The 69288-nt window shown below is 39.9% G+C and overlaps 4 protein-coding genes across 4 annotated transcripts in view; 3 read left to right on the top strand and 1 right to left on the bottom strand.

Annotated features, from left to right (window-relative positions):
- LOC124287127 overlaps positions 1–13956 on the top strand; it is a 17404-nt gene extending 3448 nt beyond the window's left edge. The window contains exons 4-11 of the mRNA XM_046723610.1: positions 345–687; positions 3124–3446; positions 7688–7980; positions 8583–8720; positions 9840–9942; positions 10324–10420; positions 11476–11626; positions 13928–13956. Coding sequence (XP_046579566.1) covers positions 345–687; positions 3124–3446; positions 7688–7980; positions 8583–8720; positions 9840–9942; positions 10324–10420; positions 11476–11626; positions 13928–13956 — 1477 coding nt within the window. The remainder of the gene's footprint in view (positions 1–344; positions 688–3123; positions 3447–7687; positions 7981–8582; positions 8721–9839; positions 9943–10323; positions 10421–11475; positions 11627–13927) is intronic.
- Positions 13957–38376: 24420 nt separating this feature from the next.
- Positions 38377–40092, bottom strand: LOC124287126 (polypeptide N-acetylgalactosaminyltransferase 5-like). The gene has a single exon (XM_046723609.1). The coding sequence runs from the start codon at positions 40090–40092 to the stop codon at positions 38377–38379; it is 1716 nt and encodes a 571-aa protein (XP_046579565.1).
- Positions 40093–42949: 2857 nt separating this feature from the next.
- Positions 42950–44550, top strand: LOC124287125 (polypeptide N-acetylgalactosaminyltransferase 5-like). The gene is given in 4 exon segments (XM_046723608.1): positions 42950–43134; positions 43221–43450; positions 43494–43664; positions 43667–44550. Coding segments are annotated over 4 exon segments (1248 nt in total). The 3' UTR covers positions 44329–44550.
- A 10569-nt stretch (positions 44551–55119) lies between these two features.
- On the top strand, positions 55120–56646 carry LOC124287124 (polypeptide N-acetylgalactosaminyltransferase 5-like). The gene has a single exon (XM_046723607.1). The coding sequence runs from the start codon at positions 55120–55122 to the stop codon at positions 56644–56646; it is 1527 nt and encodes a 508-aa protein (XP_046579563.1).
- The last annotated feature ends 12642 nt before the right edge of the window (positions 56647–69288 follow it).

The following is a 69288-nucleotide window of genomic DNA, read 5'->3' as shown; positions in this document are numbered from 1 at the left end:
GAGTGAGTTCAGTTTTACGCCGCTTTAAGCAATATTCCAGCAATATTACGGCGGGGGACACCAGAAATAGCACAGTCTTACTCTTTACCTCGAAACTTATTCGAGAATGAAACCGGGTTGGGTTTCAAATATCCACATGGGTACAATGTGTGAAGCCCATTTCTGGTGTCCCCCATGATATAGCTGGAATATTGCTCAAAGCGGCGTAAAACTAATCTCACTCACTCACTTGGTGAAAAAGTCAGATATAACAAAAATGGAAACATAATGTACTGGATAATCAAAGATGTTTTTTTTATAAAGAGTGGTTTACACGTTCAGCTAAACCTATCGTTTCTTGACAGACATCGCTATGAGCTGGACACGCTGAACCAAACCGTTACCATGGAGCTGCAGATGTACACCACCCTCATCCGTGTGTTCATCACGTGGTTGTACGATGCCGTCACGGAGGACCAGTCTGGATCCATCTGGAGGAGTCTTGTGGCCTACCAGGAAGTTATCATAGCGAAGGAATACATGGGACTTGAGCGGGCTCTGGGAACTATTTTCTACGCAACGGGAACCTTCCCTTCCCAGGATGTGTATCTCTGGTTTTCTGAGAGCCAGGATGTAACGAATGCCACTTTCCTGTCAGCTAGACGATACTCGGATTTGGTTCATGCTCTATATGATGAAAACGTGAACGTAAGTCAAATTGTTGACGAAATACACCTGTTATTTGTGACTTAATTAAGTACCCCCTGTATGTTTGCAAAGGAATATTAATGTTGACTTTATTTGTGAAAATGTCATTTTACGTGCCTTACACGATTCAAGGTCAACACCGAGTGTAACAAACCGAAACATGAGTCTCATTAACCTATTCAGACAATGACCTACTTTTCAGCCGATCTGAATTTTCTCGTGTGAAAGTGAAAATAGACATCACAAACAACTATGGTTACACTGAATTCCAATTTCTTGTTTCGTACGAAAATGGAACTTACAAATGAATTTTAATTTTAAACTTTAATAACATCGTATTTCTATATTTTATGGCAAGGTGTAGGCAGCATGACCTTAACTAAGACGTCACAGACTTTCCCAGGTTGATGAGGTCGTAGAATGATTCACAATGCATCTGGCTCACTGGTTACACCTGTGATGTGTTTTTTTGCGCTTATTCGGTGTAGTTTTGTAACGCACAATGTGATTGATATCATATCAAGTCCGTACCTGACAGCCCAACTTTTCTAGCGGCAGAACCTCGTTTTGAGACTTCCACGATTTCCAGATTTTCGTTTGTCAGAGCACGCTGTACGACAGAGCACGCTGCACGGCGTGTTTGCAAGGATTAGAAGGAGCGTAGTGTTGAAATATACAAGTGCTTAGATGTATCAAATAATACTTATTAATATTTATGTATCCATTTAAATGAATTGGTCTCAAAATTCTGGACTGGTTATTGTACAAAGTTGCGCAATAGCACGCAACCCAGTCAACAGGAAACGAGACTGTTGTGTACTCAATGTTTTGATTTGCTCCATGTAACTGTATGACAGCCAACACACTCCTCCTCATACCCCCTGTCAGCCTCCTGGTCCTCTGAAGGGGCAGTCTACGCCATTCCTCATGTAAAGCAGCTTCCAATTGGGCCAGGTTACGTGCAGGAGGATCCCTTTGTAGCACAAGACGACCAATCATGTCCCAGATATGCTCCAAAGGGCTAAGATTGGGGCTCATTTAATCGTGAGATTTGTCAGAGGGTGCTTAACTGAGTTCTTTGTATATATGTTATGTTTGGGATTATACCTTCTCAGTAATGTGTAATCCCAGAAATAGCATATGTTCCATTTGACAACACCATTGACTGGTGGCATTGTGTATTCATAGCTTTCGGGCGGGGGTGTGCCAATTCACACTTAGAGTACCAGTTGTCCGACGTCCATTTTTTGTGTAAGCTGCGATGGCTGAGTGGGTTAGACGGCTGACTTAGTGTGCTGGCGATTAGGTGCCTGACTACGAGGGTGTGGATTTGAATCTCGGATGGCAGTCAACCTAACAAAAGTACTAGAATCTGTACTTCACTGAAAAAGTGTAATCCCAAATAAAACATACGTTACATTTGACCACTTTTTAAATAGAATTGGGTGTTCACGTTTGTTATTTGTTCTTCATTTTATTTTCTCATTTGGGACTATGGAATACATGAAAACATTAACAGGTTGCCAATTCAGGAATCTTACAAATGCATCGGGACGGAATAAAGTAATCTAGAATAAATCCAGGTCTTCACAAAGAGCTAATCTGTTTACTACTTGTTTCACTAGAAAGATCATCAAAAGCTTTTCAGTAACAGTTCCAATTAGTTATTGACAAAAAATGAGGATTTCGACATTGTAAATATACTGGACAAAAAGGCTGAGAGATTATGAAAATTTTGAGTGGTTGGTTGGTTGGTAGGGTGTTTTACACCGCACTCAGCAATATTCCAGCTTTATGGCGGCGGTCTGTAAATAATCGAGTCTGGACCAGACAATCCAGTGATCAACAGCATGGGCATCGATCTGCGCAATTGGGAACCGATGTCATGTGTCAACTAAGCCAGCGAGCCTGACCGCCCGATCCCGTTAGTCGCCCCTTACGGCCGACACCATCCGACAACATAAGGCAGCCATATTTGGCGATAAATGCCCGACACCTTGATGGAATACTGTAGAAAAACTTGCTTACTGTTTTCCTTGGAATTTCCCCAAATCTCGCATGAATCCGTATACAGGGTAGGCAAGGTTGTTCTGTGGTCTTCAATCTCCATCTGTGAAAATGTCAGTGGATTTTTCGTCCTGTTCTCAGGTCCCAATTTGGGATTCCCTCGTCAATGAAAATGACATCCAAATAGGCGTTAATGCCAAATACATGATTCATCCAATCCGCGTAGAGTGAGTGAGTATGGTTTTACACCGCTTTTAGCAATATTCCAGCAATGTCACGGCGGGGGACACCAGAAATGGGCTTCGCACATTTTTCCCATGTTGGGAGTCGAACCCGGGTCTTCGGCGTGACGAGCGAACGCTTTAACCATTAGGCTACCCCACCGCCCCAATCCATGTAGATGTTTCACATGTAGAATTGCTGTTGCAGGGAAACAAAATGTTATTGGGAGTTTTGGGACGGATGAGAGCAGAAATCAGACGTAACGACCTTGAAGGAAGAGGTTCTGTCAAGATGGCGCAATGGTGGTTCAACAACATGACGATCTACATGGATCTGCTGCTGGAGACACAGCAGGAACTGGCTGTAGAGATCACACAGATGCTGGACGAGAGGCAGGCGACCAATCTGCAGAAGATGGTGGCCATCTCCATCGTCTTTGTCTGCGTCTTCGTTGTCTCAGCTATCATCATCTACGCTGTGTACTCCCTCACCGACGAAATCCAGAAATACTCCATAACTCTTGCTGAGAGGTAAGCGCGTGAGGGAGGGATGTGGTTTAGCCACGGCTTCCTCAGATCGTTTGTACATAAAGTGGTCCTTGACATCGCATCCCAACCCTATCGGTGTAGCTGTGCAACGTGGTCCTTGACATCTCATCCCGCCCCCATCGTTGTAGCTGTATAAAGTGGTCCTTGACATCGCACCCTTCCCCCATCGTTGTAGCTGTATAACGTGGTCCTTGACATTGCATCCCACCCCCATCGTTGTAGCTGTATAACGTGGTCCTTGACATCGCACCCCACCCTCATCGTTTTAGCTGTATAACATGGTCCTGACGTGGTCCTTGACATTGCATCCCACCCCCATCGTTGTAGCTGTATAACGTGGTCCTTGACATCGCACCCCACCCTCATCGTTTTAGCTATATAACATGGTCCTGACGTGGTCCTTGACATCGCATCCCACCCCCATCGTTGTAGCTGTATAACGTGGTCCTAGACATCGCACCCCACCCTCATCGTTGTAGCTGTATAACATGGTCCTGACGTGATCCTTGACATCGCACCCCACCCTCATCGTAGCTGTATAACGTGGTCCTGCCGTGGTCCTTGACATCGCACCCCTCCCCCATCGTTGTAGCTGTATAACGTGGTCCTTGACATTGCATCCCACCCCATCGTTGTAGCTGTATAACGTCGTCCTTGACATCGCACCCCACCCCCATCGTTGTAGCTGTATAACGTGGTCCTTGACATCGCATCCGAACCCCATCGGTGTAGCTGTATAACGTGGTCCTTGACATTGCATCCCACCCCCATCGGTGTAGCTGTATAACTTGGTCCTTGACATCGCATCCCACTTTCATCGATGTAGCTGTATAACGTGGTCCTTGACATTGCGTTCCACCCTCATCGTTGTAGCTGAATAACATGGTCCTTGACATTGCATCCCACCCCATCATTGTAGCTGTATAACGTCGTCCTTGACATTGCATCCCACCCCATCGTTTTAGCTGTATAACGTCGTCCTTGACATCGCACCCCACCCCCATCGTTGTAGCTGTATAACGTGGTCCTTGACATCGCACCCCACCCTCATCGTTTTAGCTGTATAACATGGTCCTGACGTGGTCCTTGACATCGCATCCGAACCCCATCGGTGTAGCTGTATAATGTGGTCCTTGACATCGCATCCGAACCCCATCGGTGTAGCTGTATAACGTGGTCCTTGACATTGCATCCCACCCCATCGTTGTAGCTGTATAACGTCGTCCTTGACATCGCACCCCACCCCCATCGTTGTAGCTGTATAACGTGGTCCTTGACATCGCACCCCACCCTCATCGTTTTAGCTGTATAACATGGTCCTGACGTGGTCCTTGACATCGCATCCCACCCCCATCGTTGTAGCTGTATAACGTGGTCCTTGACATCGCATCCGAACCCCATCGGTGTAGCTGTATAACATGGTCCTGACGTGATCCTTGACATCGCACCCCACCCTCATCGTAGCTGTATAACGTGGTCCTGCCGTGGTCCTTGACATCGCACCCTTCCCCCATCGTTGTAGCTGTATAACGTGGTCCTTGACATTGCATCCCACCCCATCGTTGTAGCTGTATAACGTCGTCCTTGACATCGCACCCCACCCCCATCGTTGTAGCTGTATAAAGTGGTCCTTGACATCACACCCTTCCCCCATCGATGTAGCTGTATAACGTGGTCCTTGACATTGCGTTCCACCCTCATCGTTGTAGCTGAATAACATGGTCCTTGACATTGCATCCCACCCCATCGTTGTAGCTGTATAACGTCGTCCTTGACATCGCACCCCACCCCCATCGTTGTAGCTGTATAACGTGATCCTTGACATCGCACCCCACCCTCATCGTTTTAGCTGTATAACATGGTCCTGACGTGGTCCTTGACATCGCATCCGAACCCCATCGTTGTAGCTGTATAATGTGGTCCTTGACATCGCATCCGAACCCCATCGGTGTAGCTGTATAACGTGGTCCTTGACATTGCATCCCACCCCATCGTTGTAGCTGTATAACGTCGTCCTTGACATCGCACCCCACCCCCATCGTTGTAGCTGTATAACGTGGTCCTTGACATCGCACCCCACCCTCATCGTTTTAGCTGTATAACATGGTCCTGACGTGGTCCTTGACATCGCATCCGAACCCCATCGGTGTAGCTGTATAATGTGGTCCTTGACATCGCATCCGAACCCCATCGGTGTAGCTGTATAACGTGGTCCTAGACATCGCACCCCACCCTCATCGTTGTAGCTGTATAACATGGTCCTGACGTGATCCTTGACATCGCACCCCACCCTCATCGTAGCTGTATAACGTGGTCCTGCCGTGGTCCTTGACATCGCACCCTTCCCCCATCGTTGTAGCTGTATAACGTGGTCCTTGACATTGCATCCCACCCCATCGTTGTAGCTGTATAACGTCGTCCTTGACATCGCACCCCACCCCCATCGTTGTAGCTGTATAACGTGGTCCTTGACATCGCACCCCACCCTCATCGTTTTAGCTGTATAACATGGTCCTGACGTGGTCCTTGACATCGCATCCCACCCCCATCGTTGTAGCTGTATAACGTGGTCCTTGACATCGCACCCCACCCTCATCGTTGTAGCTGTATAACATGGTCCTGACGTGATCCTTGACATCGCACCCCACCCTCATCGTAGCTGTATAACGTGGTCCTGCCGTGGTCCTTGACATCGCATCCCACTCCCATCGTTGTATCTGTATAACGTGGTCCTTGACATCGCACCCCACCCTCATCGTTGTAGCTGTATAACATGGTCCTGACGTGATCCTTGACATCGCACCCCACCCTCATCGTAGCTGTATAACGTGGTCCTGCCGTGGTCCTTGACATCGCATCCCACTCCCATCGTTGTAGCTGTATAAAGTGGTCCTTGACATCGCACCCCTCCCCCATCGTTGTAGCTGTATAACGTGGTCCTTGACATCGCACCCCACCCTCATCGTTTTAGCTGTATAACATGGTCCTGACGTGGTCCTTGACATCTCATCCCGCCCCCATCGTTGTAGCTGTATAAAGTGGTCCTTGACATCACACCCTTCCCCCATCGTTGTAGCTGTATAACGTGGTCCTTGACATCGCATCCCACTCTCATCGTTGTAGCTGTATAACATGGTCCTTGACATCGCACCCCACCCTCATCGTTGTAGCTGTATAACGTGGTCCTTGACATCGCACCCCACCCTCATCGTTGTAGCTGTATAACGTGGTCCTTGACATCGCATCCCACCCTCATCGTTGTAGCTGTATAACATGGTCCTGACGTGGTCCTTGACATCGCACCCCACCCTCATCGTAGCTGTTTAACGTGGTCCTGCCGTGGTCCTTGACATCGCATCCCACTCCCATCGTTGTATCTGTATAACGTGGTCCTTGACATCGCATCCCACTCCCATCGTTGTATCTGTATAACGTGGTCCTTGACATCGCATCCAACCCCCATCGTTGTAGCTGTATAACGTGGTCCTTGACATCGCATCCAACCTCTATCGTTGTAGCTGTATAATGTGGTCCTTGACATCGCATCCGAACCCCATCGGTGTAGCTGTATAATGTGGTCCTTGACATCGCATCCGAACCCCATCGGTGTAGCTGTATAACGTGGTCCTTGACATTGCATCCCACCCCCATCGGTGTAGCTGTATAACTTGGTCCTTGACATCGCATCCCACTTTCATCGATGTAGCTGTATAACGTGGTCCTTGACATTGCGTTCCACCCTCATCGTTGTAGCTGAATAACATGGTCCTTGACATCACACCCCACCCTCATCGTTGTAGCTGTTTTACGTGGTCCTTGACATTGCATCCCACCCCCATCGGTGTAGCTGTATAACTTGGTCCTTGACATCGCATCCCACTCTCATCGATGTAGCTGTATAACGTGGTCCTTGACATTGCATTCCACCCTCATCGTTGTAGCTGAATAACGCAGTCCGTGACACCACATCCCACCCCTATGGTTGTAGCTGAATAACGGTGACGCTGGTCATAAACTGATGGGTTGGTCAGGATGTCCATTTAGATGGCATGCAACGTATTCAACGGCAAGGATAGATGTTCATAGTACCAATCACTGAATTGTATGGCCAAGGCTCGATTATTTCAAGGTCCTCGTCATATTGTTGAGTTCTGCGTCAAATGCCCACCCACGCACGGAGACGCAATACCATTTTATCACACAGTTATTTCGTCATTTCGCAGAACCAAAGCTTTGAATAAGGAGAAGAAAAGGACGGACACGTTGTTGTGCCAGATGCTGCCCAAGTCGGTGGCGGAGTTGCTGAAAAGCAACGAGGAGGTCAGCGCCGAGAACTACACCGAGGCAACCATCTTCTTCTCCGACATCCAAGGCTTCACGCAGATCTCCGCCCGCAGCTCCCCTGTACAGGTGGTGCAGATGCTCAACGGCCTCTACTCCTGCTTCGACGACAGGATCGCTCAGTACGACGTCTACAAGGTGGAGACCATTGGGGACGCCTACATGGTGGTGTCAGGTGAGTGTTGTTTATCTTGCGGTTTCAGGGATGAACCCATGAAGATCCGGGTTAGAAATGATCTTCAGTAACCCATGCTTGTCGTAAGAGGCGACTAACGGGTTCTGGCGTTCAGGCTCGCTGACTTGGTTGACACATGTCATCTTATCCCAGTTACGTAGATCGATACTCATGCTGTTGATCACTGGGTTGTCTGGTCCAGACTCGATTATTTATAGACCGCCGCCATAAAGCTGGAATATTGCTGAGTGCGGCGTAAAACTAAACACACTCACTTTCAGGGATGTGTTCGGTTCACATTAATCCGGTAACATGCTTAGAGACCATACAATCGAGTGATAAACAGCATGAACATCGTCTTAAGCCATTGGGATACAATGACATGTGTCAACAAAGTCAGCGAGCCTGACCACCTGATCCCGCTAGTCGTCTTTTACGACAAGCATGGGTTACTGAAGATCAGTTCTAAGCCGGATCTTCACGGGTCCGTCATGAACCAGAATCAGGATCGACTCTCCAAATTGATACAAATAGATAATTCTTGGAGTTCGCCCCTGGGACATTGCTTAAACGAAAACCTCGTTAAATACTATTTGTTCCAGGTATACCGAAGCTAAACGAACAGCGCCACGCTGTTGAAATAGGCACCATGACACTTGATCTCCTTGGCAGCATCAACCGCCTGGAGATACCCCACCTTCCTGGAACCAAGTTCAAGCTCAGAATTGGCTGTCATACAGGTTTGTTAGATTCATATTAGAGTGTGAGGCTTGCTGGGTGTATAGCGTGTAGGTGCCACTCCGCACTTTTAAACTTGTTTATTGTTTCGTTTGGCAATCCATCCATTGACATCATGAGCCTTGATCTACGCAATTGGAATATAACCAAATCACAAAACCTTAGCACCCAGTTCCATTAGTCGAAGTTTACCACAAACATGGGTTGCTGAAGACCAATATAAACCCTGATGTTCACGGGTTCCTGGACCAACGCTTAGTCTCTGAATATATATAATTTTGATTGTAACAAATATACCCATTTAAATTGAAAAGGAGACCCAGAGAGACCAGAGATTGAGAACCTGGGGAAATCTAGACTTGCTACATTTAGGGCTTAAGCAGTGCAGGGAGGATAGGTTGTAGGGAAAATAACATGGTCCAAGGACTGTGAGACAGTCTCAGGGGTTCCTTACGCATGGCATAAACATTTCCTTATAAACTGGAAACAAACCAATTTTTGTCCTTATGTATAAGGCCCTTCGGATGCTGTGTCTGTTTGCGTCTTAATCTAAATGAACCAGTACATAATACACTGGAGCAAGCTCCACCTCCATTTTAGGAAGTGTTCAAAGAATCCCATAATGAACAAGATAGTTGAAGGACGGAGAGGTTTCAGTTTAGGTTTTGGTCTACAAAAAAAAAATGAAATGCCAAAAAGGAATATTTCTGTGGTTTGACATTTCCTGAACAATCTTATCTTTTCTCTTATTGGAGTAGTCGACATTTTAACTAAACTGCCTTTTGCCAAATCTCAGAATTTCAGTTTTACCATTTTACCAATTTTTTGAGTGAAATGTGGTATTTTTAGTGCTATGCTGATTTTTCAAAAAGTCAAATGGCATCATCTTGCTGAACCCTTTGTTATTTATGGAAGGGAAGTGAATGAATACCGGTGCGAGGAGCTTGGTGCATTTCTCCCTTACATGGGCGGTGGGGTAGCCTAGTGGTTAAAGCGTTGGCTCGTCACGCCGAAGACCCGGGTTCGATTGCCCACATGGGTACAATGAGTGAAACCCATTTCTGGTGTCCCACGCTGTGATATTGCGTAAACTAAACTCACTCACTCACTCTCCCTTGCAGGTTCTGTGGTAGCTGGAGTCGTGGGGACGAAGATGCCTCGGTATTGTCTCTTTGGGGAAACGGTTAGCATTGCAGCAAAAATGGAATCCTTGGGCAAACGTAAGTACAAAGAAGATCTAATATAACCATATTCAGTTTATCCGATTGCTGCTGTTCCCAGAAAAATCACCAAAATACGGAATAAAGTTAATTTCGAAGTTTCACTGTTATCTTGTTATCTTTCCACATTCACTCACTCATGCATTCTCTCACTCACTCACTGAAACAGCATGTAGCTCAGGCAACATAACGGGGCATTTCTGGAAGCTTATTTTACAGTGAAGTGAAGTGAAATAAGATTTATTTTATTTATTTTATTTTATAGTGAAGTGAAGTGAAATATTATTTATTATTTTTTTAAATTGTTTTTAAATTATTTTATTTATTTATTTATTTATATATTTATATATTTATTTATTTATTTATTTATTTATTTTGTAGCGAGTCGCATCCATCTCAGCCAGACAACCTATGACGCTCTTTTGGGAAGAGAAGGCTTCCGACTTGAAGAACGCGAAGACGACATGGCGAGGGTTGGTCTTGCTTCATCATATCAAATCATTACATAAGACATATGGGTGTCCAAAGTCAGTTTTCAATTTTTCACTTATAAGTGAGAATTCTCAGTTCTTGAAAATCTGAATGAAAAGAATTTCTGCCGTCATTCAAGATTTTTGTCAGTTCACAATATAATGAGTTAGTGATTGAATTGAGTTTTACGCCGCACTCAGCAATATTCCAGCTCCCTGGCGGCGGTCTGTAAATAATCGAGTCTGGACCAGACAATCCACTGGTCAACAGTGATCGATCTACGCAATTGGGATACGATGACGTGTCAACAAGTCAGCAAGCCTGACCACCCGATCCTGTTAGCCGCTTCTTACGACAAGCATGGGTTACTGAGATCAATTCTAACCCGGACCTTCACGGGTCTTCAGAATATAAACTTTGCTCATATGTGGAATGGATATTGACTGGTGCACCATAGTTGTTTTTTTATCAATGTTTCGTTACCAACTTCGTTGCATTCCGTTCATAGAAATAATTGTATACATATATAGACGACGAGGATTCGCTAGTTAGTGTTAATATACAAAAGTGATATTTTTCATTTGTTACATCTACGTGTTGATACATTTTCTCTGCAAATGAATGCAGCATTGACATGCATATCATATCATATCATGGCTTGTTTGTTTGTTTGTTTGTATATTTTCATCAGACCCGTGAAGATCCGCGTTAGAATTGATTTTCAGTAACCCATGCTTGTCGTAAGAGCCGACTGACGGGATCGGGTCGACGCTGCGTAGATCGATGCTCATGGTGTTGATCACTGGATTGTCTTGTCCAGATTCGACTTGATTGACACATGTCATCGTATCCCAACTGCGTAGATCGATGCTCATGCTTTTGATCACTGGATTATCTGGTCCAGACTCGTATATTTACAGACCACCGCCACATAGCTGGAATATTGCTGTGTGCGGCGTAAAAGTAAACTCACTCACTAGAAATGTCCAACACATATCTTTCAACAAATGGTCCCATTAAACCTGTTTTTCAAATATTTTTACCAACTGAAAATTCCGTTTGACAGCGAGATCGTGAGCTGCAGATGTTCTTCAAAGGCTATGTTCACACCTACTGGCTTCTGGGAAAGGAAGGGATGCCAATGCGCTCCCCCAATTCCCACGGGAAGACATCTACATCAGAGTCAAGTGCGAGCGAAGAACGGATGCACCACGATGGTGAGTTGTCTCCTGTTAAAGGGGCTCTTTGCACGGGGAAATTGGCTGGGTAAGCAATTTTGATTCAAGTCATTATGACATGGTATGTCTATTTCTTCAGATGTTATGATACAGATGAATCTCACGGTTAATGATATCCCACAATTCAGGTTTAAGGGCAAATTACAAGGTCTAGGAAATGGCATAAGGATGTTGAGAATAGCTTCCGTTTAATGTAGTCACGCTGAGCATCACCTTCGTCGGACCAACAGACCAAAGGAGATGTGTCTTAAAGGATGGAATTACACTGTTATCTGTCAATTTTGCATGACCAACCATGGCCATATATACAGAGTTTGCGCAACAAACAGATACATGCGGTTTTCACACCAAAAAACACACCAGACTGATGAAAATACGTGCATACGAAGCAGAAAGATGAAATGTATATGCAGTTTGCACACCAAAACACCAGACAGATGAAATATACATTCAGTTTTCAACCCAAACACAAGACACCTGAAAATACGCGCATACGAAACAGAAAGATTAAATGTACATGCAGTTTTCACACCAAAACACCGTACAGATGAAAATACGGGCATACGAAACAGAAAGATTAAATGTACATGCAGTTTTCACACCAAAACACCGTACAGATGAAAATACGGGCATACGAAACAGAAAGATGAAATAAACATGTATTTTTTACACCAAAACACCAAAAAGATGAAATATACAGGCAAATAAATTAACATGAGAGTGTAAGTTTTGCCTTCTAATTATGAACGAAACATTTGTCTCATCGATGTTTGGACAACCGCTTATTGCCCGATCTCTCAAAACATGTTTACCTGTTCTGTATGGTTCCAATAAGCTCCCCTTTGTCAGGTGTCTAAGCAATTATACCCTTATTACCGTAAATGCAGCAAAACTACAGCTGTAACGAAGTCAGAGGGACCAGAAAGTTTAGTTCGTTACAACCGTATTTCGTTATAACCGTAGATTGTCATGCGCATTTTGATTGCAAATGTACAGCAAATAGTCGGAACCAGTTCGTTACATCCATCAGTTCGTTATATCCGTCAGTTTGTTATATTCATTAGTTCGTTACATCCATCAGTTCATTACATCCGTCAGTTACTTACATCCATCAGTTCGTTACATCCATCAGTTCGTTACATCCACCAGTTCGTTACATCCGTCAGTTCGTTACATCCATCAGTTCGTTACATCCATCAGTTCGTTATATCCGTCAGTTCGTTACATCCGTCAGTTCGTAACATCCATCAGTTCGTAACATCCACCAGTTCGTTACATCCATCAGTTCGTAACATTCACCAGTTCGTTACATCCGTCAGTTCGTTACATCCATCAGTTCGTTACATCCATCAGTTCGGTTCGTTATATCCGTCAGTTCGTTACATCCGAAACATTTGTCTCATCGATGTTTGGACAACCGCTTATTGCCCGATCTCTCAAAACATGTTTACCTGTTCTGTATGGTTCCAATAAGCTCCCCTTTGTCAGGTGTCTAAGCAATTATACCCTTATTACCGTAAATGCAGTAAACTACAGCCGTAACGAAGTCAGAGGGACCAGAAAGTTTAGTTCGTTACACCCGTAGTTCGTTATAACCGTAGGTTGTCATGCGCATTTTGATTGCAAATATACAGCAAATAGTCGGAACCAGTTCGTTACATCCATCAGTTCGTTATATCCGTCAGTTTGTTATATTCATTAGTTCGTTACATCCATCAGTTCGTTATATCTCTCAGTTCGTTATATTCATTAGTTCGTTACATCCATCAGTTCGTTACATCCGTCAGTTCGTTACATCCATCAGTTCGTTGCATCCACCAGTTCGTTATATCCGTCAGTTCGTTACATCCGTCAGTTCGTAACATCCATCAGTTCGTTACATCCGTCAGTTCGTTACATCCATCAGTTCGTAACATCCATCAGTTCGTTATATCCGTCAGTTCGTTACATCCATCAGTTCGTAACATCCACCAGTTCGTTACATCCGTCAGTTCGTTACATCCACCAGTTCGTTACATCCATCAGTTCGTTACATCCATCAGTTCGTTACATCCACCAGTTCGTTATATCCGTCAGTTCGTTACATCCATCAGTTCGTTATAAGCCTGTTTGTTATAAACGAAGTTTACTGTCTGGTATATTTCACACTCATTCTTAATGCACCGATTTTCACAAGGACCGGCAGATTGTCAACGAGAGGTTCCAGTGAACATGACTCTGGATGCTAGTAGTTACCATCGTGAGATGGGATGTTTATACCTGTAATTTGTATCCCCACAGGTAAAGAACATGTGTGGGAACAACATTGATGCATTGCTGCCAAAACGACATCCTCCAGCGTTTCAAAGTTGTGTACGTTTATAGTAAACACAATGAATGACATATAAATGGAATGTTCACTGTAACTTTTCAATGATTCGAGAGCTTTGGTTCGTGCCAGTTGCCGCTTCGAATTTGTTCTTGAGGTTCTTGAATGTTTAACCTGACGGTCAAAAGAACGCATAAAGATGAAAATTGTATTTGAACATAATATTTCAAACGTTATCAACCCGTTACCAGGTTGAAAACAATTACCGAAACAGTTCGACAATAAGGCCCATTATACGAACAGTATACGTATTTCAAACAGAGCACCGTCAAATCACATTAAAACTCTGCATTCTCGCCTTCAGATGTCTCTCTGGAAATGCTCCTCAATATCTGTCCGGCCTCCTTTCTCCATACAAACCAACACGATCCCTCCACTCCGAGAAACATAATCTTCTGTGCATTCCTAAAGTCAGAACAGTTAAATTTGGCCAAAGGGCTTTCTCTTATACTGCAGCCTTAGAGTGGAATCATCTCCAACTACATTTGATAGGGTTGCCACCCTATCCGGGGTTCACCTGAAACATACGCTTTTGCCAATGAGTCTTTTATTATCGTTCTGTCTGAGTACATGTACTATATATGGTTCATGAGGATCGGGTTAGAATTGGCTCGCCGGCTCGCTCGAATTGGTCTTCAGTAATCCATGTTTGTCCTAACAGGCTGTTAACGGGATCGGGTGTTCAGGCTTTCTGACTTACTTGACACATGTCATCGTATCCCAACATTGTATACAGATGCTCATGATGTCAATCACTGGATTGTCTGATCCAGACTCGATTATTTACTGAATGTCTTCATACAGCTGGAACGTTTTCGGCGCATTTTGATGCATATATTTCTTAAAATGGAAACAGTAATATAAAAATGATATATAGAATCAATAAATAAGTTAATAGGCTCGGCAAATACCGATTAACTAAGACTTGGTTTATATTTCCCAGATTGAAAAAAACACTTGTGAAGAATCCTCGTCCTAACAACAAACACACACACATACGAGACAATGCTCGATTCCCCAAAAGGATAAATTCTGGACCGTGTTTTGATGTGATGTTGTTGTAGCGCTGTTGTATTGTAAAACAAACTATTTCTATTATGTGCTTTGTTTTGTTTTTGACTGGTGATATGCCAGTGCGAGGAAAGGCGGTTATAATTATGTAACACGGCGTCGTGAGAATACCATCCTCGAAAGCACAAATTCTTGGGTCCCGTAATGTGCTTGATTTCATTTGGCATCACACAGAAATGGTATGAAGCACAGATCCGTTTCTGGTTTTGTGCCGCTGGTGGCATTGTGGTGAACAAAACGATACGATAGTCAATCATACGATATCATAACGATGTGTCAGATTTTGAAAAAAGGGTTCAATAGACTGACACCTATCATTTCTGCTTTTATGGAACTGAGATGTAGCCTAGTGATTAAATCGTTCGCTCGTATCGTCTAAGATGTGGGTTCGATTCCGCACAAAAGGACGGTATTCTGGTGTCAGAAGCAGCGTCATACAGCACCGACGTCATCAGATTATGAAATTGATTTTACAAAAATATATTTGCATACATAAGGTGAGTGAGTGAGTGAGTTAAGTTTTACACGCACTCAACAATATTCCAGCTTTATGGCGGCGGTCTGTAAATAATCGAGTCTGGACCAGACAATCCTGTGATCAACAGCATAAGCATCGATCCGCGCAATTGGGAACTGATGGCATGTGTCAACCAAGTCAGCGAGCCTGACCACCCGATCCCGTTTGTCGCCTCTTACGACAAGCATGTTTTTTTAAAAAAAACATTTTTCATTACGACAAGCATGGGTTACTGAAGATCAATATACTAACCCGGACCTTCACCGGTTGCGTAAATAAGGTGGATATATGCAAAGTCTCTTGAACTTACAACTGTATTCCCATAGCTGTGATATATTTACCTAAACGCCTGCATTTATTGGTACACTTGTCCATTATTACACAATGTTGGTCATGCCTATAGCAGGCAGTGGAACAGACAAGTAGATAAAGCGTTCGCTCGTTTTGGGTTCGATTTCCAACATGGGTTCAATGTATGAAGTCCAATTCTGGTGTCCCCCTGCCGTGATATTACTTGAATATTGCTAATACATCTGATCAAGATTTGAATAGTTACTGACTGTCATTCAGATTTTAGGGAAGTGAGATGAAGGTAAGCGTCAGAGAAAGTCTTTCGCTATATATTTGTGACCTGAAAGGGGATCCAAACAGTGCTTTGCTATGTTATGCTATGCTATGCTATGGTAAGGTATGGTATGATATACAGTATGGTATGGGACATGACATGACATGACATGATATGGCATGATTGATATATGATATATGATACGATTTGATATGATACAGACATTTTAAGCGTTGAATGAAAATGTGGAAGATATTACAAAGAATGGCAATGGAGGCAATCTTGGTGTTGTTTTATTTCTTGTAATCAAAAGTTGTGTTTTTTCTAGTTGAGATTCTATAACATGAACAAAACGATGTAAATTCTGTTTGACAGAAGCAGATATGAACATAGAGATTTTTTCTGGATTACATCTTCTTTTTATTCTTGAGTACAACGTTTCAGGGCTTGTTCTGGCCCCATCATCAGGTAAAACTGAACAGTAACTGTTAACCTGAAACGTTGTACTCAAGAATAAAAAGAAGATGTAAAAATCTCTATGTTCATCAAATATCATCTTCTAAAATGCCAATCAAGCATCTAGAAGCAGATATGTTCTGTGACTATGACTATTATTTGTTTTGTCAGATTTGTATATGCATTTATCACATTTGTACATAACATTAAGAGTGGAAAAACAAGGTTTCTGCAAGTAATGGTCCACGTCTAACAATGTCATAAAGATAGTTCTAATTCCTATTCGAATCAATAAGGAATTAACGTTTTGTGCACTTCGAACGTGTGGAAAAATATTGTATATTCGTGAATGTGTGTGTCATGGATGAAGCTGATATTTTATAATACTCTTTGAAAATGTCTTGTTCCTGAGAAAAATAACAAACTAACCTAAAGTTCAAACCTTAAATGGAACTGTTGGAATGGTTTCGTGAACAGAAATGTTTTTACCTTCTTAAATTAAGATATCCCGGCTTTGTCAGGCATGGTTACCTGTGTGTGACGAGCCTTCTTAGAATCTGTCAAAATCCGAATGATATAATATTAACTTGAGTCATTGATTGGTAATATCCGGCGGCACTGTGCAGAGTTGCGTCGCTTAGAAGTGCAAGAATCCTGTGATTGTGTGTTCAAATCCCTCAGTCCTCCCGAAATATTGTTCTGGGCTTGTAAGCTACCATCTAGTTCTATTTATCTTATTAGGCTGTATGTTGAACACTACGTGTAAGTTCATTGTTATGTGAAATAAAATATCTATTGTTTATTTGTAGTTTGTTCTCATTTTATTGTCAAAAGGTCCACTTTCTAACCTGCAAGAAGGGTTGCTTCCTGTCGATGGTCACTATCGGTCATTCAACTGCAGTTTTACCAATGCGTTATACATACCGGCTCCGTTTCTAGAATAGTAGCAAGTGTAAGGCCGTCCGTATTTTTTACTGTGTTTCTCATCTCCCGACCGACCCAAATTTTCCTTCCGACGGAACATAAAAAAAAATATATTTTACAAAATGTTGCCGACAGCAACAATTTCAGCCCGATCAAATATGTGTCATATAAGTCAACTTATATGACAAGTCTCTCAAGCATCTAAATGGGCGATCTTTTTGAATTGATCTTCCCTTCACTACTCCGCTTGGAGCGCTGATCGGTCGGTCCAACCTTAAACTGACAGCATATGTATTATGCGCGATGGGAGCTGTACGTGTTACTAAACACTTAGAGACAGTTAACCAGTACAGCCTTCACCACCACCGCTAACGTTCACGCTGGTGCATATGGACAGTATATCTTTTCCCTCGACCGATGATATATCAAGTGTTATGACCTGAAATATTTGTTCCGTGATTCCATGATACGCCCGGGATAGCCATGACTGCATATATTGCATTAATGAACGCGAAAAGGCCATTCCAAGCGAGGCGGTGGAATCAGCTGATCGTTTTCAGGTCATGTTTTGGCGTTTTGTTGACGTTTTGCAATCGGTAATGTTAGTCTAGCACTAGATGTCTGAATATCACACTTTTAAGCCTGCAGTGTATATTCATATATTCATATGTATTCAAATCTATATCATATTACGTCGATTAGGCTGCATTCATGTAATTCAGTACGGCCAGGAGCTGATCCGGTGCGCGAAATGTGAAAATATTGTTTTGCAATGTGTGAATTCCGTCGTGAATTTTATCTGATATTTTTGTATGATGGTGCGTGTGTACTTTAAATTAGGCTGCATTCATGTAATTCAGTACGGCCGGGAGCTGATCCGGTGCGCGAAATGTGAAAATATTGTTTTGCAATGTGTGAATTCCGTCGTGAATTTTATCTGATATTTTTGTATGATGGTGCGTGTGTACTTTAATATAACATTACACATGCATGACTTTATTCAATCATTGTACATAAGTATTATCTGTTAGATTTGTAAAAATATAAATAAATGCATACACATGAAGTTATGTCATAAAAAAATTATTTGATTTTAAAAACATTTTCTATGTTAATTCCTAAAAACAGACATAACGCTAAAGTTTTCTTCGAGAACTGTTGAATGAAAATCAGAATATAAAGCTATATAGCTAGATAGTATATGGTCTGTCATATGAACTATTTTATCAACATAATGTTACCAAATATGTCTCGTGTTCTGTCGTAGGAAATGTCTTGACAATATACCAATTTTTCATGGCGTTTTCCCCATTATCTACTGTCGTGTCAATTCGTATTGCACTTGGAAATGAAACAAACTGTGGACGTGCAACCACTGTGCTACCAGTGGACGACAGCCTTTGACCCGTGGCAAAAGAACCCTTCAAAAAGCGATAAATCTCTCCCAAAATAAACAAAGTGGCAGTTGTGAAGAACTGACTTTGTTGTATTCTGATCCAATGTGACATTTAAAGAGGCTTGTTACGACGTAAATTGTAATAAAAACGCAAATTGTAATACTTGCAGCAAATTGTAATAAACTTGACGTAAATTGTAATAAAAACGTAAATTGTAATAAAAATTGACATAAATTGTAATACGCAAATTGTAATAAAGATTGACGTAAATTGTAATAATTTTCGTTGCGGTAAAATGTAATAAATATTTACGTAAATTGTAATAACAGTTTTAATCACTCGTAAATACGCGGGTTTTTGTTTTTCGTTGCATTTTATACATCAAATAAGCTTGTTAGGGCGATAACTCAAGAAAGAAATGATGGATATGGTTCAAATTTGGTAACAAGGTATATTGGCGAGATTCACCGACACAAGTGAAATCGAGTGACTTTGAGATAATTTTCAAGGTCACAGCAAAAATCTGAGGGTTTTTCCAATATAAAGATTGTTAGCGCGATAACCCAAGAAAAAATTGACAAATCTTAGCTAAATGACGAAAATGATATTCGTCCTGATATATAATCGATATAAGATCTCTTACTGTCCTCTGTATCATGTCTTTTCGCAAATATCTTTTGAGGTTTTGATATGTATACATATAAAGTGGGGTGGGGTGGGGGTGGGTTTCTAACGGGTATATCAAATCAAATCAAATCAAATTAGACATTTGTATAGCGCTACATATCCAGTGTCCTGCTCATGTGCGCTTAGTCGAATGCTCGTTTGAAGAGGATGGTTTTGCGACAAGATCGGAAACTGTTGATATTTTCCGATTTTCTGACATTTTCAGGTAATCAATTCCAGAGTACAGCACCCGGTCTGCTAAATGATCTGTCTCCGTATGTTGTGGTTCGGACAAATGAAATAGCCTAGCTGACTAGCAATGAAATGCATCACAAATTAAACTTCTAGAAACAAAATATTCAAGAAACATTTTTGTATGTTTGAGATTGGTAGAGGTCGGCTAGAATCAAACTTAGATATTAAACTGCACAAAACTACAATCGTTTGTTCAAATGACTCCCCCCTTCGGTTTACTGAAAGAACTCGAGTAAGAAATGATGGATTTTGTTCAAATTTGGTACCAAGGTTTATTGACGAGATTTACCGACACCACTTGAATTTAGTGACCTTGAGGTCATTTTAAAGGTCGCAGCGAAGGTGTAACAGTTTTGCACATGCCAAGCTTGGTAGCAGCGAAATTAGGAAAGTATTAATAGATTTTGATCCAGTTTTATATCAAGGTGTATTTGCGGAAATCCCCCTACACCAATTGAAACAAAATATGCAAAAAACATGTTGTATGTTGGTAAAAGTCAAACTTAGATATTAAACTGCACAAAAAAGCAATTTTAAACTATAATCGCTTGTTCAAGTGACTCCCCCTTCATGTTTACTGAAAGGGCTTGTTTTGGAGACACTACCCACCCCCTTTCAGTTGACGTCATCATAAGGATATAACTCATCATACATGGTGTCAAGGGTTCAAACTAAATACTGAATGGTCACACAAGTGTCAGCTCTCAATATGTTGTATATCTGGACACAATATTTTTGAAAATTTAAAATGAGGGTGTCCTAAAAAAAACAGTCCCCGTCTAAATGTAAATCAAGCAATCCAAATCTTTGAATGTTGATGATGACGGGAAGTCATCCAATACTATGCTGAAACTATCGGAAACTACGATAGTGTCCTATGATCGGGGATAGTAATGTACGTAGCGCCGTGAGCAGGCAATGTGCCTGGATGTGAGCGCCATATAAGCGGACAAATACTATTACTAGATACCAAATGGGAGATCGTTTTCCATTTTCTGCAAATTTGCAAGAAACATAATACCCCAATGTTGTGATGACTAATATCTCGTTAACCACATTACCCACATGAAATTTTGGATATGACTTTGCTAATGATTCCTTCATAATAAAATGGAAGCTTTTTTTCAAACATTGGACATCGAGAATATAGTTAGTTTGACTACTTTTTCAACGCCCCTCGTAACATACTTAAAAGAAATGAGAACATCTAGGGAAAAAAGCATTTCGATCTCTGAATACTTCTGAGCTATTTAAATACAAAAAGCAAAGGAATAAAGTAAATAATCTGAAAAGAATAGCCAAGGGAAACTTTTAATCTATTTTTTGATAACTATTTATCACCTCAGTCTACTCAATCAGGTGGTTACTGCTTCATCGGGACCCACTCCCCTTCTTGTCACTGATGATTCTGGGATACCTTCAGTTTTTACAGATTTTGATAAAGCTCAAACATTACATGAATATTTTGTATCTGTTTCAATGTGTTACTGATGTCGGCAAGACTTTGCCACCTGTTAGCCATCGCTGTGTTAACAGTATAACAAATGTCATTGTAACCGAAAAGGAGGTATCTGATAAGACCTTACCAGCAAACAAATCTAGTGGACCTGATGGCATTAACATGAGAGTGTTAAAACGAATTTGTACATCTATAGTTGAACCTCTTTGTTTGCTGTATAATATATCACTGAGTGACTGTATTTCCTACATTGTGGAAAACGGGTAATGTTACTCCTATTTTGAAAGAAGGAAATGCATCCCTCCCAACTAATTACAGAACTATTAGTTTAATACCTATCCTTTGGAAAATCCTTGAAAGAATAATGGTAAAGCATGTGCACGACCATTTCCATGAACATAACTTTTCAAGTAAATTCCAGTCAGGTTTTACTGCTAGTCATTCTACTACATCTCAACATAGACATTTATCATAAATATATGCTCAGTCCTAGATAATCACCACCTTTCCTGTATGCTGTTTTGTGATATTTCAAAAGCTTTTTACAGGGCATGGCATAAAGGTTTATTGCACAAATTAGAAAATAATGGTGTTCGTGGAAACGTACTTAGTTGGTTAACTAACTATCTATCTGGACCCGGTTGTTCAATACTCGGTTATCTTAACCGCCGGTTAACTCCTAACGGCCGGTTAAATCCTTAACCGACCGTTAGGTAACCGAACGTTGAATATGCGTTGTTCAAAACATGGTTAGTCATGCCGTTAGCTAACGTCGCCGTCAAAGTTTAACAGTGTGGTTAACGTCACTGGTTAGCTTCCATATATCCTATAGTTCCGTTTTCTGTTTACTTCCGGTTTACCAAAAATGGAAACGCAAAATGTCGCCTGCACCCCAAGGAAAAAGAGAAGTCGAAATTTCTCTGCTGACGAAGAGAATGTAATCCAGTCAATGGTTGAGGCCAACTCTATAGTTTATCATAGGCATGCGAATGTCGTAGCGTTACGAACGTTTTGTATTGGAACACAAGGTTCCAGCCGTTTGCATAATTTATATTTCAAAGACATATGATCCCAGCTCTGTGTGGGACTTACTTCAATTCCAGCAACAGAAAAGACATTTTAATGACTGACTGACTGACGCTTTGGTTTTACGCCGCTTTTAGCAATATTCCAGCAACATCACGGCGGGGGACACCAGAAATGGGCTTCACACATTGTGCCCGTCTGGGGATTCAAACCCGGGTCTTCGGCGTGACGAGCCAACGCTTTAACCATTAGGCTACCCCACCGCCCCACATTTTAATGAAAAACTATAGCACAGCTATAGATAAAATATGATGAATCCATGAAAATAATATTAATATTAGAAGCATGTTGTCCGTGGATAGAAAATGTATAAATATTACACACAGAATTCCCACAAGACCTATCGCTCACTTTTCACTCCTTAAATTGTCATGACTGTATGGCCAAGTCGTGAAGATGCTATCAATATCATTTATGAATTATTTGCCAAGTCTGTCAAAAATTGTAATGTATGAACACACATTGCCAAATCTTTTAACATCAAACAATATTGATGTTGTGTAATTAATACCATAGCTTTTATCTTAAATATGCATTCAATACCAATAGAAACTTAATATGTTACTAGCACCACATGCAAGTAATCAAACTTTAATCGTACTATAGGCCCCAGGGCCAACACTGCTGAATAAAATTGATCTATTATCCGACCTTACTGTTGACAGGAATCTCATGAATAATACTGTGCAATATCGTCATTATCTGAACGCCTTCACAGACGCATATTCCGGAAAGATGTCTTGAAAAACAAGAAGCTTCAACTAATTAATAGATGAACATAATTTCCTCGATACTCATTAATCAGATGAACCTTCATTTAGTTCAATTCACAAGTGACTGCAGAAAATGCATAATTCTTGTTAATGACTTCACGGTCGGAAAACATATATTATATTTCATAAGTGTATTATAGAACGCTGTATGAAATTAAACATAATTTCCTCGATACTCATTAATCAGGTGAACCTCCATTTAATGCATAGATAGTTCTTTTCAATGTCTTCAAGGACGGAAAGCATGTATTATATTTCATAAGTGTATTATAGAACGCTGCAACGATTCGGCAGAGAAATACTATTGTGCCATAGTATTCCTTATATGAACCTATCAGTGTATAACATTAGCATTCAGATATTGTTATAAAATATGTTAAAAATTCCAAATATTATCTTGTAATATGACAAGAGATAGTGTTGTGTTCGCTGTGACAAAAAGGTTTCGATATTCAAATATAATATTTAATCAAAGTGACTACGAAGTAGGCCTGCATATCACTCACAACAGAAATAGATACATAAGAATGTTATGTTTATTTTCCTACACATCAGTTGCAAGTGCAATGTTTATGCTAACTAAGTTTTCATAAATTAATACAGCATTTTTTAAAGATAATTTGCTTCAATTAAAACATTCGAAGAATGAAAAAGAAATTAGGCCTATTGCTGAAATGATTAGTAAAAATATAATTAAAATCCATCTATGGGAAGGGATGCCAGACGGACATATCAAAACAAAATCGGATAATTACTTGGAGTATAGATTTTCAAAAATAGCATATTAGTTAACAATGATATCAGTTTTTAATAAAATCACTAATAATTCTGAAACGTTGCCGATAAGCCTGGAATCGTGTTCAGATGTTTTCATAAATACACTCACACGAACGCCCAAGAGCACTTTGCGCCCTATTGGATAGTGTTTACAAAATCACGTTTCGCGAAGGCCGGTATTGAAACGCCAATTACATCATTTGTATTTCATATTCAGCGGCGACAAATGAATCACCGCATTCTAAGGCTGGGACGGGTACTCGGGTACTCGAATCCGGGTCGGGTACAGCTGGAACCGAGTCCTATTTGTAGGAATCAAGTATCCGGAAAGGGAGAGAGCTCTGTAATGACAAGGGCAGACAATAGCTTGTCTTTTTCATTTTTGACGTAATACACATTTACATCATTGAGTGAGTGAGTGAGTGAGTTTAGTTTTACGCCGCACTCAGCAATATTCCAGCTATATGGCGGCGGTCTGTAAATAATCGAGTCTGGACCAGACAATCCAGTGATCAACAACATGAGCATCGATGTGCGCAATTGGGAACCGATGACATATGTCAACCAAGTCAGCGAGTCTGACCACCCGATCCCGTTAGTCGCCTCTTACGACAAGCATGGGTTACTGAAGATCCATATTCTAACCCGGAAATTCACGGGTTTTTACATCTTTGGTCTTGTCCGATTAATGGAGCATAGTTTTAATGACTGTAATTTATATGTGCATGAGCAGTTAGTTGTTAAGTTACAGTAGCAGCAGGAACAAAACGTTCGTTGTTATAACGAGGAATGTAAGTAATGGTGTTACTCTCTATATTGGTAAAACAGACGTAAATTAAATAGCTTGAGGTCAGTTTTAATGTCTTATTACCAACTGTTCAAGTTTTCTACAATAATCTCTGTCAAGTCGTGATTGAATATTCAGAAAGTTGACCCGAATGTATTTCTTACATTTCCGGGTACTCGATTCCGATTCGGGTACGTACATGCGGGTACTCGATTCCATTGTTTCCTACTCGTCCCAGCCCTACTGAATTCCTCATACATTTTAGAATCTAATTACAACTGGTCTTTTTGGCACCAATACCAAGTGTCTAGATAAAGTGAAACGAAAGATATTGGGGGTGGAAACAACTGTTGTGCTCGAAAGACAACACCTGTTTGAAATGTAAACAAAGACAATTTCAGACTTTACACTGTGTAGCATTTTCTCAAATTTTCAGACACCCATTAGCATGGAAAGAGCATAGAAGCAAGAAATAGGAAATTAAAAATAGATACAATACAGGAATGTGATGTGTTTACACGAAACTGTCAAGTTTCTGTTCTGCCTGACGCCATGACTGACGCAAAATCACGCAGAACGACAACGGTAATAATCGGCATTTCTGGCTTCTTCTCTTTCTTAAAATGGGAGTGTATTTGGCAATTTCTCTGAGGTGACGGTCGGTAGAATAAGAGTATACACAATCACCATATCCCGCCGATTACACTTTCAGTATCATAATGTAATCGTTCGGATATTTTTTCATGAAACTAATTTAATTATCTACATGTAGCCTTGTTCAATATCATATCATACGTGGGTATAGGGTGTACGTGTTATATTCTTTGAAAGTGTTTGTTTGAATAATATTTACAGAAGAAATTCACACATTTAGTGTAGTAAAGCATATATAAACCTTTCCACAAGTGTTAAAAGATGAAACGTAGGCATCATGTACTTGTACAACATGTATTTTAGTTCCTCTGATGTGCATAGATACAGTTTCGTTCGTATGTAACTCTTCGTCAGAATAATTTCCAATATCGAAGTCCAGTCCACGATACACCTTATCCTTTCTTTGCTGAACTGGCATCATGAAAGCAGTGTTAGCCATGAACGCCATTTGCGAGTTTACCACACTGTTAGAAAATTAGCGGCGGTCCTTAGGTGTGTTAACTTAACGTCATGTTAACAGCCTGTTAAAAGTTAACAGAGTTTTGAACAACAAGATAACCCTCTGTTATTAGGTAACAGTCGGTTAAATGTACTTAACGGCTGGTTAAAAGATAACCGAGTTTTGAACAACCGGGCCCTGATAGACGACAGTTTGTCTCTGTTAATGGAACATTATGAAAAAGTAAATGTTACTGCAGGGGTTCCTCAAGGATCTGCCCTTGGTTAATTTGTGTTCCATGTATATATCAATGATTTACCTGGAAATTTACAAAATATCACAATAATGTTACCCGATGACACATCAATCGGTGTTGAGGGAAAATATGTAAAATCCATAGAAGCAACTCTCAACTATGATTTAGCCCAATTGAATAAATGGGCAGAAAAGTGGTGTGGTTTGTTCTAACGGTTATATCGAGCATACTTTAAGACATAGAGGGGTGGTGGGGGTGGGGGTTGTGGTGGTTCTAACGGTTATATCTCAAATACATGTAGAGGCGGGAGGCCTGACGGGTATGAACAACAATAAAAACTTTCATGCATTTAGGACCCACATTTTCGAACCTTTTATCAGTCTCTATAAGGGAGCTGGCAATAGATTTTAATGAGCTTCGTCCTTCAAGCCTGAAAACCTTTTAATATGGTTGATTAATCCTTTGTCATTTATCAAAAAAAGAAGTGAGGTTGTGCTTTAAATATTGTTATAGATTTCTAAAATATATGGACACTATTGGGACGTTGGTAACTGTCATCAGACATTATTTGACGACATTTCTCATGGTTTGAATATAGCCGACTTTATAGAAGATAAATATCAGTTTACAACACAACTGCCTAAATCTTGGTATTTTCGGAACCAGAGAAGGGATATGCCGATATTTAGGTCGTTAACCTAGCATATTATGGTCACGAATATAATTTTCTCTTTATTACCGGTCTTTAATTGCGGAAATTACGCGATAATCTACTTTCCAACAAAGGCAGGCTCCCCGTCATCGTTGTATTTAGAAGGTGGCTTCTTAGAAGAAACGTGACGTCATAACATTGTTCATGATGTCATGTCACCATGACAAAGTGATATTTTACCCGGTGCATATGGCATGAAAACAAATTATCCCCGATATGTTTGCCCTCTTATGTTATAAGCATTGTTATTATCATTCTTTGAGGTTAATGCCACCCGTTGAATTCTTTGTTGTATTTTAAGCGGTGAAACTAAATAAATGATTTCTTTGGTCTACCCATAACAATTAAGGTGTCAACATCCACTGTATACCTTACAGAAAGAAGTTTTGACTTTACTTTGATAACGAGCACATCTGATCGATTCCTTGAAGCAAATGATGCAATTCAATATCATTTCTACATTTTATTTGAAATGCACCAATCAAATACAACAAATGAGTAGACAGATTGACTGCTATGTGGCAAGGAATAACCAGGCGCCAGCGATTTATGACATCCTTAGCAAATGTAACTTAAAATTCCCTCTCATAAAAATACAATAATATGTAGTAATATGATGAAGAAAATAATACGAACCAGGTTAAACTAAGACAACGCAATATATGAATGTATGATCGAAACATAAATCATAATAAATCACATATGATCAAAACATAAAATTGACTTCAAATATATCCTTGCGTCAACATTGAAAATAATTCGAAAATGAAGAAGAAGAAACGTACATTTCAAAGCGTAAACAAACAATATCCTGTTATTTTGGGATATGCTACGAAGAACTTCAAAATGTAATAGAAATAACATTAAGTTATTGAAAGCTATTGCTCGTAAAATATGTCCTTGCGTTAACATCGAAAATAACCCCATAATGAAAAACAATTAACTTTAATTTTCGAAACATACACAAATAATATCTGGCTTTTTTAAGACGTGTCACGAATAATTTCACAGCTGGTAGAATTAACATGAAATTATAGAGACTATATGCTAACAAAAATTTGAAAATTAGTAATGACAAAGCGTTTGTCACAAACATAGCTATTACCCCCGCCACATGTCGATATCTGAATGTCGCAATTATCCTCTGTCTGACCCTGAAAATTATGTAAACGTTACCGAAACTGTCATCTGATGCCTTGATACAAAATGCGAACAAATTCCATCCATTAGGGTTGGAGATATCGCAAGAATACTCGCTGTGACCTTGAAAATAATCCGAAGGTCACTGAATTGGACTGGCGTTAGACGATACTCCCAACGCATCTTGGTACTACCTTTCAGCAAAACATATTAATTCTGTCTTGTATTTTCGCACTAAAAAGTTAGACATGTGCAAAACGTTTTTCACTGTGAACTTAAAATGAGCACAAGTTTCCCAATCAACTGGTGTTGGGGGAATCCCGCCAATACACCTTGATATAAAATTGGATCAAAATCTATTAATACTTTCCTGAGTTCGCGGCTACCAAGCTTTGCATTCGCAAAACTGTTACACCTTCGCTGTGACCTTTATAATGACCTCAAGGTCACTAAATTCAAGTGGGGTCAGTAAATCTCCAATCTACAGTCAATAAACCTTGGTACCAAATTTGAACAAAATCCTTCATTTCTTTCTCGAGTTCTTTCAGTAAACAGAATGGGAAGTCATTTGAACAAGCGATTGTAGTTTTGAAATTGCTTTTTTGTGCAGTTTAATATCTAAGTTTGATTCTAGCCGACTTCTACCAATCTCAAACAAATTTTATTGCAGATTTTACGTTTTTGGGGAGTACCAAGCCAATATACAGTCTCACAAAATGGGGATCGTGAGGCTGCAACATAGCAAAACCAATTTGCTTGAGGCTGACAGATAATATGTAGAAAAATAAAACATAAAAACAGCTGCATTTGTATCATATTCTAGGTGAGGCTGACTACTATTTGAACGTCCCTCGTAGTTGTACCCGTTAGAAACCCACCCCTACCCCACCCCCACTTTATATGTATACATATCAAAACCTCAAAAGATATTTGCGAAAAGACATGATACAGAGGACAGTTTATATCGATTATATATCAGGACGAATATCATTTTCGTCATTTAGCTAAGATTTGTCAATTCATTCTTGGGTTATCGCGCTAACAATCTTTATATTGGCAAAACCCTCAGATTTTTGCTGTGACCTTGAAAATTATCTCAAGGTCACTCCATTTCACTTGTGTCGGTGAATCTCGCCAATCCACCTTGGTACCAAATTTGAACAAAATCCATCATTTCTTTCGTGAGTTATCGCGCTAACAAGCTTATTTGATGTATGAAATGCAACGAAAAACAAACACCCGCGTATTTACGAGTGATTAAAACTGTTATTACAATTTACGTAAACATTTATTACATTTTACCGCAACGAAAATTATTACAATTTACGTCAATTTTTATTACAATTTGCGTATTACAATTTACGTTTTTATTACAATTTACGTCAAGTTTATTACAATTTGCTGCAAGTATTACAATTTGCGTTTTTATTACAATTTACGTCGTAACACTTGTTTAAAAGTTTGTAGCATAACTTATTTGATTAAGAGTAAATATATGCATTATCTCAGGATTTCATGAAGTTTCCTTATATCTACTGTTATATGAACTGTCTAAAATTGAGGAAAAAGGATTCTCACAATAATAAATAATAGATAAGAAAAGCCTCTTTTTATGGTCTAGGTACTGTAGTAGGGTCATTTTCTATCACCAGCTTGAAAAGAAGATGGCAAACTTCTTGTTTTCGTTTTCTTTTCTTTTTTTTCGCCGCTCGCCCCTCATCAGCACCAGTTTGGAGATGAGACACATAAAAAATGCGGATGGCCTAAAACAACAATCGGACATGTACACTGGTGGCTATTGAGATAGTAACTACGGCATAACAACTATATCTGTTCTGATTAGACAGAAGATAGCTTATCACTATCAGACAACAATGTACATCGGTTGATGTATACAAAGAAGTTTTAGTACAGTTTACAGTTTGGCATTATAAGGGCAGGAAGTGCGTACTGGCAAAAACATACCATTATATCCAGAGGGGAAGGGGGAGGGAGGGGGGCATTATGGGTTCTGTTCATGCAGGAAGTACTCTAATGCCATCATTTACACGTGTACATTGGGCTCTGTTCATGCAGGAAGTACTCTACAACCATCATATACACGTGTACATTGGGCTCTGTTCATGCAGGAAGTACTCTACTGCCATCATATACACATGTACATTGGGTTCTGTTTATGTTGGAAGTACTCTACTGCCATCATATACACATGTACATTGGGTTCTGTTCATGCAGGAAGTACTCTACAGCCATCATATACACGTGTACATTGGGTTCTGTTCATGCAGGAAGTACTCTACTGCCATCATATACACGTGTACATTAGGTTCTGTTCATGCAGGATGTACTCTACTGCCATCATATACACGTGTACATTGGTTTCTTTAATGCAGGAAGTACTCTACTGCCATCACATACACATGTACATTAGGTTCTGTTCATGCAGGAAGTACTCTACAGCCATTATATACACGTGTACATTGGGTTCTGTTCATGTTGGATGTACTCTACAGCCATCATATACACGTGTACATTGGGTTCTGTTCATGCAGGAAGTACTCTACTGCCATCATATACACATGTACATTGGGTTCTGTTCATGCAGGAAGTACTCTACTGCCATCATATACACATGTACATTGGGTTCTGTTCATGCAGGAAGTACTCTACTGCCATCATATACACGTGTACATTAGGTTCTGTTCATGCAGGATGTACTCTACTGCCATCATATACACGTGTACATTGGGTTCTGTTCATGCAGGAAGTACTCTACTGCCATCATATACACATGTACATTAGGTTCTGTTCATGCAGGAAGTACTCTACAGCCATCATATACACGTGTACATTGGGTTCTGTTCATGCAGGAAGTACTCTACTGCCATCATATACACGTGTACATTGGGTTCTGTTCATGCAGGAAGTACTCTACTGCCATCATATACACATGTACTTTGGGTTCTGTTCATGCAGTAAGTATTGTACTGCCATCATATACACGTGTACATTGGATTCTGTTCATGTTGGATATACTCTACTGCCATTAAATACACGTGTACATTGGGTTCTGTTCATGCAGGAAGTACTCTACTGCCATGATATACACGTGGACATTGGTTTCTGTTCATGCAGTAAGTACTGTACTGCCATTATATACACGTGGACATTGGTTTCTGTTCATGCAGGAAGTACTCTACAGCCATTATATACACGTGGACATTGGTTTCTGTTCATGCAGGTAGTACTCTACTGCCATCATATACACGTGGACATTGGGTTCTGTTCATGCAGGTAGTACTCTACAGCCATCATATACACGTGGACATTGGGTTCTGTTCATGCAGGTAGTACTCTACAGCCATTATATACACGTGTACATTGGTTTCTGTTCATGCAGGATGTACTCTACTGCCATCATATACACGTGTACATTGGTTTCTTTAATGCAGGAAGTACTCTACTGCCATCATATACACATGTACATTAGGTTCTGTTCATGCAGGAAGTACTCTACAGCCATTATATACACGTGTACATTGGGTTCTGTTCATGTTGGATGTACTCTACAGCCATCATATACACGTGTACATTGGGTTCTGTTCATGCAGGAAGTACTCTACTGCCATCATATACACATGTACATTGGGTTCTGTTCATGCAGGAAGTACTCTACTGCCATCATATACACATGTACATTGGGTTCTGTTCTTGCAGGAAGTACTCTACTGCCATCATATACACGTGTACATTAGGTTCTGTTCATGCAGGATGTACTCTACTGCCATCATATACACGTGTACATTGGGTTCTGTTCATGCAGGAAGTACTCTACTGCCATCATATACACATGTACATTAGGTTCTGTTCATGCAGGAAGTACTCTACAGCCATCATATACACGTGTACATTGGGTTCTGTTCATGCAGGAAGTACTCTACTGCCATCATATACACATGTACTTTGGGTTCTGTTCATGCAGTAAGTATTGTACTGCCATCATATACACGTGTACATTGGATTCTGTTCATGTTGGATGTACTCTACTGCCATTAAATACACGTGTACATTGGGTTCTGTTCATGCAGGAAGTACTCTACTGCCATGATATACACGTGGACATTGGTTTCTGTTCATGCAGTAAGTACTGTACTGCCATTATATACACGTGGACATTGGTTTCTGTTCATGCAGGAAGTACTCTACAGCCATTATATACACGTGGACATTGGTTTCTGTTCATGCAGGTAGTACTCTACTGCCATCATATACACGTGGACATTGGGTTCTGTTCATGCAGGTAGTACTCTACAGCCATCATATACACGTGGACATTGGGTTCTGTTCATGCAGGTAGTACTCTACAGCCATTATATACACGTGTACATTGGTTTCTGTTCATGCAGGTAGTACTCTACAGCCATCATATACACGTGTACATTGGTTTCTCTTTATGCCACAGCTGTTATACTGCAATCAGATATACATGTCAACCGGTTCCTATTCATGCTGTGTCTCGTATTTGCTATTGCATATACCTGTATATTCGTACATATTCATGCTGTTACTGCTGTATTGCTAGCGGAGTACATTGGTTCTCAGTTGTAGAACCTGCTGTATTGCTGTTGGATATACATTGTAATTATTTTCCATTAGCGAAGGATCTGCATGTACGTGTATGTTAGGAATACAATGACACAATAGTATTTGCAATCATTGCAACTTTGCATAATACAATCACGAAATCAATAATGTTTTCCGTCCTTCAAACATTTGAAAATAATTATGTATTCTCTGAAGTCACTTGAATTGATTTACGAGTGTCTAGGAAATTGTGTTCATCAATAAATTAGATTTCACAATTTACAGTTTTTTGACAGACGTGGCATACATTCATGACAATTGGAGGAGTGGAAATATAGTGATACGCCCTGCTGGAATTCGATGATTCATGGAGACTGAAGCCTAATGAGCTCATTAGTCTCTCCGGGGCATCTATAGATGCTATCTTGATGGATTCATCATATATTTATTGCCTGCTGTGCAATAGTTTCCTCGTTAAAACGCCTTTCCTGTTGTCGGAATTGAAGATATTCCATTAAGTCACACACAGAACAGGTCTCACATGTCTGTGAAATATATACAAACGGCATGGTATCTTGAGTTCAAATACAGGTAATACATTTGAGAATGTTCACGGTTTTATAATGGGGAGTTCTTTACGTCACATGTTAGGAACAGGTTTGTCAGAGGCCAAGCAACAAAGAAACACCTACTTCTTTATCATGTCATTCATGTAGCTGCTGAGGCCGGGGGGGTAGCCTCGTGGTTAAAGCGTTCGCTCGTTACGCCGAAGATCCGGGTTCGATTTTCGACATGGGAAGAATGTGTGAAGCCCATTTCTGGTGTTCCCCGCCGTGATATTGCTGGAATATTGCGTGGCGTAAATCTAAACTCACTCACTCTGTCGTCCGTATTTGTATCTGTTCCAGCTACTACTGGTAAATATCATTTACTGAGAGAGTGAGTGAGTAAGTTTAGTTTACGCTTTTAATCACTCGAAATATGAGCGGAGCAGTTTGGTAGCCCAGTGGTTAAAGCATTCCAGTACCGGCTTCAGTCTACTCCTTGGCACAATGAACAGAGTTCATTCCCTCTCAATGTTGTTGCTAAAGTGGTGTTGGTTGGTTGTTTTACGCCGCACTCAGCAATATTCCAGCTATATGGCGGTGGTCTGTAAATAATCAAGTCTGGACCAGACAATCCAGTGATCAACAACATGAGCATCGATCTATGCAATTGGGATACGATGACAAGTGTCAACCAAGTCAGCGAGCCTGACCACCCGATCCCGTTAGTCGCCTCTTACGACAAGCATGGGTCACTGAAGATCAATTCTAACCAGGATCTTCGAGGTCTTCATTAAGTGCCCAACGAAGCAACGCAGTTGAAAAGACCAAGGGCTTCTGCAAATGATAATGCCCTGAAAAATACCGTACCGTTATTATAGCTAAAATGGATAGAATTTTTGATTAAATAAAAACAAACAACGGTATCGGTTTTGAAGCATTTACTGCTCACAACAAACGACGGAGGTCACTGACCCACTTTTACAAATGTGGAAACGTCATAGAACAAAACAGATGACGTCATTCAATGCTCAACAACGTTAGAGTTCCAGTCTATGTTTTCATTGCTGCATGTTGTAATTTAAAATTAAATGCATAATAGCACAGGTACATGGAACGAATGTGAGTCAGAAATATCGTCAATATTGACCTCAAATTCAAACGAGCCGTACTGATCGAAAATCAAGAGCTGAGCTCCTTATGACGTCACCTAACAACGGGCGTGATAATGGCCCGTCGTCAAGCAATTTGAGGGCATTATTGATTGATTGTATTTCAGAAATGTAGGTAATTCACGCCCATAATTCACATACATAGTCCTTTAATATACTTGACAGAGTACCTTGTTATATAAATTATGACATATTACAATATTTGATTGTTTTGCCAACAACGTTTAAATATGCTTACATGATACATTTAAATCATTTACAATTGTTTTCAATCCAGTTTTGTCTTAATTTAAAACTGTAAAGTATAAAAGCTCCTAACTTCCAAGCGTGCTGCTTGTTACAAATTGACATGATATTAGTAACATTATAGTAATATTTTGCAATATGTATGTATTCATTTCTGGACAATGGACAAATTAAAAGAAAATGTTCTTCATCCTCAAGCAATCGTATTGAATAAATCACAATATAAACTAGTGCTGGTATTGGCATACAACCTGCGATACGATACATCACGATACTAAAGTTTAGTCACGACGATATTATTGCCAAAGTATTGTGAACTTAAGCTGAGATACGATACGAATCCCGATACAAGCGTGGCGATACGATACGTATCATGATACTAAAATCTTTAATTGTAACACCAACTATAAAACACCTGAAGATCAAAACAAAACCATTTTAAAGCATATTGTCAAATTCCGCTTTAAACTTTATACACGGACTTTGTGAATGTTAATAAAATGCGAGCGTTATGTTTGACTCAGTTCCTGACGCAAGAATTTCCGAGAAACTTATGAAGGGAAAATAAATATGCATATATTTTAATCATCAAACAAAAGTAAGTCTTTCTTGACAGATATCGCGATTCGGCAACATTCAAAGTTAAACATCGAGGTATCGTGGCCCATTTGAAGTATCGTATCGGGATATACGACAATGTAAAACTTTGTATCGATTAACAGTATTTGCGGCCCATGAATCGATGCATCGATGCGTATCGATGAATCGTCACACCCCTTATATAAACACTCTCTATTTTCAACGGAGATACTTTCCCAACGTCCTGAATTTGGGGGTACTATCAAGTTACAGTGGCCTGCTCATTTCTGATAACATGCGGGCGTTTTAATGATAATTCTATCCATTTTAACTACAATGAAACGTTAGAACCTGAATCTATTTTTGATAAACATTATTTGCCTCGTGTATGTGGAACACAAGTTAATGATAAGGTATATAACTATCGTACTAAATTGATAGATATATGTAGAAATTTGAGTTTGATTATTTTCGACAACAAACAGCAGTTGCACCGCATGTTGAGAAATTCACAAAAACCCTCGCCTCTTGAATTCTAGAAGTTTCTTAATAAGACTATGGAACAAACATTGAATGATGCAATGCCGGATATTGATACATTTTTCAATCATTTTAAAACTCAAAATAGTGCTGAAGAAGTAATCAGTAATGATAATGAGAGCCCTGATAAAACTGATTTGACTGTGAAGAATTGAATGACAACGCTACAGGAAATCACAAAAGCAATCAAGGATTTGAAAAGAAACAAAGCCTCGGGTGTAGATCAGGTAGAAAACGATTACATTATTAATTCGGTTGGTATCTTAGCACCGGTTTATATTGAATTCTTCAACTGGGTACCTACAACAAGGCCTTTGCCCGAATAGTGGCTTAATGGCATCATAAAGCCTTGATCTATATCAGGTGACACTAAAGATACATGCAATCATAGACCATTTTAAGCTGCTTAGGAAACTGTTCACACGAATACTTGATACGCGACTTTCAAACTTTTATGATAAAACGCGATTTTATCCTCCGCTCAGGCTGGATTTCGTAAACATTTCAGTACGACCAACAACATATGTGTCCTCAGTTTACTTATGCAGTTCCTAAAGTTATCGAAAAGAAAATTGTAATTGTGCTTTCATTGATTTCACCAAGGCTTTTGATACTGTTTAGAGAGTAGGACCATGGTCAGAAATGCAGAAAAATGACATTAAGATAAAATCCTTAATAAACATGTATAAGGATGTAAAATCTCAAGTTCAGGTAAATAATATTTATTCAGATTGCTACCCATGCCTCACCGGAGAAAGACAAGGAGAGGACCTTGTTCCGCTACGGTTCTCTATATTCCTAAATGATTTGGAACCACATTTGTTATCAAAAGGTTGGGCAGGGGTAAGTGTCGATATCAAGTGCCTAGATAACTCCGATATAAATATTAGACTAGGACAAATTACTCAAACTGTTAACCCTGAAGGCAAATCGTGTTAATTTTTGGCATACATGCTTTTTTGGGTATTGAGGGGTGATGAATCCAAATATGATGTATGCTAAGCTCAAATATGCCCCCAGTGCTTCAAAATGCAGAAATCCAAGATGGCCGCCAATGCCAGATTGAAACATGAAAACTAATATATCTCTTTCATTTATCAAGGTAGAAAGTTGAAAGACGTATGCTTTCTTACGTTTTCACATATAGGAGAATGCAATGCATTACTCAATTTCATGATTAAAACTGTAGAAAATTCTTAAGTTGTACATCTTTTGCAAACAATTGTCATTTTTTAAACAATAAATTTGTCGTTCAACTTATAATATCATCCATAAGAAGGTTAATTTGATATGTCCTGCAATGATGAACAAAATGTGTGGAGGTTTGTTTGTCACTGCACATAGATATATCCTCAGTAGTGATAGTCTGTCCTGGAATATTTGGTTTTCACAACTTGGTATATGATAACTTTGCAAACGATCTTGAAAAATACTTTTGTATTGCAGGTCTGAATTGATCTACCAGTGGCTGAAAACATGACCGAAAGCACAAACCAAACTCGAAATAGACCAATTTCACTGGAAACACAATTATGCATTGTATGCCAGAAAGAGAACAAGCAAAAGCTCATGACAGTCAGCAGTGATGGTCTTCGGTCAGTCAATACTATTAGAAAACTTCGTTCTAAATTCCGATAGGACAATTTCATAGAAGTAACTGTTCGACTCACTGAAATACTCCAATAGGACTCGCCTCAGCCAATGTTATGACATAAGGACTGTCGATCTAGTTAAATGAGTAAATTTAAAGTTGAAAGACTAGACAATGCTGCATTGAGAAAAACAAACAGCAGAGGTTCGTCTGGAACCTCATGAAGTGATGTTCTTCGAAGCAAAACATATGCGACTGATTGGAATTAGTGCATCTTTTGTCAAAAACAAGAAAGAATCACTTCATCTCATACAAGAATCCAAAGTCAGCACCAGAATACTTTTGCTTTTTGTGATTACTCAACTTCGATAAAGTTGAATGTGATTATTAGTAAAACTAAAATACTCATATAGGGAGGAGGACCTGCAGAATCCTCTAAAGTAACATTCTTTATGGTAAGAAATGTTTAGAAATAGTTGCTACATATACATATCTTGGGATTAATATGCATAGAAATAGACGATTTAAAAGCGGAATTAAAACATTTTGTGATAATGCACTAAAGGCAATGTATGCATTACTTATAAAGGTCGAAACTTAAATCTACCTTTAGATACTATGTGGTACTTTGGTTGTTCCTATCCTAACAGATAGCTCAGAGGTATGGGGTTTTGAAAATCTTGACATAATTGAACGATTTCACCTAAAATTTCTTAAACTTGCTGCAGGTTTAAGAAACTCTATGCAGTGTTTTATGGTATATGGCGAACTTGGAACACAGCCGTTATACATTAAGATATACAAAATGAGTTTTCTGTACCTCGCATTAAAAAAATGGAATTCAGCACTTACATTGGTACTCACATTCGTTACATGTCATGGTCCTCCTGCACAAAGAGGTCTTAGGGTTAAGATGATCGTAACTCCCATTCTCTAACACAGCCTTTTAAGCAGTGACCTCTGGTCATTAAACATACAGGTAAGGACCTGACTGACTGGTTGTGTTGCCCTATTGTTTCATTCTTAATCGGCAATTTCATACATTTCCGGGTGTGGGCTGCTGATGCATCTGCCAACATTCCTGACTAAATAAATCCTGAATCACCTTGCTCTTAATCGGTTCATGAATCATGACCCTACAAAGCGTTAGATCCTCTGAATTCAGTCAGCTCACTCCAGTTTCCATGTTCGCGGCTCCCGCCTCTTTCCCCACTGCCACAACTGGATGTCGGTGTTGTTACAGGTCTCGGTGATAAGAATCATTTGGGTGGTGTCCACACTTAGACAGAGGCCACTGGCGGACACAACTGGACCGTGTCCATCAGCAGATGGATCATAACGCCACTTTTGACTCATCTGATCTTCGTCACATATTGCTATGGCAACAGGTCTCGTAGCTTCCTGGAAACAAAACATGTAGTTCTTGATTTCCCTGAGTTCCGTGTAGTCCCATAGCTGGTTCCCAAGCTTTCCGTGGCACGAAAGCAAAGCAATGGGTGATTCCAACCTCTTGCTCCCGTAAGCGTCATCAATGCAAAACGTTCTCAAGCCAACATTCCGCATCTCGCCAGTATAAATCCCATCTCCAACAATGTAAGACTCCGGGCTGACGTTGGCAAGGTACCATTCAAACGAATGGCAGTGCAGATCCTGTCTTAGCTTAACCCTGTTAGAGACGTCGCCGATATCAGCCAAAGTGCCATCGTGGTTACGGGCGAAGATGTTGTAGCTGTCCATCCAGACGTTGGCGATTCTGGCAATGTTTCGACTGAAGAAAGGCGGATTGGTGTCGTAATGTTTATGAGGATGGAACATATGGCCAACATTGGAGCAGGGGACTAACTCCAGCCCTCCCCCACACATCCAGGTTTTGAGGGAGAGTTCTGTGTTCTCTGCACCCCACACCTCCAAGCCGGGGTCAAACTGTCCCAGTTTCCGAAACCATCGTTGACTGACAGCAAATACGCATCCTACCATTGCAGGAGAACGGTAGGTGTCTGTTGGTCGTTTTCGTCTTAATTTTTCTCGCTGTGGAACCCTCATCCAAGCAAATCGTAGTTCAGGGAAAGACACCCACTGCAACTGGATATCCTTTGTCAGGTCAATTCCGAAGTCCCATGGGTTAACACCGTGTATCAAAGGAGTGGTGATTATAGTATCATTTTCGGCGATCCTTGTCACCAGTGGTTCCAGCCAGCCAGGAAAACATTCACAATGTGCGTCCATGAACACTGCTACAGGAGCAGTAGACTGTTCAAAGCCCATCATCCGCGCTCTTATCAAACCCTCCCTGGACTCCACTCGCAGTATCTGCACTTTCCTGAATCTGGAGACATACTTTTCCAACGGTTCCTTCAGAACCTCGTCTGTAGATGCATCGTCCACTAAGATGATCTCTTTGATGAGATGAGGTGGAGTGTTGTCCATGATGCTGTGGATAGTCCGTAACAGGACTGACCAGTGCTCGTTGTGAAAGATGATGATCACACCTGTTTCAGGGAGGTTGAAGTCTGTGTACAACGTGTGACATCCTTTAAGACGGATATCAGGCAGAGATCTCTGGAGAGGTATGAGACTGCTAGTATAACTGGAATACTCCCTCTCTTTACTACTCCTTCGGAACCTCTCAGCTTCTTCTTTGGGCAACTTCTCCACATCCACTACCAACGCACTGCCGTTGACTCCAGGATTTTGTAATCCCAACACAGATTCCACAAGTGTAATATTTGGAATATCAGGGAAATCAAAACGGTCATAGATTTTGATAGATTTACTTACAAAGGAAATTCGTTGAAAAACTGTTCTAGCAACCCAGATATAGTTATAGATGAGCGTCAAAATTAACAGGAAAAATAGCGCTGAAACCCTCTTCCGCATAATGGACATCTTTGTACTGAGAAATTCAGTGTTTACTGTAAGAAAGACATATTCAAGCGCCACATGCTCCTGCGCAGCTGTCATTGATGTAAGTGGCCCAATCTTTGTTTACCATTGCACACATATTAGAGTATTGGTGACATATTCATGCATGAGGAAATCAGAGTATACTGAATCAAATACAAATTCATGTTCCACGTCCTCCCGTGCAGCTGTCACCAAAGTTTGTGAAGCAGAATATATTTCCCATAACACAAATATTTGAATATTTTATTCGCGTAAAACAGCCTTCATGAAAAGTTTCGTTTTCTCAAGATTCGAGAGTATACCTGTTTTCATGCACGCTTCAAACGAAAAGGAACAAATTGGTTCGGTTTCGCGGTTTATTTTTACCCTCAAAATTCACTTTGTTATTTCGTTTGGTTGTTTAATGCCACACTCAGCAAATTCCAGCTACATGGCGGTGGTCTGTAAATAATCGAGTCTGGACCAGATAATCCAGTGATTAGCAGCTTGAGCAACACAATGACGTGTCAATCAAAGTCTGATCACCCGATCTCGTTAGTCGCCTCTTAAGAAAAGCATGGGTCGGGTCTGGGCCAGACAATCCAGTGATCAACAGCATGAGCATCGATCTGCACAATTGGGAACCGATGACATGATTCAGGATACGACTCAACCCAAAAGAGTACTAGAATCGGCACTTCACCTACAAAGTGTCATCCCAGATATTACACAATTCTCTTAAAAAAAGTACGGTAACTTGAACTTCAATTTGGATAGGAAGTATAAGCGTCAATAAACTTTTCAAAGACAGGCATCTTATGAACGCACCACCATTTCTCTTTATCACCGCCCATAAACATCAATGGGGTGCACGTGCACAACACAGCAGTCCCACACAAGTGCACTGGGTGTCATTCTTGATTTTCACGGCTTTCAAGAAGGTCGACAAATCACTGTAGACCATGAATGTTGACAATCATCTTGGATCACACTTTACCTAAAGTTAAGCACCTGTTATGATTATTGATGTTTTATTGACAGCTCGTGGCAGACATTGCGTTATTCTTTACAAAATTAAATGTTTGTAATACAAATATTATTCACAAATCCTTTTGCATAAGCACGAACAGGCATCCCCCTTCTACGATATCAATAACAAATCGTGCATAGATGCAAAACTGTGATGAGTGTTATTGTTTGCATACGAAGGTACAAAGAGGTCTTGTGAAAATCAATTACGTCACATGCTGTTGCTCCATAATATTAACCAAGGCTATTTATTCTGATTATTTACAATCTCTTGACATATGACGTAATTATACATTTTATATTTGAAAATAATGTCAGTGCAATGGTCTTGATTATATATAGTGAGGATAGTTTTGATGTTGTACGGGTCAATTGTGACAGTGAAACAAATAGATATGGAAGACAGCTACTCGACTTAAGTAAACATCTTGATGTACACATCGTCAATGGGAGAACCCCGGTAGATAATCCGAATAACTTTACCTTTATTGCACAACAAGGTGCAAGTGTGATTGACTATTTCCTAGTGTCCAGCAAATTATTTCACACAATAATAAAGTTAATCGTATACCCAAACACACTGTCTGACCGTATGCCTATTGCGTGTTCCTTTTATAACTTGTTTGATGAAGATAACCAGGAACTGTTGACAATAACCACTGAACTTAACCATATACCAAGGATTACAATTTTGAATGATAAAGCAGTTTTAGAGCACAAGATACTTTTCATACCATTGTAAACGAATTTATGACAACTTTAGATATAGACATCAACCTAGCAGCTTCAAAACTAAATGATATGATCTTATTTTGTGCATCTCAATGTGGGGAAAATATCTTTTGGTAAACAGAAGTACCGTGATCAACAACCAGCCAAGACCAAGAATGTGAAAATCTAAAGACACGGAAAAGCAGAGCATTACACCAAATGAGGAACTTTGCATGTGACGAAAATTGACTTATATACGTTGAAGCTAAATCAAATTTGAAGAAGTGTTGTAAAATCAAGAAAATTAATTTTGATAAAAAGGTAGCACGTTACATCTCTGAAGCAGGAAATGGAACTCATTGTAAATTATTTTGGACAAAATTGAAATATGCTCTTGGTACAAAATCTAAGATCTCAACAATTTCGTCTGATGTTTTTTGCTGACATATTTTGAAGATCTCTTAAATCCGGAACTTAATGATAAGTGTGAATTTGGAGAGAGTGCTTCAAATTTCATTTAGCACTTTGCAGACACCCGATTCTCATGACATGAGGATATCACATTTGTGTATTCGAGGATTCAAATAAAAAACATTATCAATGGATTCTCTGTCGAGCTTACCCCACCCCACCGTTGGGACATGCAACAGTCACATTACATGGCAAGCATAACTGATCACCTGAACAACTTTGGTGCTTCCTCAATACATATTGAGAGAAATACCAAGATATATTATGTTGTCATTATTTGTTAGGTGTATTTCTAATACTTATAAATATTGTTCCACTGTGCAGCATGATAAAGATCAATAGTCATGCCCGTTTACATTTCATCTCCGTTTACATGAGGCCGAAGGCTGTTCGTGACACGTGTAGATTCAACGCAATACCTTTGATAATTACAGTGTAACAGTGGTTGGGAAGTGTGTGCATCATGGCCTTACCATGCGCACGTCCAAGAAGACGACGAACTATCATTTCTTGTTTATTAATATGCGTTATAGTCGCTGTAATGTACAGTATAGGGACGAACCACAGTGAGTTGTCTCGGGAATTGCCAGATCCCTTGTTACGTCTTCACAACCCCGACGATCCCAATGTGAAACTCGTGTTTGCCCAAATGAATCTGACGGATCCAGGAGTCAATGGTACAGGATTGGTGTTAAATGTGACGAAACTTCCCAAAGGAGAGGCTGAGAAGTTCCGGAGGAGCTTGGAGCAGAGGGAGTATTCCAGTTATACCAGCAGTCTCATACCTCTCCAGAGATCTCTGCCTGATATCCGTCTTAAAGGATGTCACTCGCTGTACACAGACCTCAACCTCCCTGAAACCAGTGTGATCATTATCTTCCACAACGAGCACCGTTGGAGGAGTATGTCCCCCGATTCAGCAAAGTGCAGCTACTGCGAGCTAAGTCCAGGCAGGGTTTGATAAGAGCACGAATGATGGGTTTTGAACAGACTACTGCTCCTGTAGCAGTGTTCATGGACGCACATTGTGAATGTTTTCCTGGATGGCTGGAACCATTGGTGACAAGGATCGCCGAAAATCAGAGTATAATAACTACCCCTAACCTTCACTGGTTAGATTCTGAAAGCTTCAAAATCCACAAATGGGGACAGCGAAAGAATATTGCAAAACCCATTCTCACCTTCCCCAATCTTTTCTTCACCTGGTCCTCCATGTCAGAAGTGGAAGAAGAGAAAACGGGAGACTGACCCAGTTCGGTCTCCAGCCATGGTTGGATGTGTCATTGCCGTCAGCAGGAGTTGGTTCAAGAAACTTGGTATGTTTGATCCTGGTTTGGAAATCTGGGGCGGGGAGAATACCGAGTTATCCTGAAGACGTGGCTATGTGGAGGTGGACTGGAGATCATTCCCTGTTCCAATGTAGCGCACATGTACCATCGTCATCGATCATCAGAAGAAAGTGACATCAGGTACAAAAGAAACATCGCTCGTGTGTCCAACGTGTGGTTGGACAAGTACAAACATTACACTGACAATTACGACGGTAGCATTGCGGATTATGGTGACATTTCGGATAGGATAGGTCTAAGAGATTCACTGAAATGTCATCCATTTGAGTTTTATTTGACACATGTTTATCCAGATCAATTCATCCCAGGGAACGGTATTTACACAGGGCCAGTACGAAATGTAGAGGTTTCTTTCCACTGTCTCGACTCAGGAGGCGGAAAGAATGGGGATTCAGTCAATGTTTTGTTGTACTCTTGTCATGGGCAAGGGAATCAACTATGGGATTTTACAGAGCATCATGAGATTAGAGCTGGAGGACAATGTTTAGATTCAGGATATGGAGATAACGTTGTGATGCGGAACTGTCACGGTCAGAGAGGGAACCAGGAGTGGGAAGTGGTCAGTCTGGAGGGTCACGTGCTGCTCCGGTCTCACGGAAATTGTGTTGGTGTTACCAAAGATAAATCTGCTCTTGTCTTGGAGAAATGCCACAGTTCTTCACTACAGCAGTGGACTTGAAAGCAAAACAGGAAACCTAAGATTTCATGACCATATTTTCCTATCACTTTTGACAATGATGTATCTCAGAGGGCAGAAAAGCAGAGGCAAGTACAGGTTTTTTATCATGCTTAGCATTATTTCCCCAGTGTATCTCTACCTAGCGAGTTGATTTCGCTTGCGCACATTGGATTGGTGTGTACATTCGTTCCAGTAATAAAGGTTGCTTTTACTTTGCTTTCATACACACACGGGTTCTTGTTCATGCAATAGATGTGCATGTATATTGGTTTCTATTCATACTGCAGGCGCTAAATTGCAATCGGATATACATGTACAGAGGCCCAGATAAGCTGCGTATTATCCGGTTAAAATACGCATAGAAAATTTCCAGTTACGCATTGAAAAGTAATTGTTGCGTACCAGTTACGCATTTAAAATGTTAGATACGCAAAAAGTTTAAAACAAATGCGTGCGGAATATATTTATAAAAATAGCTTGCATTATGAAAAAGACATCGATTGCTATCAAGTTGTGCTGTTAGTATAGGACAAGTCTTATACTGTCAGTATAAGATGAGTGATTTTTTATGAAATCATTTCCATTATATTTAAGTTGGTTTTGATTAGATATGACGTAAGGCAGAACATACCTGCATAGTAAACTTACTCAATGACATAATACTTAGGTGAGTAAAATGACTGAAATACGCACATATTTGAAAGCAGTGGGTAACTGAAAATGAAATACCCACTCAACATTCATAATACCTACTCCAAAAAAATACAGTGGGTATAGCACCGACATGAGCTAAATCTTATCTGGAGCTCTGCATGTATATGCAAACTGGTCAATATCTATGCTGTGGCTACGGTATTGCTTTCGGAATACAACATATACATTGGTTGTAATTCATATAGGAAACACCTGCATTTCTGTTCGATATCCATATGATTTGTTCCTATTCATGTAGAATGTACTGCTGAATTCAAAGTACATATCAGGGCGGTTGGGTAGCCTAGTGGTTAAAGCGTTTGCTCGTCACGCCGAAGGCCCGGGTTCGATTCTCCACATGGGTACAATGTGTAAAGCCCATTTCTGGTGTCCCCCGCCGTGATGTTGCTGGAATATTGCTTAAAGGGGCGTAAAATTTCTGCAGAAATGCATTTTCAGAGCTAGCCTGTGAGCTTATGAACACGTGAACACACTGGCACATGATCGTTTGAGTTCATCTCCTCGAGATCTATCCAGTGATATAAGACCGCCTCCGTGGTGTAGTGGGTACAACGTCCGCCCGGAGAGCGGAAGGTCGCCGGTTCGATCCCCGACCGCGTCATATCAATTGACGTTAAAATATGGTACTTGTTGGTCCCTGCCTGGCGCTCGGCATTAATGGGTACAACAAGGACTGGTCGGCTCGGAGTCAGTATAATGTGTGTGAGTGGGATATTCATGCTTCACTGCGGCATGGTATCTCTGTGGGCTAGCACTATAAAACCAGCTTCAGTCTGGGCTAGGACAAGCAGCCGCACATACACATACACACGCATGCACGTCGTCATACGAGCGAAATATTCTCAAGCACGACGTTAAACCCAATTTCACCTCACCTCTAGTGATATAAAATATGTCATTGTGGCTTGCTTCCTTCGGTGTGTCAAGTTAGGACTCCTAAGTTGTCCCGCCCGGCCTTAAACAGATCGAACCCATGGCGTTGAATACTAAGTGCGGCGTACAACGATAGAGAGAAAAAAAAATGAAAACAAAGTGTGAGTGGGTGAGTTTAGTTGTACGCCACGTTTAGCAATATTCTAGCAATATCACAGCGTGGGGACACCAGAAACGGGCTTCACACATTGTTCCCATGTGGGAATCAAACCCGGGTCTTCGGCGTGACGAGCAAACGCTTTAACCACTAGGCTACCCCACCGCCCCCAAAAACAAAGACGTACCTGCGAATTGTCCCAGGTTAAAACATCCAATAAACCTATGCCTGCCTGGATTATTCTCAAGCCCGAAGTATCCATCCAAACTGGTCACAATAATATCTTGCTTGACCAGTCCTTGCCTCGACGACCAATTCTAACAGAAAAAGTACGCAGATGTCGAACTGTCCTCCAATTCTAAATTTTAATAAAGTTGCTAATTTGAGCATGAAAACTATTTAAATTTACACGAACTCATCTGTTGATATATTTACTGTATTTTAGGACTAGTTACCACCGGTTAGAAATTGAGAGTGGAAATGACAGGAAATACACTCCACAATACGGTTGTGACGAACTCAAAGGGATCAACAATTCTAGCTGGTTAACCGTAGTTCGTTATCACCGTAGTTCGTTATCACCGTAGTCGTTATAACTGTAGTTCGTTACAACTAGTTCGTTATAACCGCAGTTCGTTATAACCACAGTTCGTTATCACCGTAGTTCGTTATCACCGTAGTCGTTATAACCGTAGTTCATATAACTGTAGTTCGTTATAACCGTAGTTCGTTATGGCCGTAGTTCGACATAACCGTAGTTCGTTATAACCGTAGTTCGTATTACACATTTTAACTAACAAATCCAGCAAGTGGCAAAAAGTCGAGTTCGATATATCCGTCATTTTGGTTGAGTTCGTCATAACCGTAGTTTACTGTAAGTCAAATGTTCGAAGCTGCCGACGAATTACACAAGGTGAAGAAACAACCAAAAGTGTATGTCCCAGCTTCCTTTGGAGTAAGATCTGTTGCAGCATTAAATAAACTGTTGCAGTGTAATAATGCAAGAGCAGTTGAAGAGCTTGCTAAATTCTTTAAATTTATCATCCAGACGTTCAGAATGTCATTACATGTAGTCATCTACACCTATAACTAGTCGTTCTCATTTCATGTAAATCTTCATCTCGCTGTGTGTCGTCGCTTTGAGTGTAATCAAGTTCAGTTCGGCCGTAATGTTGGAGTTTGCGAAAGACATTGAGACAGTATTTGCTTATTCGTTCACTGAATTAGCTAGAGCAATACATTAAACCTGTCATTCATACGACAGCCATACGGCTCATTGTCACTATAATATACTACTGAAATAAAGTAACTGTGCATTATTTGATGTTATGCAATGTTTAATGCAAACATATGATTCGTGGTGTTTTCCTTCATCACTGGTTAACGTTGACAGGATAATATCGAAATCTGTATGATTTGACACAAGGCATCGTGATACGCCCTTCAGAAGTCAGTTCACAAATTCAGTATCGTGTGTGTCCACCGTTGGCGTTAGTGGAGTCTTGGCAACGACGGCGCATAGCGCTTGTTCCAATCCAGCTAACGACAGTGTCTGATTCAGGGCTTGACGTAAACGTCGATCCATTTCATCCCAAGCGTGCTCGATAGGGGTCAGGTCCGGAGAAACAGTTGGCCAGGTCAGTACCGGAATGTTCTGCCATCTGAGCTGTCCCGATGAAATCTCGACTCGTCAGTGAACAAAACACCATCCGAATCTTGTCTGCTGTACCGTAGAATGCTGTCTGCACGAGGCAAGACGTGCCTGTCGGTGACGTTGGAGCAAAATTGGACATATAGCAGGCCGTCGGGGCCGGATGTTGTGCTCACAGTCGGTTCCGTACAGTCCTGGAACTGCAGTCTGGAATCGATTCCTTAAATGGGTCAACCGAATGTGGTTGTCTTGCTGGCGTGACGTGTTCCCATTATGCTGAAAACGTCTCCATAGAGACAAGATCGTGTTTGGATGGACACCAAAATGTCTGGTCACTTCATTTTCGGCCAGTCCAGTCTCCAGCATACCCATGGCGTGGAGACGCTGATTTTCTGTAAGCCATAGGTTCAGGTTGAAATTAACGTGTTTTCCACAACAATCAGAGGCTAGAAAAAAAATCAACCGTTCTTCAATTTTCAATATCAGGTGTGTGAACTTCAGGTGTCAAAAAGCATGCAAACAGTAAGTTCATTGTGCACAAAGTGCACGTGCCAACGCAATACGTGACATCAAATGTCATGCAAAGTACTTTACTACATGTTTATTATGGGTTACTTTTATATATTTTCAAAAATACTTTATGTTATACAATTTTATGTTATGCACAGTTACTTTTTTCCATTAGCATAGGCATGACATTTCTTTGACTGTTTTGTATCAACAACTAATCTCAAAGGTCACCATCGATTTTACATTTTTCTCTAAAAAACAACAACATTTTTGTCTTTTTGTTTTCGTATGTAAATATTGATCACAATACAGGCAAACGATTCCTTTTTGATTGAGTGTGCATTTTCTTGCTGGTGGGAATATACCACGTGTACTGTCTGAAGCTCGAGCGTGTCGTTGACAACGAGTGTGTTCGTCTTTGCGCTGGAATGAGTGAGTGAGTTTTACGCCGCACTCAGCAATGTTCCAGCTATATGGTGGCGGTCTGTAAATAATCGAGTCTGGACCAGACAATCCAGTTATCAACAGCATGAGCATCGATCTGCGCAATTGGGACTTTGCGCTGGAAACGGACCGTCATGTATGCTTTGATATAAAATATTCCCGTGAGAAAGAAAGGCTTTCTTAAGTTTAGACTTGATATACCACCCCTTTGTTATGAAAACAGCCTGCTTGGTCTTGGCAAGCGATCAACGCGTGAAGATCGGGGAAAGCATGCATTCTGCGCTGTGCCTCGTGGTACCTTCGTAGCACAAACTGAGACCCTTTTGCTCAGATAAATTGGACTGTAGGATTTGTGATTCCGTATGATACCTGGACGGAAGGAGCTATTTCAAATACCTCCCATCACAATCGGATGTGCGTGCCTTTGAACAACACTTCAGGGTGGCAAAGGTAGCACAACCTGCCGAAAAGCGTTCTCACTGAATTCAGATAGGTAAGTGACAACGTCTATGAAAGTACAGAATAGTATTTAACTATTAGTATTGTAGGAAAGAGTTACTTCCGTTCCCCGATTTCTTTCTTCCGCTGATGAACAGAGGTAACGCAATGTGGTCCGACCCAATATATTGTAATTAATTTTGGGCTTGAAGTTATCTTTATGAGTTCTCTACCAGTAATTGTTGTGTTAGGTTTTGTTAATAATTCTAGTATATATTAATTTTTATATATTATTAGGGATGGGGGAACGGGAAGACTGTTACCGTATTGTATATCATAACTGATAGATGCTTAAATATATTGGACCGCCCCCGTGGTGTAGTGGTTAGAGCGTCCGCCCGGAGAGCGGAAGGTCGCGGGTTCGATCCCCGGCCGCGTCATACCAAAAGACGTTAAAATATGGTACTTGTTGGTCCCTGCCTGGCGCTCGGCATTAATGGGTACAACAAGGACTGGTCGGCTCGGAGTCAGTATAATGTGTCTGAGTGGGGTATTCATGCCTCACTGCGGCATGGTAACTCAGTGGGCTAACACTATAAAACCAGCTTAAGTCTGGGCTAGTACAAGCAGCCGCACATACACATACACACGCATGCACGTCGTCATATGAGCGAAATATTCTCAAGCACGACGTTAAACCCAATTTCACCTCACCTTAAATATATTGCTGTTTGTTGTGATGTTTGTTTACTGCATGCTTGTTCAAACGTGTTGAATATTTTGTTATTTGAATATTTTGTCATTCTTACCTTTTTTTCCACACAGAATCACCACAAACTGGATGCTACTGAATCAAGCGATTCTTCATATTTCACAGCCTTTTTATGTCACTGGAGTTGACTTTGTGTTTTGATTGTATTTTGTATGTTGTCTAATGAAACATTTGTAAATAAAACCATAACCTAGACTTTAGATTTTCCATATAGTATGCTTGAATATTTGTCAAACGGTTTCCTTTTTCTCCACGCTGACAGAACAATCAAGTGAATGAGTTTGTATGATATTTCGCCGCTTTTAGCAATATTCCTGTAATGTATTTGCTACAAAGAATTCCTGAATCTGATTAACAATAATATTATTGGTTTTCAGCAAACAAAGACTAACAAAGATGAACTACAGATTGATGGTTATATTGTATGTCTCAAACATAGGACTGGTGCCAGGAGAAGGTCTGGGGGCACTGGAGTAGCCATTAGGAAAGAATATAAAGATTTTGTTACTAAATTAAATGATACCTGCAATTATGGAAGATCGGCAAAGCATTATTTGATTTAGATCAGGATATGTACCTTGGTATAGTATTCATACCACCCGAAGGATCTGAATACACAAATGCAGACACTTTTCATGCTATTGAACAGTCAATTTTACGTTACCTTGCTAAAAGCCCATATGTCTCTTTAGTAGGGGACTTTAATGCAAGAACAGGTACATTATGTGATAAGATTTTTGATGATTTCCTGAAGGATGAGTTTAAGGATAAGGTAGATATTGATGAAACGTTAGAATCTGAATCTATTCTTGATAAACATTACTTGACTCATCTACGTGGAACACACTTTAATGATCAGGTAAATAACTGTGGTCCTAAATTTATAGATACATGTAGAAATTTGAGTTTGTTTATTTCTTAATAATTTCTCCTTTTTGTTTAAGGATTGGCTGAGAAACATTGATGGGCAAAACAACTTGCAAGGATACCAGTGTAATAGACTATATTTTGGGCATCACTTAAATGTTTGAAACTTTTCACGAATACGAGAATTCTCACCATTTTTTTCTGATGTCCATTAGCTACTTGTTCTCAGCCTGAAAACCTTACACTCTCCTGATTCAAGTTGCGGTAATCCAAGTATTTCTAACAGTTCATTGGAACACGTCGTCGTGACCCGGGTTCCGTGAATAGCCAAGCTGAGAACATCACGGACGTGCTTACTAACGTTGCACGAGAAACATTTGGAACTCGTGAATAAGAAGCGCGTGAAACGTAAACATGAACCGTGGTTCGGAAATGAACGTAAATATTACGGAAAACGCTCAATAAAGCGAGAAAAAACGATTTAAAAAAAACATTATATCTTGAACAATTGTTTCGTAAAACTTCAAAAGAAAAAAAAGAAATGTATGGATAGAAACATTCGACAACATAAACTAGCATTTGCACGACATGTGGAGAAATTGACAAAATCACTCACCTGTGAACTTATTAAAAAATATGGATGAAACATTGAATGATGCAATGCCAGATATTGAAATCTCAAAATAGTGCTGAAGAGGTAATCAATAATGATAACGAGAGATCTGATTCTATTTCAGAAACATATGACTGTGAAGAATCGAATGACAACGCTGCAGGAAATCACAAAAGCAATAAAGGATGTGAAAAGAAATAAAGCCTCGGGTGTAGATCAGGTAGAAAACGATTACATTATTGATTCGGTTGATATCTTAGCACCGGTTTCTGTTGAATTCTTCAACTTGGTACTTACAACTTGATACGTGACTTTCAAACTTTCGCGATTTTATCTTCAGCTCTGGTTGGATTTCGTAAACATTTCATGACGACCGACAACATATGTGTTCTCAGTTTACTTACGCAGTTCCTAAAGTTAACTAAAAGAAAATTGTATTGTGCTTTCATTGATTTCACCAAGGCTTTTGATACAGTTTAGAAAGTAGGACTATGGTCAGAAATGCAGAAAAATGACATTAAAGGTAAAATCCTTTCTTCAATAAGAAACATGTATAAGGATATAAAATCTCAAGTTCAGGTACATAATATTTATGTAGATTACTCTCCATGAATCAGCGGAGTATGACAAGGAGAGAACCTTTCTCCGCTACTGTTCTCTATATTCCTAAATGATTTGGAACCATATTTGTTATCAAAAGGTTTTTAGATAACTCCGATGTAATTATGTGGATACAATTCATTGTATTACTTTACGCTGATGACACAGTTATATTTCATGTTAGACAAAACTCACTTAATGCTCTTTGTGATTACTCAACTTCGCTGAAGTTGAATGTGAATATTAGTAAAACTAAAATGCTCATATTTGGAGGAGGGCCTGCTAAATCCTCTGAAGTAACATTCTTATACGGTAAGAAACTTTTAGAAATAGTTGACCAGATAATTCCGTGATCAACAGCATGAGCAATACGATGACGTATCAACCAAGTCAGCAAGCCTGATCACCCGATCCCGTTAGTCGCCTCCTACTACCATCATGGGTTGCTGACGATCAATTCTAACCGGACCTTCACAGGCTACACCGGAGAGGTAGAGAGGGATGCAGCGTCATTTGATGCAACATTTTGACCTGATGGGATAGTTTGGTATCCATTGTACTTTGGAATGACTTTAGTTCTGTTGTTTCACAGAATCATTTAAGCTTCTCTAACCAAAGGAACAACACCTAAAGACATGAAATAACTGATTTTACAAGAACATTTCTGTTAGTCAGTATCGGATTAGTTTTCTGAAGTAAAACATGATGTAACATTACTCTTAAAAAATGTTGGGGAAATTCATGTTTAATTTACTATTGAAAAATTGATTGAGTCAATGACCATAGTTGTTTGCAGAGCAATCGCTCTTGAAAGATGATCTGTGCAGGACGTTAAATTTTTATGTGTATGATTTTCAACAAAAAAACGGCTTCAAACAAACACTAACAAAATGATCCAAGATGATTGTCAAAATCAATGGTCTACAGTGATTCATCGACCTTCTTGAAAGCCGTCAAAATCAAGTATGACACCCAGTGCACGTGTATGGGGCTACTGCGTTGCGCACGTGCATCTCATGTGTTGTGTTTATGGGCGGTGATGAAGAGAAATGGTGGTGCGTTCATAAGATGTCTGTCTTTGAAAAGTTTATTGACGCTTATACTTCCTATCCAAATTAAAGTTCAAGTTCCCCAACGTTTTTACGAGTATTGTGTCATATCTGGGATGATACTTTGTGGGTAAAATGCCGATTCTAGAACTCTTTTGGATATGCTGTTCATGCTGTTAATCACTGGATTGTCTGGCCCAGACTCGATTATTTACAGACCGCCGCCATATAGCTGGAATATTGCTGAGTGCGGCGTAAAACTAAACTCACTCATTCACTCTGGGAATCAGAATCCACTCACTCAGAATGGGGCACCGAATCAACAACAAAAAAGTCAGGGATCTTACCCACTTTGCTACCGCTGTTTCCACAAAAATGGAAATCTGACAACTGTGTTATTTACAGTGTCATCCCAGATATGACATATAAAACAAATCCGATAGTGATTATTAAGAATGGATACCAAACAATGTCTTCAGGTCAAAATGTTGCATCCAATAACGCTGATTCCCACACTACCTCTGCACATGCCCGTGAAGACCCGGGATAGAATTGATCGCCAGCAACGCATGCTTCTCATAAAAGGCGACTAACGAGATCGGTGATCAGACTTTCTGACTTGATTGACACGTCATTGTATTGCTCATGCTGCTTGGATTAAGTGGTCCAGACTCGATTATTCACAGACCACCGCCATGTAGCTGGAATTTGCTGAGTGTGGCGTTAAACAAATGGAAATCTGAAACAACTATTTGAAGTTAAGCACCTGTTATGATTATTGAACTTATATTGACAGCGCATGAACGTTTGTAATTTAAATATTATTCACAAATCCTTTTGTATAAGCACGAACATACATCGCCATTACACGAAATCAATCAAATATCGTGAATAGGTGCAAAGATGTGTTGAATGTTAACGTTGACATACGAAGGCATAAAGAGGTATTGAGAAAATCAATGACGTTACAGTCCGTTGCTCCATAATATATGTGGAGCACAGTGGTTTAGTTGTTAGCATGCTGGCCTCACGCCAAAGGCCCGGGTTCGAATCCCGGTGGAGGCACCAAAAATTGTGACCTGGGTCTCATACTGTGTTGTGTCTCTAGGCAAGACACTTCGTCCACATTGCATTCAGTCCACCCAGCTGTTCCAAATGGGTACCTGAGAAGCGGATGTACGGACCTATACGGTCGCGCGAAGCGCTTAGTATCAGCTTTGAAAGTACAATTCCGTCAGGGTAATAATGTAACGCCAGAGAGCAGCATCGCGTTGGATTCTAGGCGCAAAACGTAGCATTATTATTAATATACTTTTCATAAAGGTAGGGGAACCTGAACTTTCAATTTGGACAAGAAGTATAGGCGTTAACAACAATTTCAAAGACAGACATCTTATGAACGCACCACTATTTCCCTTTATCACAACCCCTAAACACAACGTGCACGTGCACAAAGCAGTAGCCCCAAAAAATGTGCATGAGGTGTACCCACATGGGTACAATCATATATGCTGGAATGTTGCTGGAAGCGGAGTAAAACTACACTCACTCACTCACTCACTCACTCTCAACGACCACGGTCAACAACCAACACTATCCGGTTTGATAACACACAGTCTACTATCTAGTTTTAGTTTGAGATGAGGATATCACATTTGTGTATTTGAGGGTTCAAATATATATAAGTATCATACATATTGAGAGAAATACCAAGATATCATCATATGAGGCATTTCTAATACCTATGTTCCCTTGTGAAGCGTGATAAAGATCGATAGTCATGCCCGTTTACATTCCGATATCTCACGCTGAAGCCTGTTCGTGACACGTGTGTAGATTCATCTGCGCGCAATACCTTTGATTATTACAGTGTGACTTGCTGAACATTCATCACAGTGGTTGGGAAGTGTGTGCATCATGGCCTTACCATGCGCACGTCCAAGAAGACGACGATCTATCCTTTATTGTTTATTAATATGCGTTATAGTCGCTGTAATGTACAGTATAGGGACGAACCACAGTGAGTTGTCTCGGGAATTGCCAGATCCCTTGTTAAGTCTTCACAACCCCGACGATCCCAGTGTGAAACTCGTGTTTGCCCATATGGAACTGATGGATCCAGGAGTCAATGGTACAGGATTGATGTTAAATGTGACGAAACTTCCCAAAGAAGAAGCCAAGAAGTTCCAGAGGAGTTTGGAACAGAGGGAATATTCCAGTTATATCAGCAGTCTCATACCTCTTCAGAGATCTCTGCCTGATGTCCGTCTTAAGGGATGTCACTCGTTGTACACATACCTCAACCTCCCTGAAACCAGTGTGATCATTATCTTCCACAACGAACACTGGTCAGTCCTGTTACGGACTATCCACAGCATCATGGACAACACTCCACCTCATCTTATCAAGGAGATCATCTTAGTGGACGATGCATCTACAGACGAGGTTCTAAAGGAACCGTTGGAGGAGTATGTCTCCCGATTCAGCAAAGTGCAGCTACTGCGAGCGGAGTCCAGGCAGGGTTTGATAAGAGCGCGGATGATGGGATTTGAACAGTCTACTGCTCCTGTAGCAGTGTTCATGGACGCACATTGTGAATGTTTTCCTGGCTGGCTGGAACCACTGGTGACAAGGATTGCCGAAAATCAGAGTATAATAACTACCCCTAACCTTCACGGAGTAGATTCTGAAAGCTTCAAAATCAACGAATGGGGACAGCGAAAGAATCTTGGAATACCCGTTCTCACCTTCCCCAATCTTTTCTTCACCTGGTCCTCCATGTCAGAAGTGGAGCGGAAGAAGAGAAAACGGGAGACTGACCCAGTTCGGTCCCCAGCTATGGTTGGATGTGTCATTGCCGTCAGCAGAAGTTGGTTCAAGAAACTTGGTATGTTTGATCCTGGTTTGGAAATCTGGGGCGGGGAGAATACCGAGTTATCTATCAAGACGTGGCTATGTGGAGGTGGACTGGAGATCATTCCCTGTTCCAATGTAGCGCACATGTACCATCCTCATCGACCATCAGAAGAAAATGACATCAGGTACAAAAGAAACATCGCTCGTGTGTCCAACGTGTGGTTGGACAAGTACAAACACTTTACTGACAATTACGACGGTAGCATTGCGGATTATGGCGACATTTCGGATAGGATAGCTCTAAGAGATTCACTGAAATGTCATCCATTTGAGTTTTATTTGACACATGTTTATCCAGATCAATTCATCCCAGGGAACGGTATTTACACAGGGCCAGTACGAAATGTAGAGGTTTCTTTCCACTGTCTCGACTCGGGAGGCGGAAAGCATGGGGATTCCGTCAATATTTTGCTGTACTCTTGTCATGGGCAAGGAAGTCAACTATGGGATCTCACAGAACGTCGTGAGATTAGAACTGGAGGAAGATGTTTAGACTCAGAATATGGAGATAACGTTGTGATGCGGAAATGCAACGGCCAGAGAGGGAACCAGGAGTGGCACGTGGTCAGTCTGGAAGGTCACGTGCTGCTCCGGTCTAACGGATATTGTGTTGGTGTTACCAAAAATAAATCTGCTCTTGTCTTGGAGAAATGCCACAATTCTCCACTACAACAGTGGACTTGGAAGCAAAACAGAAAACCGAGGATTTCTTGACCAATTTACAATGATGTGTCTCAAATTCCCATTTCAAGAGGGTAGATAAACAGAAGAAAGTACGTTTTTATCATGCTTAACATTATAATATCAAGTGTCATCATTAACAAAAGAACAGACAGAAAAGACATTTGAAATTATAAGATAGAAACATACTTCGACATCAGAATCCTCTGATGTCAATACGTGAACCATTCGTGACCAACTCGTGATATTCCGGGAAAAGCCGAATGCCGACTTGTGCTCGATCTCTGGAAGGATTTCATATTTGTGTATGAACATCAAAACTACTTCAAACAGAAACGGTAACTCCCTTTCAGTGTTTTTCCAACGGTTTGTGACAGTTGTGAAGCACTCTAAAACTGTTGCTTTAAAATAGATTAACCTGTTTTAACCAACAACAATGATGATAATGATGGTACATATTCTCATGTGATATTACAAGCTGTTCACCTCATATTTCCAAATGTGGGTTTTCTTCTTCCTGCATAACATTTTCTTTCATCTGTAATAAGTCCCCAAATATATACACAAACAGCTCAAACTGAAGAATCTGTGGAGATTCCTGTCGCGATTTTCTACCAGTTGTGTGAACTTGAATGTAGCTGTTGAGCCAGACAAACACCTTCTAGATGAGAATATAAAAATGAAAATTGATTGAATGAAATTGTTTTGACGCCAAATGAAGTTAATCAAGGCAAGTGACCATGACAAAATAAGCAATAAGTTTATCAAGCTAACCGCAGAATCACTTTCTTTGCCCCTCACCTCTTTATTTAATAAGTCAATGCATGAGTGTATTTTTCCCACAATATGGAAAGAAGCTTCAGTGTTTCCTTTGCATAAGAAGGGTAGTGTAAATTAATGTCACAATTACAGGCTCGTTGCACTTACGAGCTGTATGGCAAGATATTTTAAAATTGCGTATTCAAATATTTTTAAAACTTTTTTCGGGACAATAATGTCTTAACAAATTTGCAATCAGGATTAATGCCGGGCGATTGTACTGCTTATCAGCTTACATATCTATATGACCTTATGGTTTAAACATATTTTTATTCATGAAAATGAAATGGGATTGTGAACAAGCATTATTGCTTATGTTAACACCGCTCCCATGCAACATAAAATACAAAATGAAATGGAGGATGTGACGTCATCGATATTGACTATTGCATAATATCATATTTATAAATATATATAAACACATTACATCAAATACAAACTATTCTCGAAGTAATCATAATTAGAGATTTACAGTTTTGTGTCTAACAAGCCATTGTAAATATAAAAATATAAATCGCTCATGAGAAAATTTGAAGCGTTGTGTCTTGATGATAAAATCGTAGACGGATTCAGCTATTTTCTGGTTTACATAAGGAATACCGGTACATTCTTTGTTTCCGTTCAAAATGGTATCCAGGTTATAACCGGTAGTGTAAAAATACATGTTAAGTCGTATCTGAGTATAGTTACCGCAAGTAAGAAAATAATTTTAGGGCGCTTTCAATCTGATATCCACAAGAGCAACATGGACTGTCTATTAAATGTCTGTTATACTTATCGGAGTTGAGGTGGCAGTGAACAATTTGACGAAAACGAGTGCCGTCATTAAGGTCAAAATAATTCTTATATTCGGGTTTTGTAATTAGGTTTTTAAATTCTGTGAGACAACATGACTCTTTGGAATGTGGTAGGGCATTCCCTAAATTTATTGTGTCAGGTAAAAAGGATTTAGCATAAGAGGCAGTACGGTTGTAAATTCCTTGTATTTCAGAGTTACCTTCTATCTTTCAAGAACTGAAATTTGTTATGACTTGTGCCACGAACGGCAGCATATAAAGTTCTCGGAGCATCAAGACGTAAGTTGATTGCTCAGGCGTACAGTTATCTCAAATCTGTAAACAAGAGTCAAATATTGGCAAGATTGTTTATTATTATTATTATAGGATATTTATATAGCGCACATATCCACGCAACTAGTACATGCTCAAGGCGCTGGCATTTTTTCCCCTCGATCATTGGATGTCACTCTCAGCGGCACATCGTACTTTCAATCTCAACTCCCTGGGAGTATACAACTCTTGCAGCCACTTGGTATAGGACTAATACATAATATCCAAGATTTTGCGTGGTAATCGGTATTTAAAACTCCTCAGACAACTGATCATAGGGCGAACTGTACATGCAATATCAGTAGTGTGATCATTCCATGTACAGACGCTTTAGAGTGTTACTCCTAAATGTTTATAACTTTTGACTTCTTTTACGATTGTTCCGTCCATGAGTATGTTCGGTTTCAGAGACGGTTTCGCTTTACGTGAGAGCTGAGTAGTTTCGGTTTTATTTGGGTGAAATGTAACCTGTCACTCAAGGGGGTCCATTGTGAAATTTTATCTAGGTCATTGTTAAGACAGGTAGCAGCAACTGATGGATCTTCTATGATAACATATAATGAAGTGTCATCCTCAAAGAGACGAATATTACTGTCAATATCACATATAATATCATTGATGTATATCAGAAAAAGAAGTGATCCAAGGACAGAGCCCGGAGGTACTCCAGCTAGGACATTTTTCTTGTCAGATTTATACCCGTTAATTGCTACCCGTTGTACTCATTTTTCTGAATAACTTTCAAACCATTTTAATAGTTCGCCTTTGATACCATACGTTTTCAGTTTATAAATTATTCTTCTATGCCAGACCTCATCAAAGGCTTTACCTGTGTCTCAGAAGACTGCTCTAACCTCTTTTCCTTCGTCAAGAGCTTTGGCTATGAAATTATACAAATAGGTTAATTGATTTGTTGTGGAATCTCCTGATCACGAATCCTGACTGTAAATTTGTCAGCTAGTCATTATCTCTTCGGAAGTTGAATACATATTTAGATACACATTTCTCAAAGACTTCCATAAACAAGATGTGAGTGCGACAGGACGGTGGTTTAAACATTCATGTAAGCTATCTTTCTTGTGAATATGTATTACCGATGCTTCTTTCCATGAACAGGGAAAAATTGACTGGCTAAGCGATAAATTGAATGATTTCGTAAGTATGGATGTTAGACTATAGGCGGTATATCTAAGTACTTTATTTCCTATCCCGTCCGGACCAGTCGCTTATGGTGTGTCCAGTGACATTAAAATATCTCTGACGTCATTGCGGGTTAGAGTGATGTTAGTTAACATTGAGTTACAAGGAACCTGAGTATCAGGCAAATCTCGATTTGGATCTACAATAATCGACTGAACGGTAAAGTAATTGTTTAAAATATTTGCGATTTCCTTGGGGTCATTATAGACTGCATCGTCATTGTTGTGTAATTTTATGAACGCTTTAGTCAGGCGCCATTACATTTTGTTACCGAGCGAGGTATTTACAGAAGCTTCAATTTTAGAGACGAATATTTGTTTAGCAGTTCTGATAGCGTAAGTAACTTTATTTCTTGCTGATCTGAAATTAGCCCACTTCGTTGGATGGTTACATTTCTTTGCAATTTTATGTAAACGATTACGTTTCCGAATCAAAGATCGTATTTGACTCGTCATCCAAAGCGGATCTGCAGGTCTAATAGTGACAGTCTTATTTGGTGTATGTTGATCGCAGAGTTTCGTTACTGCGAATGTTAAATTGGTTGCAATTTTATCTATATATATTATTGGAAGAAAATAAACTTTCACCGTCAATATAATCGACACTCCTCTTCATACGTTCTGCATCAGCTAACGAATAGTTATGAACTTTCTTCTTATAGTTTATAGGGAGGGGAACTGGTTCTTTTATGGTCACAAATATCGGACAATATGACTTTATAGCAAATACTTAGATAATGGAAAAGAAGTAAAAGCCGTTTTCTGTGACATTAGTAACGCTTTTGGCAAATTATTGCATTAGGGTATATTGTTTAAATTAGAGGGCGGTGGGGTAGTCTAGTGGTTAAAGCGTTGGCTCGTCACGCTGAAGACCCGGGTTCGAATCCCCACATGGGTACAATGAGTGAAGCCCATTTCTGGTGTCCCCCGCCGTGATATTGCTGGAATATTGCTAAAAGCGGCGTAAAACCAAACTCAGTCAGTCAGTCAGTTTAAATTAGAGGCTTGTGGAATACGTGGTAGTTTAATTGAATGGTTTCGCAGTTGTCTTAGAAATAAAGTACAAAAAGTAGTTATACAGGGCCGATCATCAAATTTAAAACATATATTGGCAGGGGTCCCCCAGGGATCAGTCTTAGGGCCGCTACTGTTCTTACTATACATCAATGTTATTGTAGATGGCATCAACAGCAATTTTCGTCTTTTTTCTGATGACACATCGGTGTATATATACTAGGCACATAAAGAACTGTGCATTGTCAAAATATTATCCCAGTTGATAAGTACGATAACAATGTCAAAGGTACATATAAACTTTAATGGAGGGATCATGAGACCATAACAAGTCGGGAGAATTTCAATTGAAAAGTCAATCACAATGACGTCACGACGTCCACAAGCGGGACAGGGGTCAAACGACCATGTCACAAGCTCAATAACGGGTATGTCCACCATCGGCATTGAGAACAGCAGTGCATCGACGACGCATAGAGCCTATCAAACGTGCAAGGAAGGCTTGTGGGATGTCACGCCAGATTCTCTCAAGTTCTGTTGCAAGGTCAAGGACGTTATCTGGCGGATGAAGAAGACGGCGTAGACGTCGATCCATCTCGTCCCAAACATGCTCTATCGGGGAGAGATCCGGTGAATTTGCAGGCTAACGCAGTAAGTCAACGTTGTGGTGTTGCAAGAAATCCATAGCAACCCTTGCCGTATGAGGGCGGGCATTGTCCTGTTGGAATGTAAACCCAGGGCCATGACGTTGCAGAAAAGGAACGGAAAAAGGTCGAAGAATCTGATCCCTGTAGCCCACACCAGTTAAGCTGCCCTGAACAATCACCAAAGGGGTTCTTTGGCGTGCTGTTATTCCACCCCAAATCATCACGGAACCACCGCCAAAGCGATTCCTCTCCAAGACACGGGCCTGTGCATAACGTTCTCCCACGCGTCTATAGGCACGTTGACGTCCATCACTATGGGAAATGTTAAACCTGGACTCATCTGTAAAAAACAACATTTCTCCACCCAAAAAGGGTCTGTGGACATGATTTCGGCACCACATTCGGCGAGCTTGTCGATGACGTTGTGTCAGGATAGGCCGTATGGCGGGACGTCGTGGTCTGATCCCGTGATGACGTAAACGTTGTCGAATTGTGTTGGGGTGGATACGGTGAAGTCCTGGGATGGTTCGGGCAGTCATCACTGCAGTCTGACACCTGTGGCGAAGATGGGTCACCCTTATCCATCTGTCCTGTCTTGGCGTTGTTACACGTGGACGTCCAGAACGTGGCCGATCGATGACGTCATTTGTGTTCTGGTAGCGTCTCACCAGTGCAGTGTTCCGGTGGCAGTGGAAATGTGCAGCCATTTGTGGTTGAGACATTCCCCCACGGACCATCCCAATGGCCTAATGACGTTGTGCAGACGTGAGCCTTAATTGGCATGCTATGCGTTTCAATAGCCGTTTAATTTTTTGAACGATCGCAAGGGCAGGAGTCGAGCTTTCCAAAGGGACAGTATTGTGTGGCATTCATTTGCTCTGTTTCTCTTTCCCGGAATGCACGTGCAACAACGTATTGCACGTCTCAAGGACGAACCCACTGCCGTCACGGAACGTGGCACGTGCATGCATGTTGGATACATGTCACTAATCTCTGAGTTTAAATCCTTATGTGTCTACACAGGTTTGATAAATTTAGATTTTAAATTTTTGTATGCACAGTTTCTTTATGTGCCTAGTATAGTTGTAGAAGACCCAGACAAAGCAGCAAGAATTTTGAATAATAATTTGACTCGTATTTCTGACCGGGCCGATATGTGGCGAGTAAATTTTAATCCAACAAAAACTGAAACGATTTTATTCTCCCGCAAAGTAAATCCCTCTGTATGTTCACCCATAGAAATGAAAGGAACTCAAGTAAATCAAGTACATTTACATAAACATGCAGGTGTTTATCTTCAAAAAGATTGTTATTGGAAAAAACAAATTGCAGAAATAGTAAATGTTATAAGTCCTATGGTAAATTGTTTAAGAAGCTTCAAATATATATATATATATTTTACTAGACATACATTTGAATGTATATATACCTATTACATACTTCCACACGTTGAGTATTGTTGTCAAATATGGGACAACTGTACGAAAGAACAGTCTATGATTCTAGAAATCTACAATTAGACGCTCTAAGAACGAGAGAAACTAGTCATGAAAAAATCTGCAAGCAGACCAATTTCATACCATTAGTTAAGCGTACAGAAATGAAGAAACTTCTTTTATTCTACAAAATGAATGATAACCTAACTCCAAACTACTTATCTGATTTAATTCCAGAACATGTTTCATTTTGAAGTTCTTACAATCTGTGAAATACTGACAGTATTCGCACAATTCGTTGCCATACAGGGTCGCATGTACGCTCCTTTTTACCAGATAATATATGTTTATGGAACAATTTACCAACCGAAATAATTAACTCACAATCAGTAAAATCGTTCAAAACACGATTACAGGCCAAACAAGGAAATAATCTCTTTGATAAAAATTTTGAATCTAGATTTTATCAAATAATCCATGCTCGCCTCAGGTTGTGTTGCAGTGACTAGAATGCTCATTATTTGATAGACATATTTCAAATAATCCAAACTGTGCATGTGGGTATCCATGGGAAGATTCTCTCCTTTACTTCTTTTCTTTCCCCCTGTTATGACTTAATAAGATGAGATAAATATTTTTATACAAGTGTATGATATAAGGCCCGTCCGACCGCCCGAGACGGTCTAGATTTCTAAATTTACAGCTAGCCAGCCCGATGGTCTGGTAAATGTTTTAGATGTTCCATACATCTGAGTTAATTTGCCATATTTGGTCTTGTTAAATCCATTTTGGGCTGATGTCTGGCTGGATTTTTGGCTTATTTCATACACTGTCTATACTAACGGTTTTGAAGTGAATTCATTTCTTCAAGGTTATCAAACTTCTAGCAACAGAATTAAATACATCAGCTTATTCTTGACTCTGTTCATAAATACACACTACTTTCAAATAGATTCAAATTATTCTAAACTCTTATGTATGTAATTACTGTGAACCATTGGATGCAATTTTGTATATATTTTCCTATTATTATAAATTTCATTCCTGTGTGGAAAGAAATTGCTTCTGTACTTTGATTGAAGTTAATTATTGATTGGATTTTGTTATATTTAATGGAGCGACACCTACATAAGCCTTTGGCTTGCTGTGCCAATCCATATCCATGTTATTCTTTATTTCATGAATAAAATATTTTTTAAAAAAGAAAGAATGTAACTGGCATACCCCTGGTGAAATTTAAAATGATAATGCTGATGAAATATGAAGGACCTTTAAACGTCAGACTGGAATATCCCCAATGAAGTGACATGTAAGCACAGTGTTTAAGTTTGAAGTTGCTCGGATACATAGATAATATTGTTTTGAAACTCGTAGATGTTAATAATTATATTATTTAAAAACGTCGGAAAGCGCACATAAAATCTCCAAAGCAAGCCCGCCAGATCCGACGAGAAAACACTCAGTTGGAAACATAGGGGCCGTTATGTGAACAGACGCACGTGTGTGTATTTGAATCTTTCACCTCTCAGAGACCTATCCGTATTAAAAACTTCAAATCAGGCAACACATTTTTGTTACCTATGTTCTTTGTAGTCGAAATAACTATATATATTTCATGATTATATAAACATTTTTTCCTTCAACTCTTTCATGGTAGGTGGACCCGTGAAGGTCCGGATTAGAATTGATTTTCAGTAATCCATGCTTGTCGTAAGGGGTTAGTCCGGCTCATTCCCACTTACCCAACTTGCTGGGGGGACTAAAACAGATTAAGAGTAACGGGTCAGTGATTGTGCAGGGTGAATTTGTTACCCCTGCTTTGGCTGTGACATAAGTTCACCCAGCACTACAATCAGAGCCAAGCAGAGTAATCTCATGACCACCGGTGAACATATTTCACAAGATAAACTAAGTGAACTATCATTTGCTTCAAATTGAATTTTAATTCATCGTTTCATTCCTTTATCCCATTTGGTCCCGGATACTATGTCACAGGGAACAAAATAAGGGATTAATGGGGATTATCACACCCCAGTGATTTCTTCTTCTGAAACAAAAGGAGTTGGGTAAGTGGGAAGACCCCGTTAGCCCTAGTCTGTCTCACAGTCCATGAACCACATTAATTTCCCTACTGCCAAGCCATCTCTTCAGTGCTAAAGCCCTAAATAAAGCAAGTCTAGATTTCCTCAGGTTCAGGTTCTGAATCTCTGGTCTCCCTAGGGCTCCTTTTCAATATAAATGGGCTTGTTTGTTACTATCAAAATTATATATATTCAGAGACTAAGCCTTAGTCTACGTTAGCCCCACCGGGGTCTTCTCGTTCACCCAGCAGCTGAGGGTGATTAACAGTTATGCTTGATTGATTGTACAAATACTGGTCTTCCAAACTCAAACTCAAACTCAAACTCTTTATTCTCTATAAACCGCCAACGGCGGTACATGAGATAAACGTATATACATTTACATAATATACAAGACAGCAGCTTACACGATAGAAAGATATAAGATAATTACAATATTTCATTTTTTAAATGCATTAAATACATGGTTCAGTAATTTAGAAAGGCCTTTAAGGTCGCTTATGCTGGTAGTAGACAAGAGTTTCTTAAAGATGGACAAATTTGGAAATTCTAGGTATTTAGTGTTCAGAGACTGACGTCGGAATTGGACAAAAGCTTCACATCTAAACAAGTAGTGAAACTCGTCTCCAACAGCGTTTGATTCACAAAGTGGACATTGTCTGTCTTCACGTGGAATGCCCAACCATCGGCCTGTTTCAATTGGTAATTTATGGTTAGATGTTCTAAACTTCAAAATTGGGTAGTATATATTTTTTGGAAGAAGAAGATATTTTTCTAAGATTGGTTGGGTTTTGAAATATTTATAATAATCCCCCTTGGAACTTGAATCAACATTTGACTTCCAATTTTGGAAAAACTGGGCTCTATAGGTGTATTCGACCATTGAGACAAGCCAGGGTGTAGAACATACAGACGGATTTAGAAACACGTAGGATAGACCGCAGTTATCAAGGATATATTTCACAAAACGTAGCCATGGAACTTTATTTGTATTGTCACAGATGTGGTTAACACAGTTATATATAATCTGGGATGGCTTCCAATATGTGTTCTCAGAGGCTAATTTATGCCAATGTGAAATAAATCGCTTATAGATTTTAATACTCAAAGGCTCTCTTCCAAATTCACCGTAAAGCATATAACTTGGGGTGCTATTTCTCAAACCGGAAGCTAATTTCAGAAATTTTAAGTGAATTCTTTCTATTATTTCTAAGTTCTCGTGTCCCCATATTTCTGAGCCATACAACAGAATTGGAACGACCATAACATCAAATGCATCGAAAAGGCAATCTAAAGGTAAATTAACATTCCTGGATTTCTTTAAAAGACAATACATTGCTTTGGTGGGGCTTTCCGTAAGTGATTTAATTACTTGGACAAATCGCCCATTCCTTTGGAATTTAATTCCAAGGTAATCGTATGTATCTACAATATTTATAGTTTCAGTTCCGTAGGTAAAGTGGAGCTTTGGAGATTTCGCGGGGCCGCTTCCCTGTGAGATATGGCACGGCCAGCTCGAGGATTACTGACCACTGCTCTCTAATTAGCTCAATTGGGTGTATTGAGTTTATTAACGTGGGCAAATTATGAGGATCAGTTCTGCTTTCCTGGATATCAACAGTTCAGCCAACTCCGACAGAAGACTGTAGGGGCCATCAGGAGCTCTCCATCGGTATACTTACCCTCGTTAGAGACTCCATAGCCAGATTTGTCACTCAGATGAAATCGACATCGGACAACATTCTCTGGTTGAAATATTCCGAAGGAACAACGCATTTATTCATCTGCACTGTATACTTTTCGCCAGAAGGCTCTAGTATACATTCTGAAGAGGAAATAGACGACATTCCGGAAAGTGATATTCTAAAAATGAAAGCAGATTGTTCAGATTGTCAAATATTGACCCAGGGGACCTCGACGCTCGTACCGGTGATGGTGTACATCCGGACTTCATCGACGATGATGACATAACATACTTACATATCGACAGCGACATGAACAACTTCCAGGATGACAACTTACCTCGCAGATCACAAGACAGTCTCACCAATAAACGTGGTTTCTCTCTATTACATTTCTGTCAGTCAACTAGAATTAGGATATGTATTGGACGACTGTGTTCAGATAGAGGTGTTGGTAAGATAACATGATTTGTCAATGATGGCCACAGCGTTGTAGACTATGTGCTGTGCTATACCAGTCTGTTTTCAAGTTTCACACGGTTTGATGTATCAGATGCTATTGAGTGTACTCATCTACTAATTGTTTATTCATTGGCAGATAATATGAATATAAATCATTGTGGTGATAATCTTACTGATCTCTCCAAGTATGTTTGGTCTGACAATCTTCGAGTTGAATATAAAAATTCCTGGAATAATCTGGAACATTCCCTGAAGGATTCATTCAGTGATATTATAAATTCTAAAAATGTCAAGAAGGCATCCTAATTGACACCCTAATTAATGAATATATCTCTCTATAACTGTAGACGCTAATGTGCTTTCGTAGATTTGAAAGCTGCTTTTGATTCTGTCCACAGAACATTGTTACTCTATAAATTGTGGATTGGTAATAGTAAGGGTAAAATATATAGGCTTTTAAATAATATGTACAGACACGTGAAAGCATGTATTCTGGTTGATAATCGTACAACAACTTTTTCCGATTGCCTTTTCGGTGTACGGCAAGGCTGTCAGCTTTTACCATTCCTATTTTCATTTTTCGTCAATTACTTTGTGGGATTTTCAGGAGCTGATAACCAAAAATGTCTTGATGTTGATTTTCCCGAGCTCTTTATTCTCCTTGTTTCTGATTACCTTATTCTATTTCATAGTACTGTAATTATTGCAATAAATGGCAATTGAGATTAAATACATCCAAAAGTAAAGTAATAGTTTTTCGTAAAGCGGGTAGACTCCGAAAATATGAAAAATGTGTATAAGATGGTAAAGCTCTTGATATTGTTCCTAGTTATAAATATTTTGGTGTTCACCTGTCTAGCTCTGTCTCATGGTATAAAACTCAAAAGATATTAACACAACAAGCTTGGAAAGTTATACTCTTATTAAAAACTAGTATTCGACATGTTCACAATCTTCCATTAAAATGTTTACTTAATATATCTGACGTAAAAGGTTTTACCTATTCTTATGTATGGCTCAGATATTTGGGGATTCCACCCCTCCCGAGATATTTGGAATTTACATGACAAGTTCTGTAAACTTATTTTCAATTTTTGACGCTCTGTCCCAAACATTGTAACAAGCGGTGAACTTGGGCTTTTCTCGTTAAAAGTCAACCAAAACAAAAAGGTTGTAAAGTACTGATTGCGATTAATTTCCCAGAGTGAAAACTCTACATGTATATTAAGGCATTAGTATCTTTATCTGTGTAAATGTATCTTTAATATAAACGTTCAGAAAAAGATTTGGATTATTGGGCTCTTAAACTTAGAAATCTCTTATATACTTATGTTTTTGGTGAATTATGGCAACGGCAATCTGTCTTATGTAAAACATTTTTCTATCTGCTTGTAGAATAAGATGCATTGATATAGATAATCAAAACTTCTTCGGTTCACGTTCTAAAGTTTCTTCTTTAAGCCTGTATAACTCAATAATAGTATCATTTGGAGTTGAAAAATTATTTGAGTGCAGTGAATATTACTGCATTTAGATTCGATCATCAAGCAGTAACCTTATGACATCACAAGGCAGAAAACTAGGTATACCCAAATCTGAAAGATTTCTCCCTTTTTGTATAGTGCCTTGTGTTGAAACAGAATTTCATGTGTGCCTTATTTGCCCCGTTTATAATGATCTGCGAAGTAATATTCTTCCACAGTATTATTGGAAATATCCCTCAGAAAATAAGTTCCTTTTTCTGCTAACCTCTAATAACAGTTTTACTCTAATTTGCCTAGCCAAGTTTTCTTTTTTTAGCCCCTTAAGAAAAGAAATAACTTTTTGAATGTATGATCTATATAATATCATTATATCAGAATATTACTGATGTATACATGTCTACTGTATTCTCATGTTTAATCCCAAGTATCCACGTAGCGCACGTTATCCCCTGTAAGAATGAATGTATTGTAGCATGGGTCTGTGGCCTCGTTTACTGAATAAACAGCTCTCTCGCTCACTAATTAGCTGGTTGGCAAGTGTTCACCTACAGAATCAACATGACAACAATAAGCATTCAGTTATCATAATTCGTGATAGCATCACTCTAAGTGAACCATGTTAACTGGACACATGTATATTATGTGCATTTGTGGTCTAGTGCATTTATCAACCTTGGCAAACTTCCAGGTTGACATAAGTGTCATGCCGAATGGTGGAGGCTATCAATAGGCCATCTTTGGT

The sequence above is a fragment of the Haliotis rubra genome, unplaced genomic scaffold (genome assembly GCF_003918875.1).
Source record: "Haliotis rubra isolate DU_JTF1 unplaced genomic scaffold, ASM391887v1 Scf4, whole genome shotgun sequence".
Lineage (NCBI taxonomy): Eukaryota > Metazoa > Mollusca > Gastropoda > Lepetellida > Haliotidae > Haliotis > Haliotis rubra.
The sequence above is the reverse complement of the archived record's forward strand: the minus strand, read 5'-3'. Positions and strand labels throughout refer to the sequence as shown.

Excerpts from the sequence above, each read along its gene's own strand:
- LOC124287126 (XM_046723609.1), bottom strand. The coding sequence starts at position 40,092 with ATGTCCATTATGCGGAAGAGGGTTTCAGCGCTATTTTTCCTGTTAATT.
- LOC124287124 (XM_046723607.1), top strand. The coding sequence starts at position 55,120 with ATGGAACTGATGGATCCAGGAGTCAATGGTACAGGATTGATGTTAAAT.